The sequence below is a fragment of the Rhopilema esculentum genome, chromosome 19 (assembly GCF_057945365.1).
Source record: "Rhopilema esculentum isolate cy_ngs chromosome 19, ASM5794536v1, whole genome shotgun sequence".
Classification (NCBI taxonomy): Eukaryota; Metazoa; Cnidaria; class Scyphozoa; order Rhizostomeae; family Rhizostomatidae; genus Rhopilema; species Rhopilema esculentum.
Window position 1 is genome coordinate 8,782,586 of NC_142833.1, and position 69,805 is coordinate 8,852,390.

At 35.5% G+C, this 69,805-nt stretch overlaps 1 protein-coding gene across 4 annotated transcripts; it reads right to left on the minus strand.

The window, feature by feature from the left end:
* Positions 1–11,534: 11,534 nt before the first annotated feature.
* Positions 11,535–38,525, minus strand: LOC148958004 (adenosine receptor A2b-like). 4 transcript variants are annotated; one of them, XM_089113877.1, is made up of 3 exons: positions 38,196–38,525; positions 23,592–23,642; positions 11,535–13,256 (listed from the first exon to the last, which is right to left on the minus strand). In XM_089113877.1, the coding sequence occupies exon 3, from the start codon at positions 13,088–13,090 to the stop codon at positions 11,912–11,914; it is 1,179 nt and encodes a 392-aa protein (XP_088970003.1). In that variant the 5' UTR covers positions 13,091–13,256; positions 23,592–23,642; positions 38,196–38,525; the 3' UTR covers positions 11,535–11,911. The 4 variants fall into 4 exon arrangements, with proteins under 4 accessions (XP_088970003.1, XP_088970004.1, XP_088970005.1 ...); XM_089113878.1 differs by lacking the exon at positions 38,196–38,525 and adding an exon at positions 29,366–33,408; XM_089113879.1 differs by lacking the exon at positions 23,592–23,642.
* Between the last annotated feature and the right edge of the window lie 31,280 nt (positions 38,526–69,805).

Below are 69,805 nucleotides of genomic sequence, written 5' to 3' on the forward strand. Positions count from 1 at the left end.
TTCCTGAATATCGGTCATCTTCTCAGAAGCAACAAGCAACTTTTCCATAGTATCGGGTGTCTTTTCCCTGGTAATGAGCATTTTTTCCGAAACATCTGGAATCTTTTTCGTAGGATCGGGCATCTTTTCTGTCGTATCTGGAATCTTTTCCATGGTATTGAGCATCTTTCCTAAGTATTGGTCATCTTTTCAGTGGTATCAGGCATTTTTTCCGTTGTATCAGGTATCATTTTCTTAGTATCTGACATCTTTTCCGTGGTATCGGACATGTTTTACGCTGCATCGGACATATTGTCCCTGGTATTACGCATCATTTCTGTAGCATCATGCATTTTTTCAGTGGTATCAGGAATTTTTTCCGTAGTATCGTGAATCTTTTCCGTACTATCAGGCATCTTTCCCGTTGTATCGGGCATATTCTCCTTGGTATTACGCATCATTTCTGTAGCATCATGCATTTTTTCAGTAGTATCAGGAATTTTTTCCGTAGTATCGTGAATCTTTTCCGTACTATCAGGCATCTTTCCCGTTGTATCGGGCATATTCTCCTTGGTATTACGCATCATTTTTGTAGCATCATGCATTTTTTCAGTAGTATAAGGAATTTTTTCCGTAGTATCGTGAATCTTTTCCATACTATCAGGCATCTTTCCCGTTGTATCGGGCATCTTTTCCCTGGTATTGAGCATCTTTTCCTAAGTATCGGTGATCTTCTCAGTAGCATCAAGCAACTTTTCCATAGTATCGGGTGTCTTTTCCCTGGTAATGAGCATTTTTTCCGAAACATCTGGAATCTTTTTCGTAGGATCGGGCATCTTTTCTGTCGTATCTGGAATCTTTTCCATGGTATTGAGCATCTTTCCTAAGTATTGGTCATCTTTTCAGTGGTATCAGGCATTTTTTCCGTTGTATCAGGTATCATTTTCTTAGTATCTGACATCTTTTCCGTGGTATCGGACATGTTTTACGCTGCATCGGACATATTGTCCCTGGTATTACGCATCATTTCTGTAGCATCATGCATTTTTTCAGTAGTATCAGGAATTTTTTCCGTAGTATCGTGAATCTTTTCCGTACTATCAGGCATCTTTCCCGTTGTATCGGGCATATTCTCCTTGGTATTACGCATCATTTTTGTAGCATCATGCATTTTTTCAGTAGTATAAGTAATTTTTTCCGTAGTATCATGAATCTTTTCCCTGGTATTGAGCATCTTTTCCTAAGTATCGGTGATCTTCTCAGTAGCATCAGGCATCTTTTCCATAATATCGGGCATCTTTCTTGTAGTATTGTGCATCTATTCCCTGGTGTTCAGCATCTTTTCATTGGTATCGGTCATCTTCTCTGTAGTATCATGCAACTTTTCAGTAGTACCAGGTATCTTTTTCGCAGTACCGGACAACTTTTCCGTTGTATCTGACATATTCTCCCTGGTATTTAGCATCTTTTCCTTAGTTTCGGGCATCTTTTCAGTCGTATCAGGCATCTTTTCCGTAGTATCGGGAATCTTTTCTGTTGTAACGGGCATTTTTCTCCTGGTATTGAGTATCTTTCTTTCAGTATGGGTCATCTTCTGGAAGTACCAGGCATCTTTTTTTCAGTATCGTTCTCCTTTTCCGTAGTATCAGGTATCTTTTCAGTAGTATCTGGCATCTTTTCCGTAATATCGTGCATCGTTTCCTCAGTGTTGGGCATTTTTTCCTTACTATCAGGCATCTTTTCTTTGGTATTGAGCATGTTTTTTCAGTAGAATCAGACATGTTGTCCGTAGTATCAGGCATATTTTCCGTAGTATCAGGCATCTTTTTTGTAGCATCCAATATCTTTTCCATAGTATCTGGCTTCCTCTCCGTTGTAGAAGGCATTTTTTCCCCTGTATTGAGCATTTTTTCATTAGTATCGGGCATATTTTCAGTAGTATCAGGCTTTTTTTCTGTATTGTAGAAGTCGTAAGCAAGAGATTAACAGGTCTGTTTTGGAGATTGCGTAATATGAGAATACAATAAAATCATATGCGCAGGCATACGACGTCATACCGTAATGATGTTAATTTTAGTAATAATGATAACAAAAAATATTACATTGCTTTCTTTTTATAGTCTATCGACATGTCCATGTTTATAGTTCTCAATGTTCTGAGCTGTTCATATTTACATAAATCCTAATCTCGATATTGGAATCTTTGACTTTTTCGGTCTCCTTGGTCTGTCATCAACTGCAATCTTTTCTTGTTCCCTCTCTTTCTTCTTGCTTTCACTGTCACTAGAATCTTCCTCTTCATTGTTTTAGCTGTCCGTTGTTGGAACTCTCTTGAAATTTTAGACATTTCTTGTTATGATATTTCGTTGGTTTTTCGCGACTATCTTTGTTCCTTTTCGTTCTTGCACAATGAATCTTACTGGGCTGAACTTTGGTACTAGCTTATTTGTCCTCTTTTGTAGACAAATAACTGTATCTCCCTCTTTTATCTCTGACTCTTTCGCATTATGTTTCATGTCATAATATTCTTTGTTTTGAGCTTTCTTTTTTTCGATGTTTTCCTTTTCTTGTTTATGCTTATTAAGTACCCTCCTTTTTGGCAATTCAGGTAGTTGTCCTCAAATTGATCTATCGAATAATAGTTCACATGGAGGTACTTTCGCTGTTACATGTGGCTCGGTATGTTAGTAGGAAACCTTTGGAGTACCATACCTAAAGCTTTGGAGTATCTCTTGAATTCATTTCCATTAAATGGAGGTCCGTTATCTGTTTTTAGTTTTACTGGAATGCCATGTGTCGCAAATATACGGTCCAGCTTAGGTATTACTGCTGGTGCGGTTGTGGAATTTACGATTTCGATTTCTGGGAATTTTGAATGAAGGTCCGTTACTACGAATAGATATTGCCCTGTATTTGTAATTGGCCCATGAAATTCAAGAGATGCGGTGTGCCATGAAATGTCTACTATTGGAGTTATTTGCATTGGCTCAGGTGTATTAGCATTTCCAACTGCTTGACATGTAACACAGTTTTCGACAATTTCCCCAACTTTGTCACCAAATTTTGGAAACCAGATTTTTTTTCTGGTTAGACTTTTTGTTTATTTTATATTCCCTGATGTCCTGCGTGGCCTAGCTTTGTTGCTTTATTTTGAAGGCAACATTTGATTTTGGTCTGGCTCGAAATGTTTAGGTAAGGCATCAACTGTTTTTGATAGTCTTTCTCCTCACCAGTATCAGGAAGAGTTTTGAAAATGTTATAGACTTCGGGTCCAGCTTGATACAAAAGCAAAGCTCGCTTTCTCTGTGGTTCTTGGACATCAGCGGCAACAAATACGTTGAAATCTCTCCAGGAAGTCTGACCAGCGAGCTCCCGTGTTAGTAATGTAACTTCTTGGTTCGAGACCAGCATAGGATTTTTGATATCTTTTGCCATCTTACATTCCTTTTTCTCCTTTTAAATCGTCGTAAGCAAGAGATTGCTTAATATAAGAATACAATCAAATCATATGCGCAGCCATATGACGTCATACAGCAATGATACTACTAATAATAATAATAATAATAACTACTACACGTAGTATGGGGCAACTTTTTCATAGTATCGTGCATCTTTTCCCTGATGTTGAGCAGCATTTTCTAAGTATCGAGCATCTTTACAGTAGTATCAGGCATCTTTTCCATAGTATCAAGCATCTTTTCCGTAGTATCGTGCATCTTTTCCGTAGTATCGTGCATCTTTTCCGTAGTAACGGTTACATAGATCAGTGCCTTGTCTGGAATGAACATATGCAAATGCTTCTTAAAATATGCGAAGCACTTTTTGCCAAGAAGAGTTCTTTGTTAGGGAACAATATAAAGGCATTGTAGACTGTCATTCGATATTGCTGTTCTTTGTAAGGGAACTGTGCTGATTCCCGAGAGTCCAAACTACTAACGCTTCAAAAATTGCACCGTATGCCTGAGGCCAAGCAAGCTTCTTCTTCATATTCTTTTAAAAGCAAGATTTTGTGTTGATTGTAAATAATTTATATTTTTATGTAAACTTGCAAATATTAAATTATGACCTATGCTTTATCTATGCTTTATCTACGCAGCTCTATGCTTTAGTTATCATTATAAATTGTTAGCCTTGTAGATTATTTGTAAATTTTTGCGCAGCCCCATTTGTAAAAATCAAACATTCTGACAAAACAACCGTGGATAATTAATTTCAAAATTTAAATGAGATGAAAAAATGCAAAAAATATACCAATCCATTTTCTATACTGTTCACCGACCCCCAGGCAAAGTTGCAGTCATTGTTTCTTCAGAATCTAAAACAAAACTGCATTACCGTGAAGTTTTTATGGGCACATGATCAAAAACAGTTCAATTTTTTAAAACACTGACAGAATATTTATCGTGATCCATATATCTTCATAGACACGAGTGCTAATCCATTCTAGAATCAAGTTTCAAAAATACATTGACAGCCTGATTATGTTGCGTATATTGATTATGTTAATTATGTTAATCATGCTAAGACATTATAATACTGACCGTAAATGCTCGGTTCTACTTGAGCTGTTAAAGATTCTCCGATATAAAATGACAAAACCCCCTTATACACATGATGACCAGTTACATAACTTTCAATTTATACGTTGCTGTCGCCATATCTCAAATGTAAAAGACCTGAATTTGAATGTGAATAAAAGGAATCAGTGTTATCAACACCCGATTGATTCATGCTTTGTAAGCCAGTATAAAGTATATTCATAGTTGAGGCGGGGTGTTATCCAATCCCTCAAGGCTTTTTCTTTGATATTTTATCAGATTGATCTTTAACTAATAGAAACTTCTTGGCTTTGGATTTATAACTGAATCAAGTGACATTGACATCCCTTATTTTAAAAGAAGCCAGCAAAGCTGAAAGATGACAGGGTCACGCCTCTCTAAAAATCCCGTCTTTTTTTATACTTTGAAAAACTTATCCGGCCTCTCCGATAACTCCCCATGGGGTTTTATTAGAGAGAAAAATGGCCATATAACCAGACCCTAAATTAATTTATTTTAAATGTGCTTGGAATTTTGAATAATTTGCAGACATTCAGCGGAGGGTATTATAGTTCTTATTTGATGATAGCAAGGGTAAATAATGTTTTAGCCAATCAGCGTTATTTTTCCAACGAACCTTCGTCAACTCCTTCACAATTTACATGCAAAGTTGCCGCTCAAAACACACGAGAACATGTTGAAAATGTAAGCCCGCTTATTAAAGACTGGTTCACACGTGTGAAGCAAGAGCTGAAGCAAAAGCAGGCGTAGAAGCACAAACAAGCGGAGTGTAAACACGCATGAGGCAAGTGAAGCAAACAAGAAGCAGGAAGCATCCGCTGAAGCAAGCATAACGTGCTTCAAAGTTCTTATGACCTTGCTTCATTGCGGCGTCTGCTTAAGCTTTGCGTCATGCTTGCTCAAAAAATTTTGTAGTATGAACGTCGTACGCAGCAAAAAACATGTCTGAATAAAAACTTGCAAATATTTTAAAAAAAAACCTTTTTCTTTACGTAGTATTTGGCATCGTTTTTTAGGTCTGGCACGTTTTTTAGGGACATGAACCAACAAAACTACTTTTGAAACTATGAGCTGCTAATGAAAGTAAAACTTCTTCGTCCAATTTTGTTTATAACTATACTTTTCCGTCAAATTTGATCATTTTGTTATGCACGTGTGTGCGCGGTTTACTTCACATTCTGCTTCATTCCTTGCTTCATCCAAAAAAATCCAACTGCCCATGCCTACTTCGCTTGCTTCAGCTCTTGCTTTATGTAACCCTTGGTATTTATGGGTATTATTACTCCATGCACAAGCTCGGTACAAAGGCATAAAACTCGATATGTGCAAAGCTTGTGTGCTTTCTTAACAATAACGATACTTGACTACGTTTCGTCAATAACTTCTGTTGATTATCAAAACATATTAGGCATTTAGCATTTTTTATTATGTCTAAACAAAGGCTAGAGGTCATTTCCTTTCATTGTACGTGTGAACCAGCCTCACCGCTGAGAAATCAGCATCGGAAGTAAAGCTCAAACGAACGCCAGAAATTCTTGAAGAGTATGACGATATTGTAAAAAAGCAGATTGCAGATGGAGTTGTGGAGCATGTACCGCAAATGCCGGATGGTGGGTCACCTGGTCATTCGAAAGGACGCAGAAAGTACCAAACTCCGAATCGTGTACGATTCAACTGCAAAGTCTCGTAGATACAAAGATTCCCTCAATGATTGCTTGCATATTGGCCCTTCATTATTGCCTCCCATGTCTGACATTATTTTGAGATTTCAACTCTATCCAGTTATCTTGTACAGAAAGCATACAGAAAAAATTTCTACAAATTGATGTCGACCGCAGACATCAAGGCAGTGCTAGAAAGATGGCAAATAGAAACAGTGTATGGACGGACAGACAGCAAAACAGTGCTATGTTGGTTGGCAAATCGCGGCGAAAGGAAGCAGTTTGTCCAAACAAGAGTGAATCAAATCTTGAGTGAAGACTACATTTCTTAGCGATATTGCTCAACACATGACAACTTAGCTTACTTAGGCTCTCGAGGAATGATCCCGGGAAAGCTGCAGCCTTCAAATCTTTGGTGTCAAGGCCCTACGTGGTTACTTTAAAAGGAATAATGGCATCCAAACATCGAAATTTGAAAAGATGAAAATGCACAAGAAGGGAAACGTGAGACATCAATGGTAAACACGGTCATTGGAAGAAATTCAGAAAGCTGAAATCAGGTGGATCAAATAAGTACAAGTGGAATAAAAACCTACAGAACAACAAACAAGGGAACTAAATTTAAAGGGAATGAACAAAACATCCTGACCTGCACGGGAAGATTCGACAACAGAGCAGCCAATTACACACCAAAGCAAAGCACATTGGTGCCTCTCATTATGATGGACGTCCACAAGAGAAAATTGCACATAAGGGTGGCATCTACGTTGGCGGAAGTAAGATCACGTTACTGGGTACCCAATGGAAACCAAATGATGAAGAAGGCATTGCAAAACTGTTGCCTCTGAATGAGATACAAATCTAACCACCGATATCAGAAAAGAAATGGGTCGTACAACCAATTGTTTTCATACATCAGCACGAGGAAGTGATCGAGTCTCTCCGTGTTGAGACCTCTCGCACCTAAAGCTTGGGGCTGCCATGGGCAAAAACGGTACACACACAGAAGTGCTGCGCCTTAAATTGGGCATTAATCACTAAATTCTTCAATAATCTAAGAGGCAACAGGCCTAGGAAAGTAACTGAACAATGGATTCTCTTTAACATAAACTAAATACCACGGCAATAATGTTTAACCTCCCTTACGAATGCTGCAAGTTCTTATTTCAACGGTTACTTTGAATTTTGCTATAAAAAGCAAGTTAAACTAAGACCAACATAATTGCTCTCTAATCTCAAGCAACACAGCGAGGTCCTAACATAGACGCTGCCGTGTTGAATTGATGCTGGGCTGCAGGAGCTCGAGATCGGTGCATTCAACGCACCATAATCAGCTTTGTTACAAAGTTTTAGCAGTCGACTAGGAGCCAATTGGAGTTGACTTGAATGTCTTCGCACTGTCAGAGATGATCATTTGTGGAGCTCCTCTTCGTGTCACAAAATTTTTCAAACTTCGCGGAAACATTGCTTTTACCATATCGTCTACACACTTGGAATGAATTGCTCTAGTTGTAGCATAAGTTAAAAGTGTGATATAGGCTTTCTTTATCTACTTACTTTGCTATTAGTAAATCGGGCCTGCTAGATGTTTGATTCAGCCTAAACAATCGTCCATTGACTTAGCAAGGATCAAATCTCGAGATGGACCCACTGACACCCAATAACTTCATTCACGAAAGAAGAATCAAAATATTTCCAAGAGAAGAAATATTCAGCGATGAAAAGAATAAAACAGACTGGAAGAAGATGCGAAATGTGCAGAAGAACAAGAAACATTAGTGAGATCAATGAAGCGCATAATACCTGCGCAGTCTCTGAGAATACCACAGGGAAAGTTGTAGGAGACATCGTCCTCATTAAGAACGACATGCAGCCCAAGAATATGTGGAAGCTTGGAAAGATCACGAGAACAATTAAAGGGTCTGATGGAACAACTCGAGGAGCAGAACTACAGACAATGACCAATGGGAGGGTGATGGTTATTGAACAACCCTTCAACTGTTGTATCAAGTTGAAAACAATGCCCAAGAAGATGCGGGTACCCCCGAGTAGGGGTCTGCCTCTGATGATACGATTCATGCAAGACCCAGAACAAGCCACTAGACAGGCGCACGATGCAGGCACCGCGGAGCAGATTACGTAATAAATTACCAGTAAAGCCTCTTTTTATACGTTTTTAGCCCCTCCTCCACTTTTTTAGACCCCTTTACTTTTTTTGACCCCCAACTCTTTTAGACCCTCTACTTTTCTCAGCACTCCACGGTGCCTGACACGATGTCATGAAGACACAGTTGATTTTAGAAGATGAAGAAGAGAATCAAATCTTCATTTTATTTGGTGGTGGTGCTACAAAGAACGGTATTTTATGACTTTTTGCTGCGAACAAGCTAAAGTCTTACGATAGATCAAATTATTTGATTATGACATTTTCAATTCCAATTCAGATGTTTATGAGATATCCAGTTGCTTACATAAATCAACGTAGTTGGATATGCATACCTCTTCCTAACGCAGAAGAAGTTTATCTCTATTACCTCTTACATCGGAGTTTTTATGGATTCATTAGAAAACGTTCATTTTGTGTCTTACTAAGCTAAGACTGTTTTGGCTGTAACTGAAACTCGTATAATTAGATGTTGCAACCTTAGCGTAGGCAGACAACAGTCCTACCGGCTAGAAGAAGCGCAAATGTTCTTGGTATTTAGAGAGGGCAAAGGTGTAAAACGAGATTTTTCTAACAGTAGCGTATATAGAGGGGGGTCAAGGGGGGCAAAACTCCACCTGTAGAGAAAAACAGATATTTTGTCAAAAAATTTCTGATCTTTGTCGGAAATATAAAATGGTTTTCTATTTTGATCTAAGTATTACATTTTGAGAGGAAAATCTTTTAAGGTTATTATAACAATTTCGTCAGTTGTTCTGAATCAGATGGGCATCTTAAAAGTACCTTTTGCGAAGAGAAGATCATAAAATCGTCAATTGGTATTATTCATGACACATTTGAGTAAATAATCAAACTTTTCTCCTGTTTTATTTCAGTTCTAATTTTATTATGATATGTTCTGAATCTGTGCAACAACTTTTTTGAATCTGTGTCAAATGCTCACCAAATGACATTCTTTAATGCAAAAAAAATTATTTTGCAATCTGGTATCAAGTCTGTGCGTCTCGTTGGTGGATGTTCTGTCACTCATGTAAATGATTAAGTACATTTGAAACCACCTTAGAAAGGGGATGCTTTCTCCTCGATTAGTTCATCTCTACTTAGATAACTCCTCCTAAAGAAACTCCTCTGCAAACAACATCTTACAAATCTGTTATTTCTTGCCTGTTATTATAAGTATTTTATGTAATGTGTAAACATTGTATGTAATTAGTTGTAATGCAGTTGTAGTAAGATATTGTATGTAGAGAAATTTTAAAACATACAAAACTGAACTGAATTGAACTATGTTCAAATGTATGAAAAAACTAAAAATATTTGCTAGATTTTGGTCGGAAAAATCACAATTTTTCACACCTCCTATGAAATTTCCCGTTTTTAAAAAATTAAATTTTCCGGTTTTCGGTTGCAAAAAAATTCAGTGAGAATGATTTTTGGTTGCTCTTCTTCACAGAAGATAAATCCCAACGAAATTTTTGGTACTTAATGTATTAGATGAATGTGCGATTGAAATAAAAAATTACTAAATTATCGATTTCAATTTTTGATCAATATTCTACTGATTTAATATGACTCAGTGTAACTTTTGCTTTTACTGTTAAATTTTATTTCTTTTGAGATTTATTGCCTCTGCAAACTACAAAATTGATGTAAAACACTTTAATCTGAAAGTTAATGAGCGTGACGTATTGAGCTTTTGAGTGGCAGGTGCAAACACAGTGAATTCTCTCAACAAGATTTCCAACATTGTCTCTTTGTTCAATATAATGTCATATTTTTTAACTATATTTCATCGTTCCATTCGTATAATCAATGTGTAGAAAACAAGAAGTGAGAATTTTGATTTCTCGGCTGAATAAAACTGTAAATCTTTTATTGTTCAGCAATTTCTGCATGCTCTTTGCAAGTATATGTAATGGAGATGAGAGTGACGCTATCGTTCAAAAATGCTATATCAAGCCAATTAAGATTGATTGGTGCGAATGCTATTAAAAATCAATAAAAACATCAAAGTCTCTCTACAACACTAATCGATACAGCTTTTCATTTTCTAAGTAAGGCAAAGCTATAATTGATTTGAAATTAGCCATTAATTATTGGGTAAGAAGGGTTACAGAAGATGAATCGAGTTCGTGGAATTTTACAAAAACGCCTATTTTTACAAAAAAAACATGGCTAATCAAATGTAATATTAATTAAAAAGTTCTATTAACTAAGCAACAAATATGATTACAACCTTTCATCATGAACAATATCTACGCTCTAGTCTATGTACAGTAAAAAGTTGACATGCCGGTCATAAACCTGCATCAGTCTTTTCTTTTAATGACCTCCTGTAAATCATAACAAATCTGCTTCTTTCCTTTGAAATCTGCGAATCATCGTTCAACTAGCTGTCGCTCAAAATATTTTTATCGACATCAAACCAGTCCGTAAAATCAATACGAATTTGACTTCTTTTTTGTTCAGACCTACAAAGCTCATGTCTAGATAAAATTTACCAGCTTCTTATCCAAAGAACCAGTCCAACAATTATCAAGACAGAGTAACAACTTTCAAGTCACGGAATCTTCTACCAAGTTTTCTCACAGTCGTCTTTTGATCCACCAAAATAAAGGGAATGTCACCATAATGAAACAAAACTTTAGTTCCAAAAATCATCAATTATTGATGAGGTGAAAATGTGATCCTAACATTCTGATGTGCTGGCTGATTTCAGGGACTTGATGAGTACCTCTGCAACATATTTGGCGACAAACAGAGTGTTTGCTTGTCAAAACAATGAGTAAGAATAATGAAAGAAGAGGAGAACGCAGAAGAGAGCTATTCCAAAAACCTGACAGCCCAAGCCATTTTCATTGTCATTGTTCTTCTGCCACAAGCTGAAAACTTAATCGGCTAGTAGAGAATGGCCAAAAACTGGCATTTTATCCGAAGGTACTGCCCCTGGGAAAATTTGCAATTTTTCGGTATTCATGACTTTAATTTGAGGCGAAAGCCGTTGCACTGTAGAATTCTTCCGAAAAATTGACATGAATGTACTGGAAAGCAAATTCAAATACCAATGAAATATTCCAACGGCTACCACAACTCTAATACACAAATGTGTTATTCATTGGCTGAGCCATGAGGTTCACCAGTTAGCAAAGTCAGAAGAAAGAAGATAAAATGCACCCAGAAAATGTTCTGATATATTCTTCTTCAGCAATTTTGCAGCTTAATCACAAAAAAACGAGTTTTGTAGCTGAATCTTGAAGACTGATGAAAGCTTTTGATAAAAGTTAATCTGGTGAAGCCATTTTGTTGCCAAATAATCCACGATGTTACGGACTTAATCTTTTACAAACTCAGCAGGACAACTCTATACACAAATTTATAAAAACATGGCCATTAATGTAATCTCTGAAGTTCCACTGTATTTTATTCAATTTCCCCAATCTCAAGTTTCTTCGTGATTCGCTTAAACGATAGTCTAACAGCAAAGTATTTTACACATCATCAGCTCCAACCCTTGTCATTTCATATCTTTCTTGCATTTTGGTGTTTAGTCAACTGGCACTTGTTCTACCACCATGGTCCATTCGAGAATTCTCCAGCTCCGTTACAATCGTTGTTCTACGTAGCACATCATTTCTTCTAGCCAAACGTAGCATAACAGCGACGAATGCCGAACGGAACTGCCTGTTAAACACGTTGTAAATAAGTGGATTGATTGCTGTCGACAAGGTTGGCAAAATCTCAAAAAACATGTAGAAGATGAATAGGAAAAGGTGCTCATTGTTTTGCTTGAGACGGGCAAAAGCAGTGCGGTCTCCAAAGGCAATGTATATGTTGATGATAGAGAGCGGCATCCAGCATACGAAAAAAGCTCCATAGACAATGGCCAATGTAGCCGTGGCTTTCAATTCCCGGTTGGTGCGACGGGAACTTTTTGAGATTTTTGCATATTTCCTATCTTTCTTTTCGCTCTCTGGATTCGAAAAATGCACTTCTGTTGCCCTAATTGCACGAATTTGAACGATAGCGACCCTTAGTATGATAACGTACAGAATCCCCATGATAACAAGAGGGATCAACGTTATCAGGAAGTATGAAGTGAAGTAGAAGTATTTGTTCTCTATAAAGCATCTCGGGACACCAACTTTCTTCAGATGAATAGATAACTTTGTTGGCTCGTTCCACTGAAAGGTCGACATGGCACTCCAAATGACGGCATAAGCCCAGACGCAACAGACGATAACTTTGGCTTTGGTTTTTGTCATCGTTTCTTGATAGATGAAAGGTTTCGTGATGCAGAAAAATCTGTCAATGGCAATCACAAACAAAGTCGTGATTGTGGCAGGCGTTAGTATTAGATCAGTCAATACATACATATAGCAAACGCTCGCTGGGTGGCAAAAAGCGTTTGTATGTAGTATTGTAGAGATCCGGATGGGCGTTTGAAATATTGCGTAGCACATGTCACTCAATGATAAAGAAAATATGAAGTGGTTTGTTGGTGTTTCACGAAGGCGAGGAGACAAAAATATAGCTATACATATCAACGTGTTGCCAAGAATTGATAATACCATGACAACCGCAAGGAAAACGGCATAAGCAATTTTACCAGTGTCGTTAGTGTAGCTTCCACAGAAATCTGGTACAAATTGTGGTCCTCTGGTGAAGTTTGGTGTGCTGTTTGTTGATAAATTCATGGCTGCCGTTATTCCATTCATTAATTGAACCATTGCCAGCTAGAATATCTAGCGTCTGACAAGTTTTTAACAACAAGCAACGTTACTTAACTTTGCCAACTGCCGTCTTTTTCAAAATTTTCCGATTCCAGGGTTCCTTACCACGTTGATTTGACAAATGGTCGACAAAGTGCACATCTAATAGTCTTTATAGCAAGTCCTAAAAAGAGAATTTGAAAAATGCTCTACTTTCAACTGTCTGATGGGGTCATGGTAAACCACTATTTTAATGCAAGATAATCTATCAACGTAGAGTGAAATGAATACAAGATAGGAAGCTATCTCAGCCTATTCTTGAAACGTTTGCTATCGTTTATTCAACAAAATTTTCAAAAAATTCAAGAAAAAAGGGTTGTTTTGTAATGCTACTGGTAAAGAAATCCGCATTAGGTATCAAAAACTTTGTTTTTATCTCTATATGGGGTAAAAGCTACAGATAACTACATAGATATTTGTGGAAGGATCATTTTATGTGAAGACACGGGGATCAAAGCATAGCGATCAACAAGGCACTGCTAAAAAAAACGCAGATCAAACGCAGATCAAACGCAGATCAAACGCAGAAAAACGCAGAAAAACGCAGAAAAACGCAGAAAAACGCAGAAAAACGCAGAAAAACGCAGAAAAACGCAGAAAAACGCAGAAAAACGCAAAAAAAACGCAGAAAAACGCAGAGACAATAATTTACCAAAAAAAGTCACAGGATGGCTAAAAGAGAGCTTCTAGTCCTTTACAGAAAGACTATTTTTTGTGTTCATTCAAATGCACGAGAACCCTACTTTTATTACTTGTTGTTCGTCCAATTAAAACAAGACTTTTGCTCAATTGGCCTTTAAATACTTTTGAAACTGCGGTTAAAAGAACTGTATTCTTTTGTGCAAATTCAGTTCCACTTCTACTGATCAGATAGTAAGTCTGTTTTCAAAAAGCAGCACACCTTTCAGAATAGATTGCAACTTTGAAGGTCAAATCCTAATACTTGTCGAACATTCGCAATTATCAAAGAAGTGCAAAATCTAATTCGCCATCTTTGCAATTTTTCTACGCAACGTTTCTTATTTTATATGATTTCATTTGAATTAACATCGAATATACTCTACTTCCTTTTCGCTCACTGTAGAATATCTAATTCTTTTCTAAAATATGAATTTTTTCCGAATCTTTTGAAACTCTCATGTTAAATTTATGTAGAAAATTGCGAAATATCTTTGCCCTTCGGCAACCTGCAAATCTTAAAAGACATGAATTAAATACATAACTTGAACTCGACGTTGTCTTTAATGCAATAATGCATACAAACAGAGTGAAACGGGTAGACAGAGTTACGCAGAGCTTTGTATGCCAAAACATGTGTCTTTCTATTGGCTACAGAATAGTTTGCCCAAATATTAGGAAATCCCATAATGCTATTCCTATAAGCAAACATGATGGTTGAAAGTTGTTTACTTGACAATTTTGCACTCCTTCCGGGCATTTAATGACTATTTGCGACCTTTGGAAAAAACATCGATAGTTACAATGATTTTTCGCAAAATAAAAGATTTAGGAAGCATTTGACCGCTGGTTAGGAAGCAACTTGCCGCAACTCATTCACAATCCAAAACGCCATACATGATTAATATCGGATTTGCTGTATTGCAAACGCTTTCTTTATGTTATGTTTCAAAAGTGTGTACATCTGTTTTCAAATAAGACAATCTAAATGCACTCTCGATTGCTCCAAAATTTGAATCAAGTATCACTGAATTACACAAAGGTTTTCAAGCCTTTGCGATACAAATAATGAAATTTTGATTATAGAATCTCTAGGTAATAAGGCGCTTCTGATCTTACTTTGTTCCACTGTGATGGTTCCGAACGGTACGAGTTCAATCAACCATGACGGCTTTTATTGAAATAAACTTTTTGAATAAATCACTATTTTCGTTGACGTAAAAACCGATAAACTATTCAGCATTTTTATTGCTAGGACTTAAAACCTGAGACGAAAAAAAGGGAGATCGATAGCATTATGTTTTCATGAACAAGGTTTGGATGTATTTACATTTGGCAGGTGGTAAAGCCATAAAAGTGATCGGCGCCTAGAAGTTTACGAATGACAGGAGACATTTACGTTTGGTAAGAAATTTAGACAACGGCTAAGAACTGACCTTTGCTATCAAAATGTTTAAAATTTGAAATAAATCTTTGATGGGCATAACTTCATTCAGCAAAGTTTTCATTCAGAGGTTTTTTAACGAGTTTGGATCATCGAAGGATTTGGCGCACTGGTTAGCTGAACGCAGAGTTACTGGAGACCGCAACGAAATGATATAAGCTTTGGCTTCTTATATTAAAAAGAATAGTTCTTATGTGCATCTAGAATGCTCTCTGGCTAAAAGGCGTGTGCGGGATCTAGCACCTGCCCAACATGTGCATTCCCATAATGCAACGATTGTGAAAAGTAATCTGGTCGCCAAATGGTTCAAAATGTTATGTTGAACAAATTGATGCTCGAAAAGGTTACTTTGTAATTTGTCCTTTTAAGCCGTAAAGCATTAAAACTGTGTGCATTGATAACGATTTGGAAGGAAATCATTTAGACTTGCAATCAGGTAGTACAGGAAAGATATTCGCAAGAAAAGATGACAACTACATATGCTTCAGAAAAGGTACTATTATGAAATAAGCTCAAGATGTGCTGTTTAAGGCAACAGTCATTTGCATGTACAAAAGGACGGACCTGACGGATCTGTTCGGACGGACCCGAACGACCTTATTCTCCTTTGAATATCATTTGCAAATGAGTATTATATATTGTATTTACAAAAATTAAAGTCTGAAGCATAGGGCTAATGTACTTGCAAATTGTGAACAAGTTTTATTGATAAACAATATTTGAAACAATATGAGAAAATGGGTAATATTTGGCTAATTATTCTTTGTTACGTGGCTATATAGTTTTGAAACTTACAAAAGTCGTGAACATTTTTCAGTTGTAGAGTCAGTGTTCCCTGTTGGTAAAAGAAAGCTTTCTGACAGTCAAAAATCAAGGCTGGGCCTAGATTTATCAATTTTGTACCCCACTAAAGCCTAGTGAATGGCGCCTATATTTAAGGTCTCCACTCAACTTTCATAAAAGATGAAGAACAACCTAGCAAAAGACCAATTTCGTAAAGGGTTGAGTTGTCCCAATGTCATTCGATTTTAGCAACCCTTGACTATTATACTGCAGTGTTACAGTTAAAGCGATGTAAATCAAGTACAAAGTGCAAGCCAAATTTGTTCTTGTTCACTTGATTTAAAAGTAATTAGCGCATAAGATCTACTTAGCTTTGTTCAATGCATGATTTTCCATTTTTACTTTTCCGTTAAGTTTCGGCGAAAGGTTTCCAAAGCTGTCAGTGATTTTAACTATAAAGATGATATTGTTATGCATATGAAAACAAAATAAAACTCTAATTCGGCGTGAGAAAATTACATTTGCAAATCTTTTGCGGACTTCTGCATCCATAAATCTTAGTTTCCATAAGTATTCGGTACAATTATTGAGAAAATTTCGTTTGCATACGCAAATGAGAAATCAACAGAGAAATTACCGAAAAAAATCGGAATTCTGTTAGATGTCTTTGAACAGGCTCTTTAGACGATTAATTTGTAAGAGGATACATTGTCATCTGTACAACATCACTTCTTTAACGAGAACGTCTAGCTCTACTCTTCTCAAGCAACGCACGTTTCTCTAACTAAGTAGGTTTTATGACCCATTTTTACTTTAAAACTCTTTGGTTAACAGCTTTATGTACTTTTTGTTTTCCTAGACTTCTAAAAAGCTTAGGTTGAATTTGTCGGCGATTAAATTTTATGCCTTCTTAGGAAGATAATAGCAAGAAATTCGACAATTTGCTTCAATCTTTTCTATCCGTTCGTTGAAAATACAAACATTTGAAAAAAGTGGATCCTTATTGTCTGTGTTGATAGTTGAAGTTCTCAACCATCCCCTCCCTCCCCCATAAAAAACTTGGTTCCAAAAACAACCCGTAATATGTTGCGTGGTCCCCGAGTTGAGGCACTTCTGAAACTACAGGCGGGGAGTTAGAAGAGAATATCAAAATAAATGAAAAGCAAATCAAAATTAATGAAATTTTGCTTATCTTTTTAGTTACATAAATACACGTTCACCATAATTATTCAACCATAAAAGGAAACGAGAAAAAGTTGGTCGAGTTTGTAAACAAGATAGCCAGTTTCCTTGACTATTAAAACCAGTTTCCTAGTCTTATATTATAAGTTTTATTTTTTACTACATGTCTTTCATCATAAAACTTTGCTAATAGGTTTTTTGAAAAGTAGATTTGTGTATGTGAAATGTTTCTCGACGGTTCTATGGTTTTTAACTCCCTGTAGAAACTTTGATGCAATGCAGTTATGCGCGGTTTATTCAGCCTCTGGTGATACTTCATTAAATAGAGGTTTTAATTCTCTAGCTTTAAAGCTTTCGATTTGTGTTCTGAGGTTTTATACTGTTGAGAGTGTCAAAAAATATTTCGGATCGTTTCTAGAGACAGAACTTATCTCTATTAGACAGAAAATTGCTATCACAGATTGAAGGACTTTTTCTGAGTTGATAGTAATCGTGGCAGCAGCATTCATTGTTTCAATTTAATCTAATCAGAACACGCTCTGTGATAAAGTAATGGTTGAAATGCAGAAAAATGTAACAAAAAAAATGTAACAAAATATCTGGCAAGATAACGCAAAGGTGATCAAGTTGCTCCATTCATTAGAATCTCTATGTTAATTTTTTAACAAGCCAGTCAGGTTTAAAAAAACAAAAAAATAACTAGTAGATAGGAGTGAAGCAAATCCGAAGACGCATTACCTTTTCATTGAATCTACAAATACGTCTAGCGTTTGAATACGAATCACGATTAAAAGTACTCTAAGGCAGAACCACTACTTTTAGATTTCACTTTTTAGCCGGGTGGCCGGTTTTGTAAGGGTAAATCTTTCTCTTCACTCAGATTGCTCAATCACTCCTTATTTCAGGTAAAGAAATCTAAAATAATCATTTCTACCTATTTGTAAGATAAAACTGTTCTACCTATTTGTAAGATAAAAACATGACTATTTTGAGAAATATAACATCGTATGACTTTGATATAGCAAAAGCAGAAGAATATCGAAAGTTTAACAAAAAAATACAAGTGTGATATAAAGATAAAAATATTATCAAACTCAAATATATATAAACCTTTAAAATGCTGATTGGTGATAAAGAATTTTGTCGACTTGGTATCTCTCTAGATCTTCTGCTTGACTAAAGGTTTCTCAGTGAATTGTGTCGATTAAATTTCTTTCAGCAGGCTTCTGTCCAATGCATTCTGGTGGGCTAATGAACATTGAAATGAACCTTGTTGCTCTTATGGCCAGAATTCATTGAAAACATTGCTTATTCATAATTAATGAAAAATATGAGATTTCTTCTAGCACTTTTTATTGGCCAATCAATTCACCGGCGTTTTGATAACAACAATTAGCCATTTATAATAAATGAGCTTCGATAGCACAATAAGCCTGCATGAATTTTAACTGCGATAAACCTTGGACGTCCAAAGCTTTCAAAAACAGGGTAGTGTTTGATATGCAGTGGCATCTTTGGTCAAAGTCTGTTGATATCAGAAAAAGTAAATACCGTATTCGCTTGAATAAAAGCCGCAGCTACTATTGATTTTAGGTCAGAAAGATGCGGATTTTATTCAAACGTGGCTATTCTTTTTTAAAAAGAACTTCTCATGATAAAAATCTTAATAGTTTAAAACTGCCCACATTTGTTGGAGGATGTAAAGGAAGAAATTGCTATGAAATATCAATTTAGAAAATTTGTTTGCATATCATATATGCAAGGAAAATTTTATAAAAATGAATGAATTCTCGCAATCCACTAAAATTGCCCAAATGAATAAAAATTTGAAAGGCGAAACCCCTGTTGCATTTATTCGTAGGCAGCTTCTAATGAAAGGCGTTTTGTACACAAGAAATACATGCTTGATTAAAACTTCATATTGGTCATCTATTGTTTTATGGCGATAGTTGCTGTAATTTTCATTAGCAATAGAACGCAATAAAATATGAGCGTTAACACCACAGTATCAACATGCCCAAATATTAGCGTTATATTTAACACCACAGTATCAACATGCCGAAAGTGAGACATGTTGCATGTTATCTTCCCTTTCCTTAAAAATCATCCCAAAACAATAAAACTCCTATTTGAATCAATGACTGGGATATTAAGACAAACACTTTCTACTTCATTCTAGATATCGAGAGTAAGAGAAAGTATGACGTCACTTAATGTGTTGTTTATCCTTTTCTTTCGAAAGTTTTTCATCCCAGCAAAAAACTGTGGCCAATCTGTTTAAGAATAAGCAGAGGCTCGTAAATGCAAAAGTGCTTTGAGATTCTTCGTTATTTTTGAAAATTTATGAAAGAATAAAACAGAACTACTCTATACTATCACGATTTAAATCCATTGCATATAATGCAAATGAAATTTGAAAGAAAAGTTGCTACTTATATGGATATACAATTTCTGATAGCTTGCTTTGAAAAAAGGCTTTATTTAAATCTAACACATAAATTTAGCACAGAAATAAAATACTTCTATATTCATTTGTAGCGTGGAAAACATAAATCAAAATATTGAAAATAGTTTCCTCTGATGTACCACAAATTTAATCATAACGAGATGGATCTAAAGAAAATATCCTTTCATTCGTATAAACAGAACCAATGAACTTCAAAGTAAAGAAAATAAAGTGTTCTCTTAAAAAAGAATCTGATTTTTTCAGCTTTTTATAAACTGAAAATTATTTGAAAGAAATTGTTTTTTCTGATACAGCCAGCGAATTTCGGGCCCTGCTGTCCCTAGTACAGTAGCTAGAGCGCTTTTCTCAGACGACATTTACCTTCCAAAGTAAAATCACTATATACTACCAGCAAGCTGCAATTACTTCATATTTCAAATCCATCCTCGTCTAAGGCAACACGGTCAACAGTAAACACCGAAGAGCCACAGCGATCTGCGACAGCTGCGAATCTTAATGGCACATTTTCAATATTTTTCTTTAACGCAATGATTATTGAAAGATATGAAATGACATTGGAGAGCTTAGAATGAATATGACCCAGTTGGAAGTAAATTTCTACTAATGCTTTAGCGGTTTGTCACCTGTCGTCTCCAGCAAGGATGTAGCGTACGGGGGGGGGGGGGGGGTTGGGAGGCGTACACCCCCAACTTTTAGAGAACTCGTCTCCCGGGCGAAAAAAAAGCTAAATTCTAAGGCGAAACAAAAATTAAAAGGAAACCTTCCTTCATAAAATGCAACAGCATTGCTACTCAGATATGGCCGTTCACATTATGATAAAAAAGAATCTTATCGCACTGTGCTCTTAATGCGCCGCAGCAAACCAAAATTAAAGTTGCGTCGCAGTTGAAAAGCCCATTCAAAAGGCTCCCATAGTTCCCTGCGTCGTGAACAGAAACAATAATCATAATATAAACGCATAACTGATGCATAAATTGCTTCAGTGCAATAGGGGATCAATGAATAAAAAGTTATTCATAGGTTTATGACTTTTTTACATTACAACGTAAAAAGAGATGTTGAAAATTTGTTATAAGTTTGCCAAATAAAACTATTCTCTAAAAACAGAATAATGCAGCACTACTTGTTTTTTTATTGTTGGGTGAGAACGGAAACTTGGTGATGAACAAACAAAAAATGCTGAATGATGGATTTCTGGTATTGATTTTTACTCAAAACGTGAATGCTTAACACCAAAAAACATTCAGCCATTCAATTTGAACCCGATGGTCATGCCCAGCAAACTGCACAGTGAATCGTGGGATATTTTTCTGCTTGCTCATAGTTTTAGGCTTTAACCTTCCTTAACCGACAATTATAGAGCCGAGGAACGTAAATAATTCATGTCCACATGGCCTTTTCAAGTTGAGAAATAACAAACAACATTGAAAGCATCTACCTAGCAAATCTGCATGAGAAATTTCTTCTCTTTTGCTTGTCGAAAAGAAGGATTTACCACTACTAACAATGATAAAATATTAATAAATTTGTGTCCCAGTCACACAAGTGTCTTTCAAAATTCAAAATGTTTACTCGTGCAAAAAAACATCAAGATATTTTTACAATTCTAAGTGATCAACATTACTTGGATATCGTTCAGAAACCTTACCACGTGGGCCTGTCTCAAATGGCCAGATGCATGGCACAATTCAACTAGCTGATGTTGCTGAATTCGACTCAGCAAAGGTGTTTCTCCGCTTCTTTGGCGATATTAAAAAACTTATAGTTGTATTTTCTCCTGTCTATGACTTTGCATTCATAGTAGAGGTGCCGTCCTAAATCATGACAGGGGATTCTGCTGTAACGAACTTCTAGAAGCCAGACTTAAGATCACACCTATGGTCTCACCCTACATACTTGCATTTGTGTTAAAGGCTCTCTGTTGTGTATCTGAAATCATTGAAGCCATTTACAGACTCATAAAAATTACTAGGAAATTGTTCATTGACGGATAGTCAATAGCATAGCAAGGCGTCAATTGACATTTCTAAGTATGAGGTCCCCCTCCACGGCAACTGATCATCGATTTCGTTATTTTTGAGAAAGTATTCTTTTTTGGTAAGTATGCTCTCAACTACATTTTTATTCCATTTCAAATTTCATCGTTCCATTTCAAAAAATACTACCGAATTTGCAGACGTGTCTCACTAAATTGGTAATGTGAGCATAGTAGGTTTCTTCTCTAAAATTGATATAACATCATATTTTCTTAATGCACGGCAGATGCTGTCTATGAAGAAAAGCATGGAGAGCTTGCCTAAGAAAATGAATGCCAAATGAATCAAAAGGAATTAAATGAATTAAAACTGCAACAAAATTACTGTACAAAAATAGGCCATACACTCTTTGATAAAAGAAGCATGAAGAGAGAACTGCACTGAGATCACATTGCATTATGGCACAGCCGACGAACTGCTCAAAACTACAGTATATTTAAAAGATCCTATTATAAACTGCAGAGGCGTCGAATTAGGCTGCACTGACATCAGATCAGGTACCCACGGGTGTGGTAGCAGATCACGTTAATTTGATTACTAACAAGCTCGTAACTCAAATTGAAAGAAAGTGAACGATAGGCTTGGCATTATTGCATGATTTCGAGTTAGGCTAAATTGCAAGACTGTGTCCCAAAATTAATTCACAATTATTTACCTGCGGGTGGTAACAATATCTTTTTTTTAATCAAAACAAATCCCAAATCAAGAAAGCACATTGAAAAAGTTCAACAAAAAGTGAAGCCTGTTTTAATATGCAGCGAATATAGCGCAGTAGGGACCCAGCTGTGCCTAGTGATTACTCTATTCTCTAAGTACTATCGATACCCTCAGACAAGACGAGTGAAACGGCATCGCAGTCAGTCTCAGAGCAGGTGTTTTTTAAAAATCAATTGGTCTCCCTATCGGCTTTTCTTCTTAGCAAATTGATCTTGTTTACAAATCATATCTTAGATTCAGGTTACGTGATTGATAAACACTTATCAGATGATACAAATTTTCACTCGAAATGCACTTCGTTCAAGTGTAAAGATACACATAACAGTACGCAAAGCCTTTTACTAATGCCTTAACTTGTAACGAAGAAAGTCAACTGACCATTTCTATTATTGACTGACTCAAATACACCGGATTCTACCCCAATATTCCATGACACACTTGTACTTTAGAAAATGTTGCTGATTCCTAGCAGCAACTAAATTGCTGTTATAAATTTTAACGCGTGTTAAGTTGTATAAGTTCTCATGTGAAATTCTAAATTCTCATAAGGGATGCAACCAGGTTTTTTCTGAAGATAAGCGCAAACTGAGACACTATATGGAATTAAGCTAGGACATTATAACAGATAATAGTGTCAAGCAAGAAGGCAAGCTCAGTACCATTATTTAAATATTCTTACAGTCGCCTTATCCTTGGAAAAACTTGGCAATAAATCTCTAAGGAAAGATTTTATGCATTTCAATTTAAAACAGCAAAGGACTTTGCTTTTTATAAGAAATTACAGAATGAAGGCTGGCTTAGTTTTAGCAAATTTACTGACAGAGTAGAAAACCATGGAGAAGAAAAATGCTTTGCAAAAAACTTGTAAATATCTAGCTTGCATCATGATAAGATATCTAGATGACATTATATGTCTTAAAATGCTTGTATTGAGTTGATTAAATCTATGAAAAATCGCCTCTTTTCAATCACGTACACTCAATCACGTATCTTAACTCAAGATTTTTAACATGTGGTATTGGGGGCAAACATGATTAATAATCTCTCTCTCAATTGCTCTTACAATGAATCATTTTATGTATCCAAATAACTTTAATTTGGAATAATCTGATTTTAATTAAGTGACCTAGATGTATGAAGAACTGAACTAACCATTGAAAGGTGATGCAACCAAGATTATAGCTCTTTCTTTATAGACATAACCTGCGAATAAAATGAAATTTCCTTATTCACCAGAGAAATTTCCTCATTCAAATTCCAAACGATTGCAATAATGAGGCACCAGTTAGAATATCTGGTGACCTTGATAAAATCTTCTTATCATTCTTTTTATCTAATGGAGAAGTTAGACAGCTTTTTAAAACTATAAGAAAGATTCTATAAACACTTGCACCTTTCAATGCCACGAAACAAATCGATATTTTTTAATGTCGTCAAAGTACGCTGGATATGCTTCACGAGCTTTGAATACCGTGATATTACATACTGTGATAAACATGCATACTGTCTGTTTATTTAACATAGATTGCTTGTTGCTCTGTTTATTCCACGATATACAGCTTTGAAGCTCGAGTTCTATCACTTCTTTAAAGCTAAGCTTGTCTGTCTATCTTCAGACATTATAATTCCACATTTTGAGACATTTTTCGCAAAAACATTTTGAATGTGGTTTTGTCAAATGCATATTTTTATCAGGCCAGGTGATCCAGAATTCTTGAATACAGACAATTTATGTATTGCTAACTATCGCTGTTCTTTGAATTTCAATTGCAAACTGCAATAAAGACATTTCAGAGTAAAGCACAAGTTCCTCTAAACAACGAATTCCATGTTTGAGAATTGGACAGCTGTAGACTTGTGCTCAGTGCCAAACATGATGAGTCTCAATTGCATACAAGATGCAGCAAACACGTGGTTCCGGTAGAATTGATAGGTCGAAGGTGCCTTCATTTCTCTGTATCTAGAATCAGTTAAACCTTCCTTAGCAGTCCTATAAGCTACCTCTGATTCCGTTTTTGGATAAAGATAAGTTCCTTTTTTTGCTTGCGTCATCATCAAAGAAGGATACAAAAATTTACATTGGTTTTTCAATGACTGTTTTGTGACAAAAACATTCTTTAAACTTCCCTTCAATTAAAAACCATCTAGGTTATACCAAAATGCTTGAAACAGCCGCTCAATAATTTGCAGTTATCTGACAATGCCAAACAAGAAAACACCTTTCTTATTGAGTGGAATTGAAAGCAAGAAATTTTCTGTAAAATTCTTGCTATCAAATTTTTGATTTAACGATTTATTTCTTTGCAAAGCACTTTTCAGATTGTTTGCATCATGCTTGTCCTCAACCTAAATCCTCGATCGTTGGAACATCCACTTATGCCAGCTACTGTTGGGAAAAAAGCTCCAATAGAACCACAGAGAAAAAAAGCCTCTCTCTGTTAAACGCCCAACTCATGGAACCTCAAAGCGTTGTAGAAAATTATAACTCCAAGTCATCTAATGGTGAAAAAGCAGATAAGAACTAATCGAAAACAACAGTGAAGCTAGATATCAAGAATAGAACGGCAGAAAAGGGCCCAAAAAATGTGGAACATGAACGAGCTTCGTTGAGCATGCTTCTCTCCGCGCTTTCTTAGAATTTCCGAACTGTGCTTGCGGAACGATTCCTTGCATTTATGCATGTTGTTTTGCTTTTGAAAAACTCTTCTTCCTCATTCATTATACAAGCAAAAGTCTTGCAAAAAGAACCTACGTTACAGGGTTCCTGCTGACAGGAGACCGCCCTTTGAATACGTCTTTAACAAAAATTAGAGATTTGCTAAGCCGGAAATTTCGGCCAAAATATAATAAAAAGGCCTCTCAGTAAAAAAATTAATCCTTGTATGCCAAGCCCAACTTTGCTTCAGTTGAATTGAAATGCAAGCTTTCTAAGCTTGACCTTATTCAAGGAACCATCATGTGATGTGAGCATAGCAACGTTTCGCCTAAGAAACAATCAGAACGAGCCATTCTAACAGCTCAAACAGGTTCGTATAGTTAAGAAGTCATTTATCGGCAACACCTTGAAGGTAAAGATGAAAAGTACAATCTTCGGCTATATCATTAGTCTATAGTATGATGGAATAGTTCAAACAGAACCTGTGAACTACAAACGTAAGGACTAAATAATTAAGATTTACTTGAAGCCGTAATTCCTAATTCGGAAGGCCTTCAATGGCAAATACATTCAATTTTTTGTCTTTTCTTAGAATTAAGACTATTTCATTGGCATAGTTCTGCTCTGCCCTAAATTCTCAGTTTGGAAATAGCAAATTCTCTTGTCAGATTTGTTCAGTATAACCTTGTTTCGATAAAAATTAGCTATTTTGCTATATAAAAAACAGGTAAAGAGAATGCTTATATCATTACTAAACCTTTGTGTTCATTCTTATGTTCAGATTTTTAGTCATTAACTTTGTTTTTCACAATCAAATCAATTTACATTGTAAATGCTTCTTCCATCAGCCTTGCTGCTACTTGAATTTAATGCAATGGTACAAAATCGGATTTTCAAACATACAGCGAAGCCTACTCGTCTTAAATTCATGGGATATTACATGTTTAAATATTTCAACAACTGTTCAAACAACAAATATATCATAAATGTTTAATTAACCTTATCAAAACAACTATTTGCAAAAAACTAAGTTCACAAATGAAGAGTTCAAACAAAATACAAACGTATCTGTACCACAAAAGAAATGGAGAATATGCTCAATCGAACAAAGCAATTACATATACAGTTTTTTCTTGCTTCAGCTGCAATTTACAAAATTCATATACTCTTAGCCAGATCAGTTTTTACATTTTCTATAAAACTGATCGATGTCAAATAATACAAAAGAGACAGCTAGATTAATTCTTCACTATTTAGAAGTCTGAATTTTTGCCAACGCCTCACAAAATTTCGCATATATTTGACAAAACACAAAAAGAAATCATATAAAACATAATTTGTGAGACATCTGGAAGATTACAATCAAAATTCGTTTCGTTGTTTTGCCTTCCGTTAGAAAGAACTCACATTTCCTTCATGGAACTTTTATCATTCAGCTTTTTTTCAGTAACAGGCTATTGCGATATTCCAAGATCGGAGATATTTCATTTTAATGCCAAATTTTCTTTATTCAATATTCTTTATTCAAGCGCCAAAAAGCGAAAGAGACATTTGCAAACTTACTGTTTCGTTCTAAAGATTGAATTCTATATTACTGTGAAAGACTGATATCATCGCAAACAAAAACTTTTCATCGTTGAAAATGTGCTTTGAATATTGTTATTTCTCTTCCTTTAAAATGTTTTGTATAACAGTAACGAGAACTGCATGAATCTGCATGAATCAACTTTTTTGTTAATTTTTTGATGATGGCACCCACTTGAAGATTTTATTCCTGGCTGACTTCATGTACTAACCAAATATAAACTGTTTTCCTTCTCAAAGGTCGAAATATATGTGCGAGTGATGAAGAATTGTGGCTATTAAGTAGGCAGATGCTCAATTCAGAAAGTCTCTGTTTTTCAACAGAACTCATCCTTAAATCTATGGGAAGATTTCAAGCAACGCTGGATGTTGTCGTGATAAGAATCTTTAATCATGAGTTGAAGGAGGAAATAAGCCTTACGATCGATTAAATTAAGATGTGCTGCAATATCTACTGTAAATGACCTAAATTGCTGCTTCGCATTTATCGATTGTAAAAAAATATATGACATCGTTGCTCTCTGGCAGCGAGAAACTAGACGATGACCTACCAGAAATGAATAGGAGAATCCGCTAATTTTAATTTTCACATAAAAACTAGTTGATTGGCTAAAAAGGGTGAATTGCCATCAAAAAGGGTGAATTGTTGAAATGATTTTTTTGCTGTAGATATTATTTTAGATGGTTTACCTTAATTTTAATCAAGTATGGATGATGGTATGCTATAGTATATCATCGGATTTTAGAGAAAATACTTGAGAGCGCGAGTTACAAACTTAATTACAAACTTAATAATTTACAAACTTAGGAAAGGTTTTGCTGTTTATTGACACCAAAATATGCATTTCTGATTTTGGGAATGTATAGCTACAAATCTCCTTTTTGCAAATCGTTACTTGTCTTGTTTGTTTACGTTCCAAATTATCTTCTCTGTCAGCAACTTCTTTATTAATTGAAAAAATAATGGGTTGCTCTTGAAAGTCCAGTATAGATAATCAATGCTCGTTTTGGCATGGATCCGCTTCTACTGGAAAAAGATCTAAATATTGTCACAACGAAATTTGCAGGTTTTCCGACTCCTGCGCAATGGCACCAAAGAAAGATTAGCATCTTCTATCCAATAGCACTATTTCTCTACAATATTGCTTTCCTTGCATTATCAACTGATTCTAACCAATTTTCTCCTCATCGGGAGCAACAAAATCCCTGGAACGTTCTTGTTTGTGAAGAAATGTTTACAGAATGCTCCCCCTCTCGGGAATCAGCCAAAATAGTTAAAAACTCTGGTTTTTTCTATTGCCTGTCATTAAAATTTAAAAATTTTCAGGAGTGAATGCCAGTATGGTGTAAAACGCTCACAAATTAAAAAATTGTGGAGGGAAGTGATGTAAGATGGAATAGCTTGTCCTTTTCTGTAGACGCTCTCATTTGGAAGGAAAAATTGTGAGCTGAGGATTCAGCTTTGTATGCTGACCAAAACAGTTTGATCTTTATCAAAGCAGTCTATTATAGTGAGTTATAGCAAACAGCAAAAGACAATGAGAATATTTACAGAGCAACCGAAAAAGTGATGGGCAATTATTGAGGAATTGCTAGAGATGTATTATTAAAATGAGACATCGAAATTTCACCAGCAAATGGCAGTAGTTAAAATAATATCAAAGCAATGGACTTCTTAAAGAGCCTTGAAGAGATCAACATAAATATGCTGCCAAGGATACATTCAAGATTACTGGTTTATGAAATCTCATAAAAAAGCTGACTGATACACTTAAGTATACACTTGCTTGATCACTTAAGTACATTACAGATTGACAGGCTGTTGGATCACCTGGCCTAAATGCGGATTATAATTTTCAAGTAAGACTTATTTGTTGTTTTTGGTCACCTGGCCTAAATCTTGATGTTGAGATTTTCAAACAAGATTTTGTTGCTGTTAAATTGGCTCTCTGCAGTGTGTATACAAATGATATATGTTATTTAAAGAAAAAATAACTACAGTATAAATTAAGTTACAAAACTGAATTTACGAATTTTCTTTGAAGTTTAACTTTTGTTATCAGATAAAAGATAAGGAAGCATTATCATAAATGGTACATGACATAAATGTTAAGATAAAACAAATTTCCTCTTTGCAACAATAATTTTATACTTTTGTAAAGAAACCCCTGATGTAAAATATTGAACGATTAGATTTTAATAAACCAGCACCTCATCTCTTTTATTAAATCATACTTCTTTTCTTATGCCTTAGATTTTTCATTTCAATCGTGATCTTTCTCTTTTGCTTGGAATTGAACCCAATGGAGCTTGCAACTTTATTGCCTTCTGTGTTATTTTACAGAAAATTTATAAGTTTAATTAACTTGTGAACATTTTTCATATAAGAAATTATAAACAAAACATTTCCTTGATAAAAATGAACATAGTATTGCATGTTTAACAACAAGAAAGTTGAAACATGTTGCCATGGCAAATTTATAATCAACTGAACTGCCTTGCAGCTCTTGCATAAAAATGGTGGCGTAAAAAGAACATTATTAAGGATTTGAATAACAAATCTCAATTTTCATTGTGTATGTTCGATAAGCTAATCTAAAAGCTGGAGCATTCTTCTTTACCTATAGCGACAGCTTGCTGGAAGTGTCAGGGAACATAAAAAAGGTTGAAATAAAAACCTACTCACTTCAGCTGCAAATTGATAAATGAATTCATCTTATTTTGCATGTCTACTTGATAAAAGCGACGAAGTTTACAAGCACCTTGTCTAAATAAGGCCCCTTCAAAGGTCTGATACGGGCCGCTTTTCGTTTAGTGCCTTTATGATACTGCAGGCATCAGTTTAACAGATCCGCGTTTTAGTTACAGATCCGTCTAAGATTGGCGGTGGTAACGCCTTTTGCCATATGATATTACAAATGATATGGATGTACAGATATGTGATTGGTAGTTGTTGTTTTTCTCTTGAATTAGAACCTTTGTTTGATGGGAGCAGAAAAGACGCTAGCATGTTGAAGACCTGCTCAAACAACTTTCAAAATCTGTAAGAGATACTCAAACATGGTTGCTTTCTTATTTATATAGATCCAAAGAGCACGGTTCAGTTAATTGTTCTAACCATAGAAGTAAAAAAATCACAGTACAGCTTATTAAATAATTTGAAGTCCAAATTGTTCCTGCTGGAATATTTGCCAATAATGTTTACTCTTTTATCGAGAAAGTCGCGATAAGTTCAGGCGGTACAACACGAGGATTTGTTGAGTCGTGGGCATTTGCTTTGTCATTTGAGCGCCTCTTATGTTTATTACCAGAGCTATACTGAATGAAACTTTCAGCAGACTGTTTTTCTTGCTACAGTGAAGAAAACAAGCAAGTTTCAAAAACCCTGATGAAAAGGGTCAAGAAGGTTGTCGTTGACAAAGGTTGTCAGAAGTAAAAGAATTTAAGTTTATCAAATGTTTTCTTTGAAATCTGCTTATGCTGCTTGCATGTTGAAGGTTTGACAGTTATCGAAAAACTATCGAAGTTTCCTTAGAAGAAACTTTTGCTTAAACCACGATATGAACGCCGTCAAGTTATACTGGAGCCCCCCGATAGATTTTCTTCCTTACGTCGTTGCATTCCAGAAATCTTAGAACTTCGATGATATATTTACTTATTTTGGTAGGTCTTCTCTGCTTATTTTGCAATGTTTATTTTTACTGAAAAGAAAGGCAAATGGCCAATAGAATTCCAACATCGTATGCTCCTGTGAAGCGCCATTCGGCAGTGTAGTGCCTGAAATTCCTTATCAAGGTGTGAATCATGACGCAATTATTATCCGTGCACACAACGCTTTAAGTGTATGCTTGCTTACAGGCAACAGATTGCATGGTATGAAAAAAGATGAATGGCATTGAAGAAGCGAAGTAACTGGATTATTTGCACATGGAACACAGGACTTTTTCGTTCAACAGTTCTGCTCCTTTACCGGTCAAATGTATATCAAATGCAGAAAAAAAGCACAAAGGGTATCAACAAATAAATATAATGAATAAAAATACATTTCTTTATGGATTATATGTTAAAAACGAGCCGAAATGCTCACGAAATAAAATTATCTCTTATTGTGCGGTAAACTGTCACAGAAGATGCCTTTAGGGCAAAAAAAGTATAAAATACTATATGTTGATGTGGAAATACTATTCAAATGAAATCGGAGGCAAATTTTCGTGGTTTTAGAGAGAAAAGGCAGTTCATTTTTCCTATTGTGTCTATTTTTTAACTATTCTTGATTTGGCCATATTTGTTTACGGAAATATCCATTCTTGTTTTTAAGACTTTATCAATTAGTCTTTACATTCAAGGTGTTATATCTATTTTTCATACTTCATACTAAATATAAACAAACAGTGTTTTTTTGCTTCTGTTTCCTTGATTCATGGATTACTGATTCCTGGATATCCAAAAAACTAGACAAAATGTTTTCGGATAGAAAATCGTAGTAACATTGCCCTATTTTACCGAAATGGAAGACATTCCGTAACCACTTTAAACATGTAAAAATGTTTACTTACAGTTTTAACATCAACCTCTGAGAAAAAGAGAAAAGACCCTAAAGATTTTCGTCTGTATTTCTAGCAACACTGCTATGGCACTACAAAGAATACCATTAAGATGTAACAAATTTTGGTGTCAATAGGTTTTTTTTAAACTTTGAGAATCATGTAAACTGCTTGAAACTTTTAAAGAATTTGCTAGGGATATGATCCTACAAATGAAGTACACTTGAAAAACAATAAGTCCAGAGAGGAGTACACCTGACCTTATTATTCAAATTTGGAGCTTTCATCGCTACAATGTTTTGAGAGAATATTGTGAAAGAATTCCTACTATTATTGCGAAATCATAGATATGACAGGGGCTGTTAGCCATGCTTTGCACTCCTCCAGCAAACGTCATAACGGAGAAATCATCATCAAAGTCCCTTTCAACATCTGATTTAGAGGATATTTGCACTTTAACGCAGTTATTTGAAACAATCTTTCCTTTCAAGATGTAAGGTCACACGATAACATGGTGTGAAAAGTAAATGTACTTGAGGAGTTCTATGTCAGAGGGTCGATGGAGCAGATATATTCGATTTCATTTCAGTGGTTCTGTGCAGTTTTAATTTTTACGAACAAATGATAGTAAATTCCCATTTTCATTAGAAAACAGCAGTAAATGACCTTGGACGTTATGTTTTCTTCTAGCAAATACTCGATGTTTAAAATGCTCTTGTGCAGCATTTTGATAAAGTTAATACAGAGAATGCTAAGAAAATTGGTCTACAAATTACAGATTTTCCAGAATCCAGTCGAAACCATTAGATGTTTCTTTCTTATTCAAAGAACAAGATTGAGATAGATTCAAAGATAAGAAAGAAACAAATATTTTTGTATGACTAGCTTAAAGAGTTTACTTTACTTTGGACTTTGCTGGCCACAATGACTTTTCTTAATTTAATCGAATCGCTAATTGGCACAGTCACTTGCCTATATCCTCCACTTCCCTCTAACCTCAATTTTCTTGGTCATAATTTTCTGTCACCGAGATGGCCCCCGTTTCTTAATTTTCTCTCGTCATCTTCCCTTCCATTTGCACTAGGTTATCATCTGCGTAAGACCTCAATCAGGGGTGGTCTGGCCCGGGTGGCAAAGTGGCGATCGCGAGTCGGGCCCTCGGGTATTCAAAGTAAAAAATTGATAAAGGGCCCTTTCTAAAAACGTTGAAGAGGACAATTTTCATTAACTGAGATATTAAAGTTACAGCCAAGGCCCCTAAAGAGCGTGCTGGCTTCACAACAATGCAGGAAAATGAAGACTGTGCTTAGGCCGCATGGCCCCACTACGACCAACATCCACTATACAGACAATCTATTTCAAATTTCGCTCTAATACAAGAAGCCTATAGCTGTCTAGGAAATACCTAGGAAACAATTTGAAACTGTACGTAGAGATCAAGAAGTTGTTGTCTTTTGGTAGTTGTCTGGAGTCGTCATTGTTACATTTCTAGCTAATCATGACATTTCTACCATACATGATCAGTCGTCCCCAGGAACAAAATTTCGAGTGAAGAAAGTTTCTCCAATCAAGAAAAACGCCAAATTTTTGGAATCAACTTTCCAAAAGAAGCGAAATAGGATCCTTCGCAAAAACAAACTTTCGCATTTTAAGGCAATCTCCACCGAAGCTTTTTTGCAGTGCTCGTCTGAAAAATACGTGAAGACGACCAAGAGGTTTACAGCATAGGATAATACAATTGCATGATTTTCATAATGGGCCTTTGCGATATGGCATTCTCACAGTCACAGCAACCGGAATGTAGTGGCAGTGAAACTAACTTGCAGGTACATACATTACTGGTAAGCTAAAATAACGAGTAAGCTATAATTCTATTCCAGAACCAAATTCAATTTACCAAATGTTGATTTTATTGGTAATCACATTTCTGATCTCTGTCTTTATGTAATTTGCGCATCCAATCGATACGTGCTTTTTTTAAAGCTTGATTACCCCTGGCTCCAATGTAAACATAACTGAATTTATTTTTTTATCATTTACAAAGATCTTCAAAGACAGCTCTAAAGCAACATCCTAGTTCTAAGAATCATGAAATTGGTCGAAATCAGTGGAGATTGGAATAAGCACAACTTGGTACGCGTTCGTACTGCAATTTCTTCCCTTAAAGTAACAAAAAAACCTTTCCCGGCCTCCCTTCAAGTTCCTCTTTTTCTGAAACCCCCTGATGGTGCATTTTTAGCCAAGACACTAACTAGACAAATAAAAAGGTGATACGTACAAGAACAGAACTGGCAGGTTGAAGTTTTTAGCTCAATTTCAGAATATTGCATTAGGTTCACTTGACAATTTTGCTTGAAGTGTTAGACTAGGGTCATTTTTTTATACTGCTATAAGAGTTTCTTGGAGTTACAAATAGAAAAGAACTACCGATTTGCTGTTATTGTGCAAAGTTTAACTGAATAGAATCCTTGATTTAAAGTATAGCACCCATCCATAATTCATTTGGGCTGATCGTATTTTACGATATGCTTTCATTAGTGGGTGTGGTTCAAAAAAGTCTACCACACCCTGAACCGGACCCTTTTGGTTTGCTAGCCGACCTGCAATTTTGATGCCAGACAACCTCTGCCCCAATTAATGCAGTTAATAAATAAAAAAACGATTCAAATCCATTAGATGTGCAGTTTTTCTGGTAAAATTGCTGAGGGGTAAAAGGAAATGTATCGTAAAGAAATGTTCGACGGCAGATCGATTGCAAATATTGTTACGAGATTGTTAGAAACATAGGATCTTAGTTTTAAAAGAAGTTTGTATTGAAAACTTGTACAGGTAACGATTGAGATTAGGGAGCCTATACAATGAATCAATAATTTATCATTCGATTTTCGTCAGTTACCATTAAAAAGTTGCAATTCCTTTTTCAAAATGGGAAATATTAGTTGTCCTTGAATCAAGAAACCGAAAGTTCTGTATAAAGAAATAACGCATTTCTACTTTCGAACTTGCAGCAGCTGATGTTGAGAAAAAGAACATTGCTAGGGGTGCCACACTCTGAAATCTTAATGATTCAACCTGCGAATGAAAATCGTGTTTGACTAAATTGTCTTTGCTCTGAAAACAGTTATCGTAAGAGAGAGACCGGTATCGAATGTCAAATTTACATTTCGTCAGCAGAATGGAAGGTGAAGCTATTCTAATCAGAATAAATATTGAATTAAGGATTAGTTGGACTTGACAAATCCAGATACCTATCCAAAGTTATTTCTTGCTTTGTTGACAATCGTACGACAAAAAAGGAAGGTCCTACAAAATACATTAGACAAGCTTCAATTCTATGTTATCTTGAACACCAAAAATTTGTAGTAACACCAAAGACTTCTATGTTGCTAAATTGCTTAGACTTTTGTTGCTAAAGTCTTGTATGCTCTGGTTCCTGAGAAATTTCTTAATAACTGGAGAACTATCATAACCCTGCCGGCCATTATTAATATGACCATGTGTGTAGGAAGTACGGCTTCAAAATCCAAGCTGGATTAATATAGATCCCTGAGTAACTAGTAATATCTGCATTGGCTTTCTACAGTTACTGACATCGGTCAGGTCTCATTTTAATCAAATACAGTAGGTTCCTGCAGTTGTGATGTTGTTTGTGACGTTTATAATTTCCCAGACAACAAGATTATCCAGAAACATAATATGGGTATCAGTAAGGTTTCTCTGAAATCGATCGAGATTTATTACGCTAATCTATTCCCCTCCTACATGTATCATCGTCCATGGCATTGTGGGTTTGAGGAACGAAAAGCCGCAACGTTTATGTTTCTTGTTGCTATAGGGATCACTGCATAACCGCATTTGTGCCACTGCTACGTATTAGACCCTAATAGCTACTGTGCTCGTACAATATATAGGCCATTTCTACGAGAAACAGGGATGATTTCGAATGACCAGATCCCTTCGTATTTCAGACTAAATGATTTAACTTACAAGTGAAAAACGCAGATATAAATCGCAAGGCACTAGCATAGGATAAGCTTTCTTGCCATGTCGGAAACTAATTTCAGCCTTTTTAAAACAAAGACCAAGCTTTTTCGCCTTAACCAAATTTCAAAGAACCGATTGAAAATCTGTCCTATTTCGAAGGCAAGAAATCAAATGTTGTAAACTTTCATCTCCCGTAATAAAATTGTGACAATAACGAATGAGAATCAAGTTACACGTCACATTTAAATGGAACCAGCAGCCTTCCTGACGATCAGTCTGATTTTATTAATGATTGACTCAATTATGAAGACAATAAGATTCATGATTCTGGTGCTTTGAACGGCAAAAGAGTTTCTATGTACTAATCAAGTATAACAAACTATAGAATACCATGTTGTTGAAATAAAAGAAAAAGACTAAGGAATTCATTAGAATATTTTATGAAAAATCATATTTTGTATGACAAACCAAAAGGGTGACAAAATATGATTTGTGCATCTAATTTGCTCTTTCCAATGTCACCTTGTAAGTTTTGGCATTTTTTAGCAGTTACGAAGAAAACTCAAGTAAAAAGGGCATTTAGAGGGCTTCACACTCAACGATCCCCTACCCTAGTTGGTCTCTTGAAATGACAATGCTTTCCTCGTGCATTGCAATTTCCATGAGCTTTCGAATTGTAACTAGAAAAGGCCTTGCATGAAGAATTTAAAATTCCGACTCCCTGGCAGCAATGGATGAAATGATACACCATGGGCTTTCTTCCTTTTTTCAATATGCTTGGGTTTCAACCAAATTTCTGTTCCAAATCTTTACAAGTAACAAATAACAGGGCATAGCTAGGTGGCTCTGGGGCCAACTTTACATTAAGATTTGAGTTAGAAAGCTTAAAAATCCAACAGCTTGAACAAAGTAGCAAATGATATGCATACAAAGCTAGCAACCAAAGTTTTCTAAAGAACTTTTTAGGGTCAGAAGTGTACCTTACATGAGTATCATATTGCCCTTTCTATCGAAAAGTTTGAAGCATTCCCATAATTAGTTCGAACTTTTACGTTGAAAGCTATGGATGGAATGCTATGTATGAAAATTCGTTTTAACTGCATTTTTGTTTGCCTGTTGACTGAATATTTAAGAAAGGGGCATGTTTCTGCTTTTTGGAATTTGTTTTCTTCCGTAGGTCGTCTTGGGCATGAGCTCTTGGTGCTTTGCGAATGTAATTCAGATTTGCGAAACATTATCACCATTCAAGCCCTAGAAGGTCATTGTGATGTCATGTCCTACAGTTCTCCATTTCCTTCAAATTTATCCCAATCGTTGACATAACACAAATTGATAATGATAACGTTCTTCTAGCGAATATCTAAGCAATTGTAAAACCAGAGGATTACTAACAACAAAGGCACATGAGAAGTTTTTAATGTGAAACAGTCAATTTTTGAACAAATGTATATTATTCTGATCCACATAGAGAATTTGCTTCGAACGATGCAAAAAAGTGATGTGATTTTCTCTGTTGATAACTAGTAAACGATAATGGAGATTTTTGGGAAAGTTCAACATCGAAAATGACGGCACAAGAACGAATTGAGCCTATCTGCGAATCGATTTTAGCTGTTCAATATTGGATCCAGCCCGCCCACTTTCTACGCATTCGTGCAATCCTCCATGGCTCTTAATTTAATTCTACCCATCTATCCAGATATGGGCCGCACTATGTATCAATTGGGTCTCATTTTCCTTGACAAGGATTTGGAGACAGGTAGGGTGACTGATTTTCTAAACTTTCTAAATAATAGAGAGCGCTATTTTTAAAGTAATTCGCCTCAAAAAATTGAATGAAGTTAATCGTAGCAGGAAGAGAAAGCTTTTGTAAATACTCGTGGAGTACTGTTAGGTATAACAACGAAGCATTTTGTCGGTTGTTTATTCGGGTAATACTTGAAGATGCTTTATGCATATGAGATTGGAGAAGAGATTTCAATTCTTTGTCGTTTAACAACATTTATATAGCTTCCAAGGCCTGTCTTCTCTACAAATCTAAAGCCATGACACCCCTGAATGAGAAACAGCAAACTGCAATTGTATTTTAATCTGAGATCTGCTTTTTCCGTGAATACATCAATATTTGTTCACTCCTGTCCGGCTCAGGAGTTGAAACAATCCAAAATCTAGAAACAGTCTGATCTCCTTCTAAGTTGCTGAAAGATACTTAGTAACCAGCAGATTAAGATACGGACCAATTTGTTGTATCAAAATCTTTTAAAATGTCAAATAATCTTGGTCAATTTCTCCGTATAAAAGTGTTAAAAATGATAGGGTGACGTGATATACCTTAAATATAATTCCAATAGCGACTTGAAATGAAGAATGCGAAATTTTGCACCAGCAAAAAAGATGGTAATTTATTGTTACGGAGAGATCAAGCGAAATCCACACAAAAAGATGAAAAGAAAAAAGCAAAAGTTTAAAAAACTGCCAATTTTTGGCATCAACAAGGGAAGTTTGAGCCCTTCAAGCACTCACTTGAATTATCGAACAAAGAGGCATACTTTTGAGTAAGAAGCTAGCATCGCATGGCATCAAACCACCAGAGTGCAGGACTTTAAAACTTGTATAACACAAGCAACTAGACAAAAAACACAGTAAGACAAAAAACAAGATAAATCAACAACTAAGAGATGTCACTGAAAGTGACCGCCGTTGACGGAAAAACCCTGTGACGTTTTCAATAAAGAAGTCGAGGTATGACTAAAAACGACTTCCGTGAACATTTCCAGACCAGACTTCAAGAAATGCAATTAAAGACTTGGGAAAATGTGAAAACAGTTATCACCAGAGTTAATACGAGCAATATGTTATAGGAATATAACTTAATCACATATCGAATGACCTTTTTCTAGCAAGGATGGTCTGCAGTGTTTGCAAAAATTTTGGGATCACAACATAGCAACTATGGCAGATTTAAAAACAACTTAAACAAGCACTCACCAATTAAACGAAAGGATCCGGTACTCCAATGAACACGATTGAAGGAAGATGCGATGAGATCTGAAATAAGAGGAACCAAATACTTGCGAACGGCTTTTGTGTCTTTCTGCCCAACTAGTGCATGTAAACACTATAGGAATGAAACCAACCCTCGGTGCTGTGCTGCTGTCAACTCCAGGGGGTAAATGCCTCCAAGATGCGAAACGTGACGCAACACTGATGCCATAGCTCTGGGTGATATTTTATTGAAGTTACTTACATTCGATAACGGAAAAAAGATTGAAAATAATTTCTAATATAGACCGTTTTCAGGAGAAGCATTTTTATTTCGCGTTTGATTTTATTGTTACATAAAAAGACTTATGTTTGTATAGCAGGTCTGGCGGTGGACAAAGGAATGCACATTGCAGGCACTGTGAGTGATAGCAGGTGGTGTGCATTTTACAACCTAGCAAGACATCAGAAAACCAAAATGAGAGATAGAAAATCAGTATACCAAAAGTAATTGACAAAAATGCAGGCAGGCCTCACTGTGTAAGCAAAGGCGCAAGAGTTGATCAATTTTAAGGGTAAGAGGGAAAGTTGGATTAACGCCTTAACAACAAGGCGTTATTAATCGACCCTTCAAAAAATTGAGGCAGATCATTTGGGATCATTTATGAATAGATCGCCTAAGAAAAGATATTTGGCGTACAACAGCGGCACTTTAGCCAAATTTTGGCGTTTTTCTTCGGCAATGGCATGGTGTGAATGTGCTAGTTTTAATTCGGAAATCTTCTGACGGAAAGTTATATCTAACAGGGCCGCCGGACGCAGGGGGGGGGGGGCAAAAGGAACAAAAAGGGCACAAACATATTTTTTCGCAACATTGGCTATTGCGAAAATAGGACAGTTTTCATGGTAATTCAGAAATTTTGACAAAATAACACATGCTTCATTCAGTGGGCACGCACTCTTGGGCATACTTAATTGTATACTTCATCATGGACGTTGAAGTTTTTCTTTGGTGTAAACCTTTTGTCAATATATGATTATCATTTTCTTTAAAATTCAATTTACTTATTATGTTTTGGATTTTTAATGTAAGTGGAAATCGCGGCAGGCTCATACATGACAGGTGCATTATATTCGTCAAATATTCCAATTAATTACAACATACCAGAAAAATAATTCCCCATTAATGTAACCATTCATATAAAAGTAACAAAAACTTACAAGTTAAACTAAAAATATAGTGTACAAAATTGACAGAAATTGTCGTTTTAGGCTTTATCTATTTCAAAGTGAATTTTCAGTCTTTATATATTTCAATACGAGTTTCCACTCTTCCAATATTTAGCAAGACAAAAAATAAACAACTAAATTGCAATCTTTAGACCAATTGAATTCTCCGAGATTATATACACTGCATAGTCGACGCTGGTCGACCTACCGTATTCTCTCCAACGAGCGCTCATTAGAGATGGTATTGGAAATTCAGATATTCAAGATGCTACGTCAGTGTTAATGCAGATCGACGAGGGTTCCGACTCGGAAGAATCTTGCAAATTTTTAGCTTTAACAAGTATGATGCAAATGCAATATTATATTTTGTAAAAACAATGATCGTTTGAATTTCAAAGCTCTGTTTTTTATTAAGCTACTGTCTTTATTGGTGGATATCTATCTATCTTCAATGAGCACCCCTCTCTGAGGCCAGACAAATAAAATGAGTGTCTGCGGCGTTCATTAGAGAGAATACGGTGTGTAACCGGCTGAGGAACAACTGGCGACACACTGAGGAAATTTGTTAACCAAAGAGACAGTCTCCTCCGCAGTCGATGTTGCTAGAAATTGAGAATTTAGTTGTTTTACATGGCGTCTAAAGGAAAAATATCTGGCTGTGAAAATAATACACGCAATATTTTTTTCAAAAAGGGCAGTTTTCACACTTTTTCCAAACAGGGGGGGCCTGTGCCCCCGTGGACCCCCCGGCTCCGGCGGCCCTGTGTAATAAAATTTCTAAATCTTTCGATTAACTGCATGTTTAAGCGCATCCACGTTGAACCTTAGTCTGTACGATGAAGACATTTATTTTTCAGATTCACCTTTCGTTTATACTAAACCTTGTTCAATTAAAAGCCATGGAAAATAATGCCGCTAAAACCCTCACTTCGCGCTGAAAGATTTCTTTAATAGGCATGAAATAAAAACTATTTTCAAAAAACAGCACGACTTTAAAAAGGCATTAAACACTTTACCCTTTAAACGGAAAAATGTCATTGTAGATTTAATAAGGGGCAAACAGCTCATTCATCGCACTGCATTATACTATACTAGGTATTTCATTACATCGTGACACCTCTCGAATTTTTGCCAGGGTCACGATTGACTGTGAAGCAGGCTACTCGATTATAGGCAAGATGGCAGTAGGAATCGGACATCAAAATTACTGGCGTGAAACAACCTATCGCGTGCAAAAGGCGATTGATGAGAGATCCCAATGCAAAAGCACAATATGGAGCTCCTCCTCTGTGGAACTGTGATTGTAATTAGGAAGGAAATCTAAGGACAGCAGATTTGACGAATACAATAAAATTGAAAGATGATAGATAAAAATGAAATATGAATTTAAGTCCGTTTTCAATAATTTTGCTTCGTTTAACTTTCCAAAGAATTTCCCCTCTTCTATTCTTCCCAAAGCCTTCACGGTAGCCAAAGACTTCCTGATGCCTTTTTATCCGTGGTTTCTGTCAATTGTGTTCTTGACTATATTTAGAAGAAAATTATTTTTCAAAGAAGCAAGATACTTTTTAAGTCTTTGTCGCTTCATTCTACATATGAAATTTTTTCTTGAATCTTGGCTTGTCTTTGTGGCGTAGAAGCTTAAATAAAAGTGGGTGGGACATGTAAAGGTAAGAGGGGCACTTCCATGAGCTTCAAAAAGGCACTCAATCACTATATCAAGAAGATAAAGAAGTCACATGCAGGCTGTTTCTGAAAGGGGTCTCATGCAAGGACATTTTACCAATGTTTCTTAAAAGTGTTGGTATGTGCCTCTTTTTCGTGAGGTGATTCCATTCTCTATTGCCCATTTTACCCTTTCTCAGTCCCAGAGCTGTATAGGGGACCAGATTTTCACCGTATGGAACCAAACCGAGAGGAACTGAATGGCTAAAAAGATATACGGGGAAATTCAAAAAAAGGTTTGAACTTTAATATATATGGTAAGCAATCTAGTAATGACATAACGTTATATCAAAGTTAATTATCCTGTATACGGAAATTTTAAGTTCACACGTCGATAGCTACTTTGCGGATGAGAGTTCCCCCCCCCCCCCCTTAAGGATATCAGAGTATCTGTACTGTAGTGGTGACTTTTCATTTTACTTGATGTCAAACTTATGTCTAGGTTTTCATTTTCTAGCTAGAGTTATTAGCTTTAGCAATCTTGTGTAAAGTTGATGATCTTTTTTCTTTTCGTACTCTTTGTAAATCGATTTATGTTTGACATGCCGATGTTTATTCGCAAAATGCTAAACTGACTAGTACTACTATTCGAAAGACTCTTATAAGTAATTATAATTAGCTACTAAATAATGTTGTTATTTTCGGTTGAATGAAATGGATTAGAAAATAACAGAATGGATATCAGATATAAATGCAGAGAAAGAACAGCATTAAAGAATAAAAAACAAGCAACACAAAAGCCTCATTTTTGCAACTGCATACTTTCTAGCTAGATGGTTGATATTGTCGAATCTTTACAAACATCGTAACCTTGCAAAAATCTTTATAGCTGCTAAGAACAAACATTTTGCTTCAGTTTAAACAAATCTGTCATTCCTTCAAGAGAAGAGGTGCAGGTTTTGCAATACCCACTTTGTGAACGTAACATTTCATATGCTTGAAATACGGTTATAAACTAAATGAATAAATTTAAAATGATTTTCTTAAATCGGGAACTGTATTTTTAGAAAAGGATTGCCTTTTAAAGACAATTTATTTTGGATTTATATTAGAGAGATATAAACATTCAAAAATTAGTGGTAATAAAAAGATAAAGACGCTTTTCCTCGAGTTCAGTTCTTCTTATTTTCATTATTTTAAATCTTTTGTTTGCCTTTGTTAAAGAAATTCTGGTAAATTAAACTAGCTTACCAAAAAGTGATTTAGAAAAAGTCCTATACATTCTAATGAACGTCATTGGGAGAAATTATTAAGAAAAGAATTAATTTATGATGAAGCTACAAGCAACCCTCGCTGAACACTAGCAAGATTTGAACAGATGTCTCAGCATTTGGAGCAGATGTTTCAGTTTTTTCGTCAAATCCTCCCAAACCTGATTTTTGCTTATCAAAAGCAAATGTATGGAATAATATACATTGATAATTGAGATGGTGACAAAGGATTTCTCTCCACCCAAACAAATTGAATTGATAATATTCAACTACAACCAACCTGGCTTACTTTATTGTAAACTTTTGCCTAGATTAGATAAAACTTCATAGGCCTACCTATTACTAATTTACTGCCTAATTATTTCAAAAAGTAAAAATGGTCTAAAAGTAATTTGTTTACGTAAAAAAGGCAAATTTGAGTACTTATTCTATAACTCCCATATTGCAAAGACTGCATGTATTTATGAAAACAAGTGTTTTCCTAAGTTTCTAGGATTATCATAATAAGCGACTTGAGGTTCCATAACCAATCAACTGAAAAAGTAGATTTTTCGCAAGCTGAAAAGAAATATAATAACAGCCATTGAAATAAAATTTCTGTTGTGCATTGATGAAAGATTGCTTGATCTGTTACTGCCATTTCAAAATGGTTTTGGGAGATTAAACACAAAACAACATGCAACTGTTACTTAATATGAAGAAGTCTGACTAGCTTTGGTTTTTGCTGGCTTCAAAGATTTCGATGGATATCGGCATTAATACCGCCCTAAATTCGTTAGTAGGCCATATACTTGCCTATCTCAAGTACTGCAAGCTATTTGTAGTTTTTTTTATAAAAAGACAAGAGACTGATTAATAATCCTAACAATATCCTTTCATGAAACTCCTTCCTTTTCATTATTACTAAAGTTTGCAACACATTATTCAGATTCGAAAGGTCCTGTCCTAGAGTCATGAAAAGCTCTTTTTATGATATCATATCTCAATATTCGGGTTTCTGCTTATCATATCTTAATACTCGAGAGCCGGGTTTCTGCCTTTTTCATATCTCACACGAGCAAAGTTCTGTTTTGCGTAGTTTGTGTTGCGATTGCGCAGTATTTAAGTCCCACCGGACTGGATATGGCGTTTTAAGAACCGACTCGAACTATTCATTAAAGTATCATCAGTCGCCCTTTTTGCGTAATCAAGAGAGCATAGTTAAACAACTTTTAGCACAAAACAAAAGTCATAAAGCATGGATCAACTGCAAAATGTAAACCAGTTAAACAAGACACATCAAGTGAGTCAATATTAAATGCCCAAAAGAGGGACGTGTCATCTTGCACATTTTACTTTAGCAAGAATTTGACTTAACCTCGTTTTCAAGCATCAAGACAGTCAATTTTTGTTGTGATGGAATTTCTTTGTAACAACAAGACCACAAGGAGCTAAGAATTAAGAAGGGCAGTTTAAATGATATAAATATTCCGTCAATCTCGATAGAATTCTATGATTACAGAGCTGGAATGTTTCTCATATTCACCATTGTAATAATGTAAAGATTACACGGAACCAATTGCTAACCCCCCCCCCGGTTCAAGTTTTGTGTCATCTGGGACGTGTTTGATCCTGTGTGCGTTCTAACTGCAAAGAGAAGCAAGTCGGAGCGCCATGGACAAAGTCACATATTTGTCCATCGTAAACATTCAACCAACTCCGCCGTCCTCAGGCTCCATGAAAATTTAATCTCTCTGCTGTTTCAATAGAAAATCTGCTCCATAAACGAAGGTAGCCATTGTCCCAAACTAAACAAATTTCAAAAAGAGCGCATCTCTGGCTCCTTAAATCAATATCAGTGCAAAGACGGCTTTTAAATTTGCTGAGTACACAAAAACATTACCCTTTTACAGATATTTGATACCTTTTTAAAATTTAAGAGTTTCGGAAAGCTTGAAAATCAACGAACTGCAGGCACCGCGGTTCGTTGAGAGAATTGGGGAGTCTAAAAAAGTGAGGGGGGGGGCTAAAACCGAATAAAAAGTTGCTTGACTGGTGATTATTTTCTGTTTTGACTGGTGATTCATTGGTAAAGTTTTTGCATTTTTGGCAAAAAGAGGGGGGGCTATGGCCCCAGCAGGCCCCCTTCTCCGCGGTGCCTGAACTAAAAGACGAAAGAAAGAAGCTAGCTTGAGTGAGAGAATCTAAAGATTCTCAAGAAAACATTGCATGCCGGAAATGCCAATAATAGATTTAGGCGGTCCCATTAAGCTTTAGCGCTGGTCATGTACTATATATTTTTAAGAGATCTCATTCCCCCAAAGAGCCTAATCCTTACCCTTTCCTCCCATCGTTCTTATTAAAGGAAATCTAGCTACTGACGGCTGTGCTTCATGTTCTAGAACACAGGTTACGCACATGGCTACCAGAAAATGAAGATATTTTTAAAAAATTGCTAAACTTAGTTTAGTTATGGAATTGATCCGACTGAGCTAAGGCTACCGGCGAGTCTAAGCATATGCCATCTGAGAACTTTTAGCCACTTGAATAGAACATAAAAATGATGAATTGAACGTAAGAAATGCGATGAATTGATGGTGAGTACCGAGCTGTCATAGTGCGAGAAATTTATTAAATATGAGAGCTCCTGGATTTCAATGTATAAAGCCTTGGTTCAAAATAAGATTTGCTATTATCTTCTGGTATCAAACATCATTTGATAGATGTCATGGAAAAGCTGAAGTGAAGATCAGTTATTTTCTTGTTAAAGATAATGTGTCAAGCTAAAGCCAGCAACTCTGCTGGGTTTTCAGAAAAATGTGATTTTTCATGTCATTGCCCTAGCCATTACGGTCGTTCTGTTTTATCTACACTGCTGTGAGGCTAGATTTCCATGTGTTCAGTTTTGCATCGCAAGAGTACTGACCAATCGCAAGCCGTTATTCTGATGTTACTTGACATGTTGGGTATACTCAGACCTTTCAAATGGACATATTTATATTCACTCATTAGCGGAAATTCATTTATCACTGAATTAATCTCTTCATGTAATACAACAGTGACTTTTTAATATAGAATTTGTTAAATCGAATATAGTCAATCTAGCAATTATAAAACTACTGATGGAAAATCAGAGACAGCACTAAAGGAAACTCATGACAAAATAGAAGCACATCACGTGGTAGAACATAGCATTCAACTGGACATATCAACAAGGGCAATCAATTCTTTGGACAAAATGAACCATCTCAAGATCAAAATGGCAAATGATATTCAATAAGTCTTAAAAACTGCTGTTCAGCGCAAATAGATACTGTCAAAGTGTAAAATTAGCTCAATTTCTGGCATGTGGAATCTCCAAAACCGCTTTCCCCCCTCCCCCCTTATTTTTTGTAGTAACAAAGTCTGCACTGATCAAAATTCTGCACTTATTGTATTTGTTCCGAATTGAAATTTAACTAGTCTGAAACAGGGGCGAATCCAAAGAAAAATATGACCGTCGTGGATTTGCAAAAAGAATGTGGTAGTAAAGGGTGTGGCTTTCAACCAGAGTCACGCCTTATCCTGATGCGAATAATCAAGGTGCTTAGGTTAAATATCGTTTACAGCTGAAACCAGAGTCATCTTTTCTGAACAGTAGCATAAGTATATTATAGACTTTTTACATTATGGATTTTGGGGGGGGGGGGACAATAGCTTGATACAAAACTATGAATAGCTGTTGAACACCTTATAAAGAGACATTAAAGCAAATACACGAGTTCTATTATGCGAGCCATTTACTTTGTCACTAAAATTTGAACTTGCATCAACAGAAATATCTTTCATTAAAAGTCTCATTAGTAACATGGATGCAGCTGACGATAGACTGACATGAAAAACAACGATTAGTTGTTGAACACCTTGTAAGAGACATTAAGACAAATACGTGAGTTCGATTGTGTGAGCTATCTACTTTGTCACTAAAATTTGAACTTGCATCAACAGAAATATCTTTCTTTAAAAGTATCATTAGTAACATGGATGCAGCTGACGAAAGCCTGACATGAAAAGCAACGAATAGTTGTTGAACACCTTATAAAGAGACATTAAGACAAATACGTGAGTTCGATTGTGTGAGCTATCTACTTTGTCACTAAAATTTGAACTTGCATCAACAGAAATATATTTCATTAAAAGTATCATTAGCAGCATGGATGCAGCTGACGATAGCCTGACATGAAAAACAACGATTAGTTGTTGAACACCTTGTAAGAGACATTAAGACAAATACGTGAGTTCGATTGTGTGAGCTATCTACTTTGTCACTAAAATTTGAACTTGCATCAACAGAAATATCTTTCTTTAAAAGTATCATTAGTAACATGGATGCAGCTGACGAAAGCTTGACATGAAAAGCAACGAATAGTTGTTGAACACCTTGTAAGAGACATTAAGACGAATACGTGAGTTCGATTGTGTGAGCTATCTACTTTGTCACTAAAATTCGAGCTTGCATCAACAAAAATATTTTTGATTAAAAGTATCATTAGTAACATGGATGCAGCTGACGATAGCCTGACATGAAAAACAACGAATAGTTGTTGAACACCTTCTAGGAGACATTAAGACAAATACGTGAGTTCGATTGTGTGAGCTATCTACTTTGTCACTAAAATTTGAACTTGCATCAACAGAAATATCTTTCTTTAAAAGTATCATTAGTAACATAGATGCAGCTGACGATAGCCTGAAATGAAAAACAACGAATAGTTGTTGAACATCTTGTAAGAGACATTAAGACAAATACGTGAGTTCGATTGTGTGAGCTATCTACTTTGTCACTAAAATTTGAACTTGCATCAACAGAAACATCTTTTATTAAAAGTATCATTATTAACAAAGATGCAGCTGACGATAGCCTGACATGAAAAGCTACGAATAGTTGTTGAACACCTTCTAGGAGACATTAAGACAAATACGTGAGTTCGATTGTGTGAGCTATCTACTTTGTCACTAAAATTTGAACTTGCATCAACAGAAATATCTTTCTTTAAAAGTATCATTAGTAACATGGATGCAGCTGACGATAGCCTGACATGAAAAACAAAGAATAGTTGTTGAACACCTTGTAAGAGACATTAAGACAAATACGTGAGTTAGATTGTGTCAGCTATCTACTTTGTCACTAAAATTTGAACTTGCATCAACAGAAATATCTTTCTTTAAAAGTATCATTAGTAACATGGATGCAGCTGACGATAGCCTGACATGAAAAACAACGAATAGTTGTTGAACACCTTGTAAGAGACATTAAGACAAATACGTGAGTTCGATTGTGTGAGCTATCTACTTTGTCACTAAAATTTGAACTTGCATCAACAGAAATATCTTTCTTTAAAAGTATCATTAGTAACATGGATGCAGCTGACGATAGCCTGACATGAAAAGCAACGAATAGTTGTTGAACACCTTGTAAGAGACATTAAGACAAATACGTGAGTTCGATTGTGTGAGCTATCTACTTTGTCACAAAAATTTGAACTTGCATCAACAGAAATATCTTTCTTTAAAAGTATCATTAGTAACATGGATGCAGCTGACGATAGCCTGACATGAAAAACAACGAATAGTTGTTGAACACCTTGTAAGAGACATTAAGACAAATACGTGAGTTCGATTGTGTGAGCTATCTACTTTGTCACTAAAATTTGAACTTGCATCAACAGAAATATCTTTCTTTAAAAGTATCATTAGTAACATGGATGCAGCTGACGATAGCCTGACATGAAAAACAACGAATAGTTGTTGAACACCTTGTAAGAGACATTAAGACAAATACGTGAGTTCGATTGTGTGAGCTATCTACTTTGTCACTAAAATTTGAACTTGCATCAACAGAAATATCTTTCTTTAAAAGTATCATTAGTAACATGGATGCAGCTGACGATAGCCTGACATGAAAAACAACGAATAGTTGTTGAACACCTTTTAAGAGTCATTAAGACAAATACGTGAGTTCGATTGTGTGAGCTATCTACTTTGTCACTAAAATTTGAACTTGCATCAACAGAAATATCTTTCTTTAAAAGTATCATTAGTAACATGGATGCAGCTGACGAAAGCCTGACATGAAAAGCAACGAATAGTTGTTGAACACCTTGTAAGAGACATTAAGACAAATACGTGAGTTCGATTGTGTGAGCTATCTACTTTGTCACTAAAATTTGAACTTGCATCAACAGAAATATCTTTCTTTAAAAGTATCATTAGTAACATGGATGCAGCTGACGATAGCCTGACATGAAAAGCAACGAATAGTTGTTGAACACCTTGTAAGAGTCATTAAGACAAATACGTGAGTTCGATTGTGTGAGCTATCTACTTTGTCACTAAAATTTGAACTTGCATCAACAGAAATATCTTTCTTTAAAAGTATCATTAGTAACATGGATGCAGGTGACGATAGCCTGACATGAAAAACAACGAATAGTTGTTGAACACCTTGTAAGAGACATTAAGACAAATACGTGAGTTCGATTGTGTGAGCTATCTACTTTGTCACAAAAATTTGAACTTGCATCAACAGAAATATCTTTCTTTAAAAGTATCATTAGTAACATAGATGCAGCTGACGATAGCCTGACATGAAAAACAACGAATAGTTGTTGAACACCTTGTAAGAGACATTAAGACAAATACGTGAGTTCGATTGTGTGAGCTATCTACTTTGTCACAAAAATTTGAACTTGCATCAACAGAAATATCTTTCTTTAAAAGTATCATTAGTAACATGGATGCAGCTGACGATAGCCTGACATGAAAAACAACGAATAGTTGTTGAACACCTTGTAAGAGACATTAAGACAAATACGTGAGTTCGATTGTGTGAGCTATCTACTTTGTCACTAAAATTTGAACTTGCATCAACAGAAATATCTTTCTTTAAAAGTATCATTAGTAACATGGATGCAGCTGACGATAGCCTGACATGAAAAACAACGAATAGTTGTTGAACACCTTGTAAGAGACATTAAGACAAATACGTGAGTTCGATTGTGTGAGCTATCTACTTTGTCACTAAAATTTGAACTTGCATCAACAGAAATATCTTTCTTTAAAAGTATCATTAGTAACATGGATGCAGGTGACGATAGCCTGACATGAAAAACAACGAATAGTTGTTGAACACCTTGTAAGAGACATTAAGACAAATACGTGAGTTCGATTGTGTGAGCTATCTACTTTGTCACTAAAATTCGAGCTTGCATCAACAGAAATATCTTTCTTTAAAAGTATCATTAGTAGCATGGATGCAGCTGACGATAGCCTGACATGAAAAACAACGAATAGTTGTTGAACACCTTGTAAGAGACATTAAGACAAATACGTGAGTTCGATTGTGTGAGCTATCTACTTTGTCACTAAAATTCGAGCTTGCATCAACAGAAATATCTTTCTTTAAAAGTATCATTAGTAGCATGGATGCAGCTGACGATAGCCTGACATGAAAAACAACGAATAGTTGTTGAACAGCTTTTAAGAGTCATCAAGACAAATACGTGAGTTCGATTGTGTGAGCTATCTACTTTGTCACTAAAATTTGAACTTGCATCAACAGAAATATCTTTCTTTAAAAGTATCATTAGTAGCATGGATGCAGCTGACGATAGCCTGACATGAAAAGCAACGAATAGTTGTTGAACACCTTGTAAGAGTCATTAAGACAAATACGTGAGTTCGATTGTGTGAGCTATCTACTTTGTCACAAAAATTTGAACTTGCATCAACAGAAATATCTTTCTTTAAAAGTATCATTAGTAACATGGATGCAGCTGACGATAGCCTGACATGAAAAACAACGAATAGTTGTTGAACACCTTGTAAGAGACATTAAGACAAATACGTGAGTTCGATTGTGTGAGCTATCTACTTTGTCACTAAAATTTGAACTTGCATCAACAGAAATATCTTTCTTTAAAAGTATCATTAGTAACATGGATGCAGCTGACGATAGCCTGACATGAAAAACAACGAATAGTTGTTGAACACCTTGTAAGAGACATTAAGACAAATACGTGAGTTCGATTGTGTGAGCTATCTACTTTGTCACTAAAATTTGAACTTGCATCAACAGAAATATCTTTCTTTAAAAGTATCATTAGTAACATGGATGCAGCTGACGATAGCCTGACATGAAAAACAACGAATAGTTGTTGAACACCTTGTAAGAGACATTAAGACAAATACGTGAGTTCGATTGTGTGAGCTATCTACTTTGTCACTAAAATTTGAACTTGCATCAACAGAAATATCTTTCTTTAAAAGTATCATTAGTAACATGGATGCAGCTGACGATAGCCTGACATGAAAAACAACGAATAGTTGTTGAACACCTTTTAAGAGTCATTAAGACAAATACGTGAGTTCGATTGTGTGAGCTATCTACTTTGTCACTAAAATTTGAACTTGCATCAACAGAAATATCTTTCTTTAAAAGTATCATTAGTAACATGGATGCAGCTGACGAAAGCCTGACATGAAAAGCAACGAATAGTTGTTGAACACCTTGTAAGAGACATTAAGACAAATACGTGAGTTCGATTGTGTGAGCTATCTACTTTGTCACTAAAATTTGAACTTGCATCAACAGAAATATCTTTCTTTAAAAGTATCATTAGTAACATGGATGCAGCTGACGATAGCCTGACATGAAAAGCAACGAATAGTTGTTGAACACCTTGTAAGAGTCATTAAGACAAATACGTGAGTTCGATTGTGTGAGCTATCTACTTTGTCACTAAAATTTGAACTTGCATCAACAGAAATATCTTTCTTTAAAAGTATCATTAGTAACATGGATGCAGGTGACGATAGCCTGACATGAAAAGCAACGAATAGTTGTTGAACACCTTTTAAGAGTCATTAAGACAAATACGTGAGTTCGATTGTGTGAGCTATCTACTTTGTCACTAAAATTTGAACTTGCATCAACAGAAATATCTTTCTTTAAAAGTATCATTAGTAACATAGATGCAGCTGACGATAGCCTGACATGAAAAACAACGAATAGTTGTTGAACACCTTGTAAGAGACATTAAGACAAATACGTGAGTTCGATTGTGTGAGCTATCTACTTTGTCACTAAAATTCGAGCTTGCATCAACAGAAATATCTTTCTTTAAAAGTATCATTAGTAGCATGGATGCAGCTGACGATAGCCTGACATGAAAAACAACGAATAGTTGTTGAACACCTTGTAAGAGACATTAAGACAAATACGTGAGTTCGATTGTGTGAGCTATCTACTTTGTCACTAAAATTCGAGCTTGCATCAACAGAAATATCTTTCTTTAAAAGTATCATTAGTAGCATGGATGCAGCTGACGATAGCCTGACATGAAAAACAACGAATAGTTGTTGAACAGCTTTTAAGAGTCATTAAGACAAATACGTGAGTTCGATTGTGTGAGCTATCTACTTTGTCACTAAAATTTGAACTTGCATCAACAGAAATATCTTTCTTTAAAAGTATCATTAGTAGCATGGATGCAGCTGACGATAGCCTGACATGAAAAACAACGAATAGTTGTTGAACAGCTTTTAAGAGTCATTAAGACAAATACACGAGTTCTATTGTATGAGCCATCTACTTTTTTCGCAAGACTTTGAATTTGCATGAACGGAATTATCGAGAGTTACCTTTTATGAAAAATAACAATAGCAACATGGACGCAGGTGACAATGAAATGAAAAACAACTTGTAAGAGACGTTAAGGCAAATGCATGTTTTCTGCTGTGTAGGTCATCTACTTTCGTCATAAGAATTTGAATATGCATCAAAAGAGCTATCTTTCTTCGACAGTAGCATTAGCAACATGATTGCAGGTTACAATGGAATGAAAAATCGTGAATATTTAATTTGAATAACAACTTGTAAAAGACATTGAATCAATTTTTGGTGTAGACCATCTACTTTTGTCATAAGAAATGTAATGTGAGCTGTAAAGTTACTCGCAGCAACAAGACATGTCAACTTTTCAATCCACTTTGGTTCTTTTAGTGTCCTGGGCAACTTACTTTAAACTTTATAAGAGCATATTGAATCGTTAAACTTTGCATCTTTCATTAACGTCTCTTTACTTGACATGTATTTGATAAGTTGTAAGTAGTTGCTGATTTACATGAATTTGAATTTGATCTACAGGACTTTGTCTCACAGCATCGAATTTTCTCTCTTTGTTTTCGTTGATAATGCGACAAATGTTGCCTGTGTACCCACCCCTGATACGCACAAATGCATAATTGGCAATGATACGTACAAATGTTTTTTTATAAAGCAAAAACGGTCGATGTATCAGATTAATGTCACATGAACATGTCAAGCTCTTTGAATCTATTTGAGTCAAAATCAAATTAGGCTGTTTGGGCTTCCTTACTTAAATCAGTCAATTATGAAAGAAGAACGAAGAGCTCTTTTTGACTTTCTTCTGATCACAAATGCAGACTTTTTCTACTTTTAGAGCCTGTATATTTGATTTTTATTACGGCTAATAAGAACGTAGTCAGTGTTGGTCTTAAAGTCAAATACAACAGGAATGAGTTTCTTTTTATCATTGCAGAAGTAGATCAATGTACTTGATTCATCAATGTATATGTTAGTTGCTAACATCAATGACAGAAACATATCTGAAACGATCGTAGATAGTAAAGTAATTGGTTCCCTTTGTGAATAATCCAAGCTAGCGATATTTAGCTCAACTGGCGTTCTATTTATCGAGTTGATTATTGCGAATCCCTGTCTGAATCTAGGTTGCTATGGAACGATTCGACAATAGTAACAGTGTAAATAATGGGAATTGACACCACTTTGGAGTAAGAAGATGGGATGAAAACTAAGTCCAAGGCAACCACACGCGTCCTCCAAGGTGCCTAGTGTGTTAGCCTTGTCTTCGATATTCTCATAAGATCCTTGCTGCAGCTAAATCCTTAGTAATCTATCAAATGACAGTGGCTTTCAGAAATATCCAAGATGGTAGTAATTAGATGTCAGCATTTATTTATAAGATTTTCCAAAAAGACAGTTTGCAATACCAGTTATAAATCTATTTCGTTTATAGGATATTTGATAAACATACTTGGAAATATATGAATATGAATTCAAACTAACAGTAAAATTTATCTTATGAAATATATTTTGCTGCTGCCGGACTACGAGGAGCAATTACAGTTACAATACTTCAGCGACAGGATCATTAAGATCTAATGCAGTTATGACCTCATAAGTACAATGAAAAGTGAAGTTTATTCAAGTTTCGGAAGAAGTAACAAAGATTTGATGTTACTAAGTCAAAACCTTTTTTGTTTAGAAACTTTAGCCAATTGTAACCGCTGCCCCTTGATACACTGAAAACTTGATGTCTGATTTTGGTAAATGCGATAGTTAACAAAGGTATTGCGGACTTGACCGTTTTCATAGAATTGCAATATAGATAAACTAAATATAGCTGATCAACAAAGCTCCATTATTGTTGAATAAGAAGATTAAAATAAGCAATATTCTTCTTCAACATCCAAAATTTTACATTCTATGAAGAGTGTATATCGAAGGATCGTACATTGAACTGTAAGTAGCATTGAATTAAAATATAAATTTATAGCACTATTGGGCAAAAAACAGCAGCTGACACTAAAACCTATTTACAAACAGGCTGTAAATTGAAACAACGTCGGGTACCAGTCTCTTTCCAGTGGGTACTGAGTTCAAAAAGTGATTAAAAATATCATGAAATAGAAAGGAAAAGCACAAATTGCTTGTCTTATTATCTTCGAAGCAATAAACAGCTAGCAAGCAAGCAAACCTTTCAATCTATAGCCTGCTGCTAATAGCAGCAAAATGAAGTATATTGCTAATAGACTAATAGAATAGTAGTAAAATGTTGCTAATAGAGATATTGAAATTGAAGATAACAGGGTACAATCTACGAATAATGTCATCTTTATTCCATCAAAAAATGCTTTGCCATGAATGAGAGCAATGAGCCACAAAAGCAGATTAAAGCATCAAAACTTTTAGATCGCACAGTCTATACACATACCAAAATCTTAATCTATACGTGAATCTATGTTGATAACGTTACTCGATTATGATGTGGGCAAAGAAATTCTAATTGTCAAGTTTTGCTCAATAAATTGACTCAGGTAGTGATTTCGAAGGGTTTGATGACAAAAAGAGTCACCTCAGCTACTATAAAAATGGCAAAGACAGGTAAAGTAACATTAAGGGCAATACTGTCCAGTTAATTGTTATGCGAGATTACAAGCTAAAATTACGCGAATGTAGTAGAGATCTTTGAAGAAAGAGAGAAAACAAGCTGCGCGTTAGTTTCATAAATTCTTAATACCCAAAGAAAAAGCTTCAAAAACTCTTTTAAACATTTTAAAAAACCTACTACTACTGGAACTTTTTCGGATGTTTTTTAAAATAAACCATGAAAGTCTATTCGGAGACTATCAGAGTCTATTTAAAAGTCAATTTAAGACCATACAGTCTAGATTGCAAGATTCGAAAAAACTTGCTCTCTGTCATTTTTAACAGAGAAATCTTCAATTGGACACGGGCTAGATGTTTAAAAAAAGAAAAAGAAAACATCTTTTGTTGAAATAATACCAGAAAGCGTAGACTATGGCTTGCGACGTAAAATTTGAATCAAGCCGAATAAGTAAATAGGTAATAAAGAAAATGTTTCTGGAAGAATTAATCCTATAAATTTTGGCTTTCCATGTCCTCTTATTTTACTAATTAAAGTATATCATCAGGAGCTATTGTGGCTTGCTATATTGTTTTGCAAGTTGCAAATTTGCTACAAGTTTTGTGGCTTGAAATTAGACAGGAGCTTGCTATACTGTTTCATCAAGTAACGTTTTGATAAAACAAACCGGTAAAACGCCCACCTATCTAGAAAAAATGCCCTAAAATTGCTGGTGGCAGACCATCAGCATTAACTTTAATTCAGATTGTCTAAGTCACTAATAGCCAGTGTAATCCACTGCGATTGCTTTCTGTTGTAGAACAGAGCAAAGGTGATCAGGTTGGTTAAGTTTTCATTTCTACACTAGGTCATTTAAATTCTTAGGGTTGGAGCAATTCGTACAAACTTAGATTCTTCATTGCAAACTTGACATAAATAAGAATATGTAACCTGATTCTGACATGAATGAACCGATGAGACGTTTTGCAAAGCTGCTCACAGAGATTTTCATGTGCAATGATCTTTAAAGATCCTCATAAATTTTTGGCAAAAAAGTAGAGGATATAGAATTGTGTCAGCAGTGGCAAAAGTGCGAAAGAAATACCAGATACTTTTAACTGCTGTAAGTCCTTTCATATCGCTAGGAAATAGATCAAAAGAACAAAAAAATTCATGCCAAGTCGAAAAAACTCGAATAGTTTGTTTCTTTAATGAATAACTCAAACTGTTAATGAAAATATCCTTGCCCAATTTATTTTGATCATGCCAAATTACCTTGGCAGTCCAACATCTTTCGAAGCTCTTAATTGGTGGAGAAATCTCTTGTAGAAAAAGCTGCTGATTATTAGAATAGTTATACTGGTGACGTGATTCTAAGGGGATCCTTCAAGCGGTTACATCTTTCGCATGCTACTTTTTGTCGGTCGACAAATGAAAGACTTAATCGTAATCACGTATAATCTAGGTCGTTCACAGCAACATACGGACATGTTCCCAGAAAATTGTAGCAAAACTACCTGACCTCGTGCTCAAAACAACATGCGCTTGCGTCAAGCAACATATATTCTAAATTTAAAAGATGGAAAAAGAAGCAATATATATCTCCTTTAAGACCAACATTTAACTATTCCTCAAACAATGCTGAATATTAGAGAAGACTAGAGTATTAAAATATAACCATGTGGAAACCTGACATTACCCCCTACCGTGAATTTTTCTTCTCTAGGTTTCATCCTCTAAATGAGGGACATTGACTAGAGAAGATGCTAAAGCGGGCAGGGGGAGGAGTGGCTAAAGACTGCTTAAGAGAGACAAGGCTCTCAATGTTTGCGTTTATTGTTGTTTAATAGAAATTTTTTGTTGGAGTGCACCCCGTTTACACTCAAAGTTTGGAACTGTATCAAAACTGTCGCCCTTCCGTTTTTAATGGCACTCTGGTATATTAGTGGTATTTTGGCCGCTTGGTCATTTGTAGCATGTACATAGGCTAGAATTTTTGAATGGAGACGATTTGGCTCTGCTATCTGGAACAATTCGGTCCCTGCCACGAAAGCAGACCTTATCTTCTACAGCAGGTATTCTGTTATTAAATGGGACAAACATTAATCCGTAGTGATATTGTTTCGGATTCACAGAGATAACGAGAGTGAGATTGTGGAAGCAATCGATGATTTTTGAAGCAGTGGAGAAATAGACAAAAAAACTGCGAGATGCCTGGCCGGCTTGAAACCCGTCTGGCTCATTGACCAGGTTGATTCTTGCTCCTCAAAACAGTTAAATATATCATTCTTTAAAGGAAGTAACCAAAGATAGTTTGGAACATCAGCTACCAAATTTATACACAATTTAATAAAGACGATCAAAAACGGCTTGCTGAGAAATCGAAGCAAAACAAAATTAACGGCACCGTTAAGCCTACGTGATTCATTTTTGTTTTTAGTTCGTTAGGCCAATTGTCAATTGCCATTTTTATATTTAGAAATAACGTACATAAAAATATAAATATGATAAATACAAAACGCAAGTTACCTGAATGCTGAATGCATAAAAATATTCCTTTGATGGTCGGATGCAACAAACTTAAACATCAGTTACTCTGAAGTGAAATCATAATCCCACGTTTGTCTGATGCACAAAATTTCGACAATTTGCTGTATCTGATCTCTAGTAAAAAGCCTGTTTTGTCATCTTAGTTACATATAAATGTATCAACAGCAACAGAGATACCTATAAGAAACTGTAAAAGACTTCAATTTGAGTAAATGTTTGCTAATGCTATAGGATTAAGAACGCAAATGGATTTTACAGGATACACTTGACACAATCTCGTTTCATGGGCAGATGGATCAATAGCGTACGGAAATTCAAGCAAAATCGCAAATAGAAGCTAAATTTTAGCAAACACATAGAACATCACCAACTCGCTTCAAGAATGGACGAAATGCTTAATATACTTTTTAATAAAGGAACCCTCATATGCATCGTTTTTAAACCTCCAACTATGGATTGCTGTGGAGCTCAGTTGGTGTTTGGGCAAAATGAATGACCCTGGGTTAGCTAATTGAAACAGCAAGATTTTCATGACCTTGGTTTTTCTTTCTTCTCGTTCAAAAAAACCAGGTGTCCCCATCCAAATGGCTCGATAATGCATGTAAAAATTCGCTCATAACAGCATGTATGCAATAAAATCATTGAAAAAAAAAACGGCGTGGATTGTCTGATCTGCGCGCAAGCCATAGCTCTAGCAAGCATATTGTTAAAATGTCTGTTTCAAAAAAATTTGTCGTTATCAGAGCGCCTACTATTGATGACTGAAAAAATTGCAGTTAAAATAATATGACTAATAAGAATATGACCAGTGAGAAGATCTTTCATGTGTTTTTTATAATTAAAAATAAAAAATGGAAAATTGGAAAAATAATACCTGTTACTTTCAAACGGTTTTCTCTGCAAATTTATTAAAAATTGAAGGCCGAACAAAGAGGGGTTGTTGTGGATCCAATATCTTCGAATAATCATAGAAGCTAATCATAGAAGAGGTCCATCTCTTTTTCCATCAATTGTTTATCTATTGCGCTAAGCTCAAAGAAAGCAATGTGACGAATGCCTTAGTTAAATTGAAACATTTCAAGCAGGTCTAATACAAAACTTCTTGATCTTGCACTTCTTAGAAGAAAATCGTCGTTGCACTATTTCATCTGTTTTCTGCCATCAGTATTTCAGTATTTCAGTATTTACCAATCAAAACACTTTTGTTTCTTATGTACTTTCGTACTTATGTACTATGTAGTCAGAGATTAGTGGATAGAATCAAACAGTGGCGGACTGGCTGGGATGCTAGGTTGCGATCGCAACCCGGGCCTTCTCAACTTCATATTGACCGGGCCCTCCGTAGATAAATTCGAGAAAATAGCCCTGTTAATTTCAAAGATATCTATGTTCAAGAAAATACAAGTCGCAGAAATGAAGATAAAATCCTTAGAAAGAAACATTTCAGTATTGCTTACCAGGGGCGTTGTGGCTAGGCGGGACATGGGGAAAAAATTCTCGGTGGCCCCCTTTCGAGTGAGTTTGTAAAACCCAGGAAAATATGAACAAAATTATGAACAAATATGATATGAACATGTCTAATATGAACAAAATCTTTGGTGAGAAAATGCCGCACTTACATGTATACTCAAGTTCACAGTTCAAAATTAGAGGAGGTCAACATTTACAAACAGGCAGCATAGCGGTCAAATCTTTGATTGGCTGAGAGCTCTGTTCGCTATCATATTCTAAGCCAATCAGCACACAGGATTTTCACAACAAAATCGCTTCGCACCTAGAATTAGGCCCATTTTCGCCATTTTAGCGTGTTTTTACCACATTGTCTACAAAAATCATTGCATGCCTCTACAAAGCAAATTTCCACTTTATTTTTTGTCCAGTTTGTCAGTGTGTCTGTGCCAATTTTAAGGTTGCAAACAGCTAAAAAGATATTATTTTCCTATTAAAATCATCTTTAGCAAATAGATAAAGTCTTGACCAAATAGATGCAGCCTTTTTCTCATAAAATTTGAAGATATACTGGCAATCAGGTGGTGCCACAATCTAATAAGGATAATATTTTATAAACAATAAGTTTACGGTCTGAAAACCACTCAAGTTGAAAAGATAAACAAAGAATCAAAGCTATCACCGGTTAGAAAAGATTCAAAATGAGTAATGGATGGGAAGAAAATCATCTATGATGTGAAACTTCGGTTGTGTTGAAACTGTAAGGAAAAAGCAATTGTTCTGATAAAGGATGCTAATGAGCAAGTATGCTAGCCTGTTTGGATAATGAATTAGTCAATTAATACTGTTCTCAAAGCAAAGGTGCGACAAAAAGAGAAACTATTGTAACTCTTGAAAGTCATTGAGTTTAAGTAACTGATAAGGTGATAATAGGGCAAGACGCAGTGCTTGATTGTGAGGAACTCATGTTCATTGAACAATCCCATGAGAGAAATGTATTTAAAAAATATCTTCTTGTGTAATCTAAACAGCAGTTTACTTTGACTTTATACATGTATTTATTTCAAGGCTGCCTTAAACTTAAAAATGAGAATTACCAAAATACACTAAATTATTCTCCTCAAGTTTTACAAAATCCATATTTCGTACAGCAAAAGTGCAGTTAAGCAAATAAATGAGTTTGTCATGGTTACTATTTATATTTGCATGTACCTTGTGAAATGGAATGAATAAAACATTTTCGAGAAATTATTTAGTAATAAACAGATTTATTTTGCTTTAGAAACTAATATCTGCATTATTGGCCCAAATTCCCTACTTTGATCTAAGCGTTGACCCAATTTCCCTAACTTTTCTTTAGTAAAAACGTCAATTACTGGAAATCTATTCTCTTGGAATAAAAAATCTTACATGTTTATCTCTTTTTGATGCATGTCATAAATAATTCACAATGCGTAGTTATTTGCATTTGCATAGCCCGGAAAAAGATGCGAAATGAATCATAAAACTCACTACTTATTTAGGCAGCTGAACGCCCACAATCGGAAGCAATCCTTTCACATGAACTTACCGCCTCTTGTTTAATCACAATTGTAGGAAGGAGTGTTTTTAACAAAGAAATTGATACATCAGCAGGGCCCGTACCACAGGGAGGCCGGGGTGGCCATGGCCCCCACCTTTTTAGCAAAGAAAGAAGTTTTAGAGCATCAGTGAAAAGGGTAAGAAGCCTTGGCTACCTACTCATCATCACCATCATCATCATCATCATCATCATCATTATCATCATCATCATCATCATCATCAAAAATTTCAAAGAAAGGAGTTGTCCTGAATAGTTCAGACCCATAAAAATGACTATCAACATTTTCATGGAAAATGCTCCTTTTTATATTATAAATCTATATTGTCAAATTCCAAAACTGTCAAAGTGAATATATTTCAGCTTATCAATAAGAGTATCAAATAGCTGGATTATAAACATTGATTTGTTTACAAAAGCAAAAAATCTTCAATATACTAATTTTGAAGAAATATTCAGAACTTTAAAAAACATGTGCAGGCTTAATGGAGATAGCTGATAAAGAAAAGAAGAATGAAAACATAGATATTTTAAAGAAATTCTAAAAAAATTTAAGAAAATGCTCAGAATATTTCCCAACTCAGCTAAATTAGTAACTACTTTCATTTTTCCAACACAAGAAGCAATACTTGCAGAACTCCAGATGCCAGAAAACAGCCAGGTGAAAAGTGATGTTAGATGAGACGACCTTTTCAGGAGACAATAAGCACACAATTTTTGAAAACTGTTATGAAAGAGTTGGTTTCCTAGTTTTGCTTGTTTTAGAGCACAGTGTTGCATCAGCAAAGTTTTAAGCTCGACTATAATGTTGATCTTATATATACGAGCTTTTGAAATAGATTATTATCAATCCTGTATTTTACATTAGGACTGTAACTTTCTATAACATAACAAATTTTTGGATTTTTTGGAAAGGTCCGGCATTTTTGAATATTTGCTTTCTCATTCGTTCGTACATTTTAAACATTCAACTTACTATATTTTTCCTTGTGAGTTCGAGATAGCGGATATCATATATACAAACAATCGTGCAAACAGTATAAACATTTTCCAGTTATGATTGAAAAAAAGCACATAAAATTATTTCTCGTCATCTTAATCCTGCTTTTCTTCAGTTGTGCAGCCAAAACTTCCTTAATGGAAGAGACATGCACACATTGGAAGCAATGCAAGAGGATTTGATAAAAGGCAATTCACTTAACACGCGCTAATGCTGTCAGTACAGAAAAGCCGAACATAAGAAGCATGAAACAGTTTGTTCAGCACGACGGGGATTTGTCTACAATCAAAAATTAAAACCTTCAGCTGAAAAATCTTGAATTAACAATTTATTAGCTTAGAGTTTTGTCAACAAATGGAATGAAGTCATTATATAGTTTTAATCTTTATTCCAAATGTTTCGTAGTTGATTTCCGACAACAAAATTGATAATTCGGTTTGAGTAATAAGATCAATAATAACTACATAAGGTCTGTGTTTGAAAGAGCGATAGGCAAACTATTTCAGCAACATTTGTTTAATTTAGCAATTTGGATCCTGCGATATTTTGATAAACTGTATTGCGAAAAGGATTTTTTATTTTAATTTTGAAATTTCACGAAATCTTCTAGCTATACTCTTCTGACAAGATCTATTTTACTCCTGGAAATAAAATTGTGGCATGACAAGGGATTAATATAACTTTCACAAGTTAACAAAGCTCATTGGTGTAGGCGAAAAAGTGGTGGGGAGGGCTATAGATCCCCCCTAACACCCCTCCCCCAAGAAAATTTGTCGCAATTCAGGCTCTATTTGAGTGAGTGCTTTTTAGACTGTAACAAATTGCTGTTAACTTTTAATTGACACTATCAGCTTTTAACTGGCTGTCGAATGTTTAGAAATCGTGTTTACGTTAATGCACAAACGAAGGATTAAAGAAACCGATATGTTTTGGTCCCTTCATAAAACGATGTTCTGTCAACTCGTAAAAAGCCATCAAAGCTGGGAGCTTGTCAGGACGAAAATATTCCATCAACCAGTGGGAAGAAATATTCCATGACTTATTATGGGTTGTCTAGCAAGCATACCTTCTAAATGATTTACTGACGTGAAGACTCAACTACATATTATAGCTTGGATACCAAATTATTTGATTGAGGCACTTGCGAATGAAATATTCCATTTAAAACGGCTAACTTTAAAAAGTGGAATGTGGAATGCTGGAATGCTGGAATGCTGGAATGTTGGAATGTTGGAATGTTGGAATGTTGGAATATCAAATTTATACAATTATGTAACTACATGCTAACAAGTACATTTGTGTTTAATTTGGGTCCGTCGATATTCATTAAAGTTCAAAACTTTTTAATCTCATTATATATTCTAAATAATTTTTCAAATTCTACGAGAAGACCATACATTTCGAATGATTCTTCAAATTCTGTGACAGTCTACTTGTTTTGTTTCCAATCTTTCAGAAGTTGTTTTTCGTGATTTTTTAATTGCACTTTACTCTTGCAAATCACTATTTCAAAATTACTTTTTATGAACATCTTAGCAAAGACACTATTCAAAGAATCTTGAGTTTATTTCTTGGTCAAGTTCTTTAATATATTGTAGCTTTCGAAATTTGGTCGTGAAATTTGTTTGTAACGATAAAAATGTCAATTCAGAATTTCTCTTCAGGGGTTATTCTAACGTGGTTTTGTTACCATTTTGTGGTGCTGTAAATTTGATTTGTGATGTTGTGATTTTAATTTTGTGGTTTTTTAAAAATTTGACCAACTGGAAAAATATTCCGCAAAATATTAGGAATCGTTGGGTAAAACTGTTAGAATTACAAATCAAAACAAAAAACTTAACACAACAAAAGAATTATAATAAATAGTCAGCAGGGACGGATTCAAACAACAATGATTGGGTGTTAGACATTAGTTGGATTTCTGTGCCACACCCTTCAGGTCACTGGTTAATTATAGAGACGCCCATTTTTAAATTCGGTCTTTAACTTTAAGGGAAAGAAGATAAGAAGCAGTGGCGTAGCCAGGGTTGAAAGATTGGGTGGGCAAAGAGGAGAAAACCTTGCGTTTGGAAAATTTCTGGCAGTGGTATGCCAATTGAAGAATATTTTTCTCCAGAATAGCTCAGATTTGTCATTAAAATTAGAGGATTAACTCTATAGCTATCTTCACTAAAGCTCAAATTTTGGAATTAAAGCTCTTATTCCCGGATAGGACTCGTGTTTACAGAAATTTTTTGCAGGATAAGGTAAAAAAATAATTGCAGAAAATAATCACATCCTCGTGATTTTTCTCCAGGGTAGACCCCGACGGGGATATGGGTTCCACATTTCGAGCACTGGCAAATCAAAATGCACATGTAGGTACAGTTTTTGTGTGGTATATATAATGATATGATGATGATTCAACTTCACGTGGATATTTTCAAAACATTGCATGCATTCTCATTAGCCTCCTAAAATTCCTGCAGCTAGCACCCTTGGCAATGCTTGCATAAGATACGGATATATATTTTTATTGATGTTGATAGACATAACCAACTATGCCAGTTTCATATTTTTCATTGCTGTAATACCAGTTCCGTAAAGTCCGGATTCAAGCATATTCTATTGTGCACTTCACAATGGGTGCCCAGGCTGTATGTTTATTTGTCTAACAGGGTTTTAAGTTTCCTCAATTTCCTACCACTCATATGCATAGAATTTAAGTGGTTGTGCCCTGTTTTTCGGGCCGAGTTTTACTGCTTCTTGAGTATTTGCTTTCTTATTAGGTAAAACTACACTATCCTTCATATTCCCTCAAAATATACAGTCTAAGTCTACATCGCCAATGCTAACACTGAAGTCAAAAAAGACTTATTATGAGGTCACTGGCTTTTATACTACCGGAGGGGCGTCGTGAAATTTACCGAAAATTTTTCCGACAAAATTTCTTTGAAAATGAAACATTTCAAGCATTTAATGCTAAGGTAAAAGGGTGAGTGAACACAACCGTTACCTTAGCTGACAAGATATTTAGAACGTACCTTTTCCTTGTCTCTGTTTCTTCATACTTATTATGAAAGTCCATGACATCTCGCAACCCTATAGATCGGTAGATTACGACAAAGGTAAAAATGTTCCAACCTGAGGGAAAAACAAATGGGAAAACTGTTTAGAATCTTTATGCTTCAAGTTTCCTGGAAATTGCATTCTTTGAAGCAAATATTGATGATGAAAATTTTGTTCCCCGAATGAATATCTACTAGTGGAAAACGATAGTGTTGATCGACCTCTTCCTTGTTTAACCTTATGCAAAATAACTGCATTAATTTTCAATTCTTGGACAAAATTTCAAATCTGGTGAAAGGCTCAAAATTGGCACTGATCCGGTCACCACGCTCCCCCTGCCCCCCGGCCATGACGTCCCTGTACCACCATTGTTTTTTGTTTTTCTCAACTGTAGAGTTAATAAATTTAGCGAAAATGATACCAGTGATTGAATTTGTGGTGTTGTAAATTTTTCTTTGAATAACCCCTGGCTCCTTCCAAGCTTGTTTTCATTCTAACGATCTCCGGCGATCATTGTCTCCGGCCCGACGCCATCATGAAAACAATTGTGTGTATTGATATTTTCGTGCGAAATCGAGGCTTTTCACTACTTAGTATAAAAGCAGCCGGGGGTTCTAGCAATATTATGTAGAAAATATTGTCAAAATATGAAGGTAAAAAAAAGCAAGCTATAGAAAACAAGTTTCGATTACCAATTTTTTCCTTTTAATAACTAAATTGACACTAAGTTGCGTAAATTTGAGAAAGCAATCGCTTGTGGGACATACCCAGCTCCCCCGGTTGAGCTCGTCTTTCAAGTTGGCCCGTCCACAAGGGAAAATTTGTCTTTCAGGCTGATATGGGAACTTATTTCATTAACCATTCTGGAATTTTTTGTCAAATAAAACTTTAATTTACGTCGAGGAAATTTTAAGTGCTTTATTTATCTGAAGTTTAGCTAAACACTGATGTTGGGCTTCTTTTAGAAGATATGCAGTATATCTGTATATTTGCAGATAGATAGATAACCCTTATGAATATAGATAGATAGGCCTCCACCATGGAGGGGTAAGGAAGCTTGCTGTTAACATGAAACAGTGTTTTAGTCACTGCTGTCTGCTAGGAGATAAAGAGTAATGCTAGTATAACGGCAAAAACCATATAACTCGGCCAAAGATTAGTAAGGTACAAAAACTTAAACATTGTTTGTCTACGCAAAAATAAACTAACCCTGGAAGTACCTCTGAATGATCATCAATCCGATATTATGGAGTTTAAAGAAGCTGGACTTGAAGAAAATGGCGTCTTTATACCTGGGATATCTGTACGATATCCCGCGAGATATGCTCGTTACATCCCGCAGAATATATGTTCTTTGATTTCATTACTAAATATGAAAATTGTTCTTTTGGGTAGTCGTGACTAGAAGATACCTATTAGAGGTAACGGCCACACTGAGGGCATTTTGACCCTCTGTTGGTATCGCCCCCAACACCTAGTACAGATACCTTGTTGGTAGGTTTCAAACTCTCTTTAGATTCATAAAGCAAATTGATACTGAGGGCAAAAATACCAAACTGACTGGACGCACCAAATGTGATCCCACAAACTTAAAAACAAGAACACTAAGAAGCTAAAATTGATCTACTCTGAATTTCAATTTAGAAAAAGTCACACTACATACAAAGATTGCAGCCCACACCAATAACATGCAGAAGTCACTGAACATCAACATGCAAGTTATTGGAAAGCGCCATCGGCACATACGCAATTAATTTTCTGAGCAAGTTAGAGGTCACTGGGTAGGTGCGAATTGGAACCAAAAGAACAATTCGAATTTTGGATGCAAAGGCAATAAACGGTAACCTTAGGGAATCCATCACCAGGGACCGCGTACCAGTCTAAATGTGGAAGGGCTAAAAAGGACGTGACCGAAATTTTTTTGAGCCCATGCCCTCTCGAACGCCGGAAAACTCCCCTTTTAGAAAATACTTGCTAATTTCTACTGTCGTTTTATAAACAATCTGGTACAGAGAAGATATCCATAGCTATAAAAGTTTATAGAATTAGCTTAGGGATAATAAAACATAAAAAAACAACTAGAAAATGAACAAAAAGGTTTCCCAGTCAAGAAAAGCTGCTGCTACGTAGGAGTATACTATTCAATGTTACGTTGGACTATGGTTAGAGTAAACTTTCCAAAAAGTTTTCTAACGTATAATCACAAAAAATTGAAGGGGCTATAGCCTCTGCTAGCCCAATGGCCGGGCGGTGCCTGACCATTACAGCTGTACTGCTTGCACTATATGCCTTCATTGCCAACGATTACACAAGTGCCTTTCATGGCAACTGAAAAGTAATTGCCTTGAAAGACACCGTTTTTTGATGTTTTTAATAATACCATAGTCAGCCCTCAAATTCTGCTTTTAAACAGGTTTTATTGATGCTCAAATATGTCAATTCAATTTACTGTTTTGTAAATTACCCCAAACCACAGGAAAAGTAGTAGCAGAAGTAAACTACCTGTAAGCTTTTAGCCCAAAGAGTAAACTGCAATAAGTGAGAAAAGGCATCCTTCACTATAACCGCAGCACGTGTGCCTCGACTGCGCTTCCCCTGCGCTTCCCCTGCGCTTCCCCTGCGCTTCCCCTGCGCTTCCCCTGCGCTTCCCCTGCGCTTCCTCGCGCAAAAATTGTCGAGCTTTTGTGAATGATTTTTTCCCTTCTGCTTTGCTTAAATGAGAATTTGTAAGCATGCATTTTGTCGGTCACCAATTTTCATTTTATCGTAGAGATTTGTCCGCAAAAATAATTCCGGGTAACACTTTTCACCATCGGTACCTAATAAAAGTTAGATTCTAAAAGTATTGAAAATTACTGTTCACGCTATTGCTTTTTCCGTTTGAAATAGGATCGGGTTTCTTATTTTAATTTCAAAGACTGCACAATAGACAGGGGCGCCTACCCTGGAGGGGCTGCAGGGGCAAAGGGGGCAAGCAGTGCCCTTAAAAATTCACTCTTAAGAAAAGATTATAGAATCTTGTATATAATTGATGACTTATTTGCCTATCATCAGAACAAAAACAATTATTCGATTGACATTTTATTGTTGTTATTATTATTTTCCTTTTTACACTCAATTATAAATGATTCTGCAATCATGGAGTATTGAGGCTAAGCAGAAACTCAAGATCTTAAAGCCAGCCCATTTATAATTGCTATGATTTTTGTAAAACCGAAAATTTCGAATAATGACAAGGCCATATAACATCCACTTGCATGGAGAATATTTAGAGCTTATGATGGAAAAATTCCTACTGTATGGGTGGAACAGCAGGAATTTTATGATCCCTTTATCCCCTGCATCACTTTCCTTTACCATCAAGCCTCTGTGATCTATAGCTTTTCTAATAGATTCTAGAAGAACTTCCCATTAAAAAGATTCTGTGATAACGTTAGAAACGCGGAAGAATTATAACTTGAGAAGATTAATCCGTGTCATATCTCTCGAGAACTCATCCATAAGCCCCCATCCCCAGAAAATGGTAAAGCCCCAAAATTTGCCTTTAATATACATTTTCTGCATATATTTCCAGAAATGATTTAAATAAGGCTTGTTTTGGAGCGATTGGGGAACTACCACGTTTTTGAGACCCATCAGAACCTGCTCGAGAAGTCTGACACATAAAACAAAATGGCGCCCTCAAATGGAAATAGTCCTAAAACAGCGCTAGCAAAACTTTAGCTGGATGACCCACTGAAGTAACTTGAAGGTGTCTAGCCGCCAAAATTCTCATCAGTGAGGTACTAGGTATGTTTTAAATCTAATATTAAATTGCCCGCAAAAATTTCCAGTGTGAATCCCGGTAGCGCACTGACTAAACATACGGGTTCCAGAAATAAAGCGAGCCAAAGTCAATAATTTTGAAATAATCATTCCTGATGAGCTCATATAATTCTGACTAGCTCACTTTCTATTTGATCAATATTTGATCAATGATCAATATAGACAAACAATTTTAATTTATGACCAAAAATAAGATTTTTTGCGAATTCCGATCTGCTCATTTGGTCTAGAAAGAAACTTAAGTTCAGTCTAAAAAACACTCAATAATATTCTAACAAGATTTATACTAATCCCCGTCCCCCTCCCACCCCACCTCCTCTAAACGTTTATGGCCCCCTAAGCTCATGACGCAACTGCTTCTTGCAAATAGCTTCCGAATCATTTACTTAAGTTTGTAAACTTACTGCCACATTCTTTAAGTCAAAAGCACCTTTCATGACAAAATTTGGACACTTTATCTAATTCTAATTTTTAGTCTAGATGCCGTGAATACGCTTTACACTTACTCCACAAACAAAACCTCCAGTATTTTAGGCAAAGAGTCTTTTTCCAGTACCAGAATTGCTTGAAGATCTGGGGAATTATCAATTACTTGGTTTGGAAAAGTTGCACATAAAACTGTCTGCGTGCACTATATCGCACAATTCGTTACTTAAAGAATATTTCACGATCAACTTCAGGCTGTTTTAAAAATCAATGTAAACGAGAAATTCGTGTATTTTTAATAAATAAAAAGGGCCTAAGCTCACAGTCTAAGACACTCAAATGTTATATTGTTAGCTTGTCAGAAACATTTTGTTTGTACGAATGTTTTCTTGGAAGAAACCTTCTGATGTCATAGGCTAGATTGATTAAATCATTTCGTGTGAATCGATCTTTGTCAAGCGCGTCAAACACGTTATTGTTTTTAACATGAAAAACAGCCAACAGTATTAACATTTTCTTTCTTTATCTTTTTGTGACGTAAGCAATATAAATCCAATCTGTTTCAATAATATAGCCTGGATTAATAGTTTATTTTAGGCGAAGGGAATTAAATTAACACCTGGAAAAAATTAAGTGTGAAAAATCTCCTCAGTTTTTATTCTCAACCAAAATGTACTGGATATCTTTCTCTATTCTAATTTCATTCAGGTTTCCCAACCAAGCAAACTTCTCATGTATTTATTTGTTGAATCTCGCTCAAACTGTATTACACGCTAACAAAAAATGACACAAATCTGTCTGTTTGTTCATGAATACTTTTTAATATTTTTCATTTATACTCAACCAGTAAATATAACTCACCGAGGCTTGAAGAGGATACCAAGGTGTAGCAAAGTAGAATTTAACTCGATGAAAGAAGCAAAAGAGGTTGATTATCTTCATAGCTGTGATACAGGTGCCATTGTAGTTTAGACATCAACCCGCATGTGCAAATTCCAATCTTTTATTGTAAACAATAACCTGCAGTACAAGAAGCTTTGAAACATCTAGTTCTGCGATATCTATAAACACAAATTTCCTAGTTGTTTCAAAGTGATAAAACATTGAGAACTGACTAAAGATTATCGCAATTTGGAATCTAAATAACAACAAGGCTAGTCTAAAAGAAACTTTCGAGTATTTTATGATAACAATGAAGTAAGTTTTCTCAATTGAAAAGGGTTTACACAATTAATTCATTAAGCAAGATAATACGGCAGGTAGCAAACTGCAAACTCAAGGTCAATGCTTTGAAAGAGCGGAGCATTGCTGTAGAGAACGTGCAAGTTGTTTCCGTGTCAATGGGCGTGAACATGTTCATCAAA

Excerpts from the sequence above, each read along its gene's own strand:
- LOC148958004 (XM_089113879.1), bottom strand. The coding sequence starts at position 13,090 with ATGGTTCAATTAATGAATGGAATAACGGCAGCCATGAATTTATCAACA.